Raw genomic sequence first — 60,948 nt, 5'->3', positions numbered from 1 at the left:
AATAAATGGAATGGAATCAACTTAATGGGAGCCCAGCGTGTTGCAAGACAGCAGAATGGTGTGGGATGATGCAGAATTGGAATGGGGGAGTTGAGGCTGTCTTGGCATCAGTGATTGGTTGGGCTGTCTGTGCAGGGCAGGGATTAGATTAACAACCCTTTCAAGTTGCCTTTCCCCTTTCCTTTGCTGGCCCAAGGATGGTGTGTCCTGGAGGCTGGAGGGAACCAGGGGAGTCTGGAAGTCACCCTGGGGGGTGAGGGGCAGATGAGCTGGTCTGTGGCTGGGTGAAGAGGTGAGCAGGGATGCAGCCAGAGGACCAGAATTCCAAGGAGCTGGGCTGTAGGGGCTTTAGGAACTCTAGGCTGGGCTGTTGAGCAGGAGACCCAGCTCCCCCTGAGACTGGGCCATCCTGGCTTTAGCCAGGGCTGGATCTCGTGGCCAGGCCTGGAGGGGGCTGCAGGCTGAGACCATCCTGTGCTAAGGTCAAGGTTGGGGCTGCTTCTTTGGTGCTAAATTTTGTTCCATGCCCTAGTAGAAGTGTGTTCCTCAGAGTCCTTGTGCTGAAAGAGCCTTCACCCACCGTTCCCCCTACCCTCAACCCCCAACCACTTATGAGGAAATGAGGCCCTGGAGGGGAACAGGCTGAGCTGAGTCACACAGTGAGTAAGTGGTGGCCCCTGGAGGGGATGTGGGTCTCCTCTGCTCACCTTCATTGTGTTCTGTATGATGTCAAGATAGACCTGGGTTCAAATCCTGACTTTGTGAGCTGGGGCAAGTGATTCAGCCTCTCTGGGCTTTATTTTCTGCATCATTAAACAAACTTTATTCATTTTCTTGCCTTCACCTGCACTGCTCCCTCGTGCTCATACACACACACAGGTGAGGACACACCTGCCTGATGGTGAGTCTCCCTGTCATTCACAGGGAGCAATAGGCAGCTGTCACTGATCACCACCCCCTCCCTCCCACCCTCTCAGCCAAACCGAGAGAGCTCCCAACCAGAAGGCTGTCTTCCTGAGTCGATTCAGAAGGCTGATGGAGCCCCGTGATGGCCTTGACCTCCCCCACTGCTTTCCCTGTTCCCAGACAGGAGCTCTCAGAGGGCAAGTTCTGGTCTGAGTCATCTCTGAGTCCCCAGCACCCAGCCCAGGGCAGGGTCCAAAAGCTATGTCTGGGAATGTTTGTGGAAGGAATAAATGAAGGAAACCCTTCAATTCCTCCTCTTTCTTGGGAGCCCGTGACTACTCTCTCTACCTTCCCAAACCACTGGGGTGGCAGAAACCTCCATGGAGAGGGGTCTGTACCGACCTTGAATGGAATCCTGGCTCAGCCTCTTCCTTGCTGTGTGAACTGGGGAAATGACTCCACTGCTCTGAGTCTCAGCTTCCTCTTCTGTTAAGAGCCTTCCTGAGGAAGTGACATTTAAGCAGATAACTGAAAGGAATACATGGAAAGACCTAGATGGAGAGTCTTCCAGGCAGAGTAAACAGCTGATGCAAAGGCCCGGAGTGATAAGCCAGTGTTGCTGGAGTGCAGTGAGCAAGGGGGAGAGTGAAGGGAGATGGGGGTGCAGGGGTGAGCAGGCACTGGGCACACAGGGCTTGGAGGGCCACTGGGGAGTCTGTCTTTTAGTCGAAGTAAGATGGGAACTGATTGGAGGGTCTTGAGCAGAGGAGTGGCTTGATCTGACCTATACTTCAAAAACTTCACTCTGGTTGCTATGGTGGCTACAGAAGGGTAAGTTACCTTCTGAAGCAGCAGGGAGTCCAGGGAGGAGGTTGTTGCAATACTCCAGGCAAGAGTTGATGATGGCCTGGGACTAGGCTGGTGCCTGTGAAGTGGTGAGAAGTGGTCAGATATATGATATACGCTGGAGATGGACCCCACAGGACTGGATGTGGAAGATAAGGCAAGAGAGGTCTTGAGGATGGGCCTTGTTTCAATTATCTAATGCTGAGAAATAAACTGCCCAACGACTTGGTGGCTTAAAGCAACAACGATGTATTATTTCTAAAAATTCTGTGGGAGGACTGGGGCTCTACTGGTCTCATGTGGGGTTGATCATGTTGATACCAATCAAAAACAGTGGGTTCTTTGCCTGATGCGCTCAAATGACCAATTCCTGAGACACTGGGGTTTCAAAGAGAGAAAGCATTTATTGCTAGGCATGAAGCAGGAGATCGGATGGCCTACTGGCCTGAAAACTCTGTCTCCCCAAACTGCAGTAATTCTAATAGTTTTATAGTATTAAAATATGGGCAGGTTACTTTTAGGATAATGAGCACAATGGCTCTAGATGATGTAATTAGAGATGATCTAATTAATGGGCATGCACAGATTGATTACATGCTTAGTCACAGAATGAATGTAAGAAAATGGCAGCCTTACTATGATGATGGGTGTGATTTTTAGTATTATAATGAGATAATGGTCACTTATAGGTTAAAGTGTAAGCTACTGCGCATGTCAGGCGGACCCATTTTGGTTAGGTCCAGCTCTGGTTATCAAGATAACTTTGGATTTGGGGTAGGTTAGTTCTGGGCTGATTCAAGGCCCTTCATTAATAAACATTAGGGGCTGTCTTTAGGGATCATAAGACCCTAAAGTTGAAAAACTGGATGAAATGGGTATAAGTGAGGGTCTGTCACAAGGTTTTTACAATCACAAGGGCACAAGATAAAGACTATACAATCATTGTCGGAGATCAAGGCAGCTGGATTACAGTTCAGAGATTTGAGGTATTTCCCTCTGTCTGCTCTAATATACCAGAAAGTAAAAAGGAATATTTTTATAATGATTCAGTAATGATAAACATCCCTTGAATCCTAACTTCTCGATTATAATGTGGCAGCATTTAGCTGGAGCTTGGTTGGGTCTAGATTGTCCCTGATGGTTTTGCTCCACATGACCACTCATCAATCAGAAGTCTTAGCCAACTGTGTTAGTTTCCTACAGTTGCTGTAACAAAGTATCACACACTTGGTGGCTTAAAACAATATATTTATTCTCTTACAGTTCTGGGCCAAAATCGAGGAGTCCGCAGGGCACCCTCCCACCATAGGCTTTAGGAATCAGTTTCCATGCCTGTTCTAACCTCTAGAGCTGCATTCCTTGCATTCTTTGGCTCATGGCTCCTTCCTACATCCTCAAAGCCAGCAGTGTATCTTAATTCAATGATCACATTGCCTTCCTCTTCTGTGTCAAATTTCTCTTTGCCTCTCTTTGATAAGGACACTTGTGATTGCATTTAGGACCCATTTAGATAATTCAGGTTAATCTCCCCATCTCAAGAAGCTTAACTTAGTCACATATGCAAAGTCTTTCTTGCCATGTAAGGTCACATTTACAGGTTCCAGGCGATATCTGGGGGCCATTCAGCCTCCCACACAGCGTGGTAGTTGGCTTCCAAGAGGAACCTCTGCTTGTTTCATGCTTCCTGATGTCCCACTAGCCTAAGCAAGTCACACAGCAAGTCCAGAGTAAATGTAGGAGGGCCACCCAAGGGCACAGATGTCTGGAGACCTGGCTCATTGGAGGCCACCAATGTAACAGTCAACCACAACCTCTGGGTTTTGGGCTTGAAGGAATGGATGAAATTCAAGGATACCGGGGGAATGGGTGGGGTTTGCTGGAGGTCGTGAGGGCAGAGTGCAGCGTCCTGCTGTAGGACCTCCTTGCCGCAAGTTAAACACTGAGGACAGTGGGCTTGGGAGAGCCAGCAATAGTGGGGACACCAAGTCCCTGGCTGGTATGGTGAAGCTTGGGTGGGGTGGGATGGGAGTTGGGGAGTGGCAGCGTTCAAGGTAGAGGAACCTGAAAAGTATCAGGTCATTCCCTCAGGTCAGTCCCTGCTCTGTGGCCCATGACCTTGGGGAGCTCACAGCATGGAGGGGAGATAGACCATACCCAGATGGTGGGGCCACAGTTTAAGTCAGGACCCACTGCCTTCCAGCTCTAGCAGTGAAGAGGTCAGAGCAGACTCACAAGCAGGGAAGGTCATTTGCAGATAATATTCTCTCTATTTTATGGATAAGCAAACTGAGGCTCAGAGAGGGGAAATAACCCAGATCCTGACTCTTCACATCCTGTTCAATTCCTGCTGCAGTCTCAGGGAAGGTGGAGGAGGAAAGGGCTCTCTCCTGAGCTTGCTGGGATGCCCCTAGATCTGTGATGGGCGTCGGAAGAGCTCCTAAGAGGGCATCCCTCCCTGTGTCCTGCACTTGTGCCATCTCAGTTCTTTCCTGCTTCTCACTGTGGGCAGAGCCCTGTGAGGAAACACACAGGGAGGGAGTGACATGGACTGGAGTCAGACCTAGATTTGCTCTCAGGTGCCCCCTCTGGAGGGGGAGCCTCCACTCAGCCTTCAGGGCCCCCTGTCTGAAGGGGTGGGGAAACAGAGGTCTGATCTCAGTCTAAGATACGAAGGACATGGGGGAACTGCATGGAGGTCAGAGTTCATAGGTCAGGACCAGGGAAGAGCACTGGCTAGGTCAAGGCAGGATTCTCTAGCACACTGGAAAGGTGGAGTTTGCCAGGTTTAGTCCTGGGAGCTCAGTTGGGGGTATAGGAGGAAGTCTGGGACCTTCAACCAGAGTGACCTTCAGTTTGTCCTGCTTTCCTGGGCCGATCCCCAGGGCCACCCAGAGTGACCAGCACAGGGGCTTAATAATGCATAAGCCAGTCGATACTTTGGGGCCCCTCTCTGTGGGGAAGGCAGCCCCATGTCCAGCTCCAGCCTTGCTGTCTGTTCCCAGCTTGTCTGGGAATGGAGGTGGGGGGGGGGGGCATCTGCTGAATCCCTGACCTGATGGAAGGGGGATGGAGGAAGCTGGGGGTGGGGATGGGAACGGCAGGTGGAGGGAAACCAGGGATCTGGTGTCTGATGCATTCACAGCAGAAGCCTCTTTTCCTTGGAACCTGAGTGCTTTGCTGGAAGACCGCCCCACAGAGCAGCGGGGTGGGGGAGGAGGACTAGTCAGAGAGGAAGGCAGAATCAGAGAAGACACAGAGAGGGAGGTGGAGACAGAGACCAGAGAGAATGAAAGAAACAGCAGGGAGGAAAAAGGCAGAAGCAGGCATAGTGGGTATGAATATGGGTACTGGTGTGCAAATTCAGGGAGACAAGCAACGGGCCGTTTATTTTTGTAAACCCACTCAGAGCCCTCATTCCACCCCGCTGGTGGGAAATCCAATCTCCATTATTGTTGGGCTCTCGCAACCCCCTGCAGCTCCTAGAGGTGGGCCCAAGTCCAGAGGTATGAACCAGATATGGACAAGGCCCTTCCCATCTGGTCTGGGCACCAGGTCACCCTGGCCACCTGGCCTCCATGACCACTTCAGTTTAGGGACTGTGCCATTTTCGTGCCAGCCAGGCTTGGGCCATGGGATCCAGTGAACCTAGGAGCTACCCTGAGTGCCACTCATCCATTGAACCCAGGGCCTAGATCCCTCTCTTCCCTGGGATTGGGGAGGCTGTACTGCCACCCCTAAACTCCCCTAAGGGGTTGGGGATGACTTTCCCTCTCTGGTCCTGTTCCGGTTTGCTAATGCTGCTGTTTTGCAAATTACCAGAAATTGATTGGCTTTTATAAAGGGGGTTTATTTGGTTACAAAGTTACAGCCCTAAGGCCATAAAGTGTCCAAATGAAGGCATCAACACAAGTATACCTTCATTAAAGGAAGGCCAGTGGCATCCGGAAAACCTCTGTTAGCTGGGAAGGCACGTGGCTGGTGTCTGCTGATCCTGGGTTGTGTTCCAGCTCCTCTCTCAGCTCCTGTGCATTCTTCAAAGTGTCTCTCTTGGCTGCAGGACCTCCTTCGGTCTGTGAGCACTTTTATAGGACTCCAGTGATTCAATTAATATCCATTTATTATATATATGTTACAACAAATTTTTAAATTTATTGTAAAATATCTCATCATATAGAAGAAAAAATATATATACATACATAGACATATATATAAAAGAATATATATTTATACATATATCTATATAAAAGTATATGTACATTTAAGGAGTAAAAAATGAACATCCAGGCACTGACCACTAGTTGAATGGGACATTCCAGTACCTTTTAAGCCCTCTGTACGGCCCTCCCCCTTCCTTATCTTCCCAAAGGAAAATACCATCCTGAAAATGGTGTTTAATCATTCCTTTATTTTCAGGCCTTCTCCATTGGCATGGTGCCTCGGACCCACAAAACTTTTAATTAGTGTTCTAATTTCTTTTAAAATTAGATGATGATTGAATAAATAAATAAATGAGGAAGAAGAGAGAAATTTTCCTTACAGAATTTCAAAAAGTACTGTCCTGTATATGTAGAAACTCCCCGCCTGCAGGAGGGGGCGCTTTATCAGGTTGAGGGCGCTTTATACCTAGTTTGCTAAGAATTTTAAGCATAAAAAATTGTTGAGTTTTTTTTTTTTTTAATGTTCCAAATGTGATGGATTTATTTTACTCTGATGCAAAACCAAAGATTCCACTATAGCACAGAGACCAATATATTACAAGGACATGAAAATGTGGTGTGAGACATGCAGGATGTAGTGTACAAACTGGAGGATTGGGTCATTTCCTTTATAACATGACACACACTGTCACTGAGGCACACATTTAAAATAACACTGAGGAACTGAACTGAAATGTAGCACAAACATGACAACTTCCATGCATGCCTTCAAGTACATCCCTTAGGATGGACTTGCAACCTCTAGACTTCAGTGTAGGGAGGATTACAATTCTTTGGAAGTATAAAAATTTCACACTTTTGAAATTTCACAGAAGAATTTTAAGACCAAAACAGTAGGTTCATTTCTCTTCATCTCCAGAGACAAATCTGATACTCAACTCAAAACCATATTAAGGAAGAATTAGAATGAAATAAAGGACAAACATTCTTAAATATCTAAGGGTAACAGGAATTATTTTTAAAAATTGCAGTTCTTTTCCCATCATTTTTAAACTGATAACTAAAATCTTTTTTAAAAACAAATTCCTATCTGCGTCTTGTAAAAAAATGTATTTGTACATATGTATGCATAGGAAAATGCCAGAAAAAAATAAGTGTATGTTTTACCAGTGTTTATCTCCAGTAGGTAGAATGTATTCAGGTGATTTTTATTCTTTATCTTTTTCTGAACTTTTTAATGTTAAAAATAATGAATACAAATGAATTTTCTTCATTAGAAAACAAATGAAGTAATAAAATAAACTAAAAATAAATGAAAAAAAAAAACATATTAAGCCTCTAGTTTGAATCCCAACCCAATCTTGTGACCCCCTGCCAGTTGAAGTTTTTCTATCGATTAAAGCCGATAGGGTCAGTTTGACTCCTGGTAGAAGGGTGTGAGCATAACCAAGTCCAATCAGGCTGGCGTTATTTACTTTAACAGATGGAGAAGTTCTACAATTCAGCTTGTATTTAGCAGAAATGCCAAAACAGGTGTTGTTACTGCCAGCTGTCCAACCTTATTGAAGTTTCGATCATCTCATTAACCTTCTGGTAGATAGAACCCCCAAATTCAGTGCCATCATTCACATGAATATGCAGCTGGAAGTCTGCAGCTTTGTAACCGAGGGCGAAATTATTCTGTGAGTTTGGATTTGGCTGTGTCAAAACTCATCTGATAGCCAGCGAGGCAACCTTCCATGGCCAACACAGCCCAGCCATAGAAGGTTGGTCCAGAAAAATCTATATCAACATTACTGCCAAAACTGAAACAAACCTGTTTATAGGAGGCCTTTAATTTCCCACTCTTCTTCCTGTGTTTGGGACAAATATGTTATCAAGAGTCACTTTCAACCCTTAGCCAACTCATTTCTCCCAAGAGATTTCTGTCCCAAGAGTACTGTCTGTGTTCCATTTTTGGGTGAAGGTAAGTCCACAGTCACAGATCTTATGTTTGGTTTCTAGGTTGCCTGACACTTTTCCTATATCAGTGTAAGCATGACCATAAGTAGAAAATTCCACTCCACTACAAGACTTGGTTTTCAGATCTATTTTGACCAGGCCAAACCCATATCCTTTGTTGACGACATCTTTGGCAGTCTTTCTTAGGCCACAGTAAATCAATGTGTTACACATACCTCCAACCAGAGGGCCTGTCTCTGCTCCGCAGTGGCAACGCTGAAAGTCTTCAAGATTGTTGAGTTTTATCAGTATAAATTGAAATGTTTACTTGGTTTTTCTTCTCTAACATGTTAATATGATGAATTACATTAATTGCCTTCCTAATACTGAATAAGCCTTTCTAGAGTAAACTCCACTTGGCCATGATGTATTTATTATCTTTTAAATACACTGTTAGACTTAATTTGCTAATATTTTGTTATTTTGCTTAGGGCACTTACATCTATGTTCTTAAGTGGTATTGTTCTGTAATTTTTTATATCATAATTTATTATTTTTTCAGGAATTTGTCTATTTTACTTAGGCTTTAAATTTCCTTTCATAAAATGTTTATACTACCTTCTAAAAAATTTTGTGGTAAGATACACATGACATAACATTTACTATTTTTATCCATTTTTAAGTGTACAATTCAATGGCATTAAGTATATTCACAATGTTGTACAATCACTACCACTATCTAGTTCCAGAACTTTTTCATTACCCCAAATTCAGCAATAATTCCCCATTTCCTTCTCTCCCTAGCCCCTGTTAACCTCTAATCTACTTTCTGTACCTGTGAATTTTCTTATATGGGATATTTCATATAAGTGGAATCATACAGTATCTGTCTTTTTGTGTTTGGCTTATTTCACGCAACATAATGATTTCAAGTTTCATCCATATTGTGGCATGTATCAGAACTTCATTCCTTTATATGGCTGAATAATATTCCATTTATGTATATACCACATTTTGTTTATCCATTCATCTGTTGATGGACATTTGGGTTGTTACCAACCTTTGGCTATCATGAATGAAGCTGTTATGAACACTGGCATACTACTATCTGAGTCCCTGTTTTGAGTTCTTTGGGGTATATACCTAGGAGTGGAATTGCTGGGTCATATAGGTCATATGATAATTCTATGTTTAACTTTTTGAGGAACCACCAAACTGTATTCCACAGAGGTTGCACCATTTTACAATCCCCCAGCAATGCACAAGGATTCCAATTTCCAATTTCTCTAATCCTTGTCAACGTTTGTTATTTTCCTTTTTTAAAAAAATAATAGCCATTCTAATCGGTGTGAAGTGATATCTCATTGTGGTTTTGATTTGCATTTCCCTAGTGACTGGTGATGTTGAGCATTTTTTCATGTGCTTATTGGCTATTTGGAGAAATATCTATTCAAGTTCTTTCCTCATTTTTTAGTTGGGTTTTCATCTTTTTGTTATTGAGATGTAGTTCTTTATATATTCTAAGATACTAAACCCTTATCAAAAATATGATTTCCAAATTGTTGCTTTTGGCATCATTTTTAAGAAACCATTGCCAATCCAATGTTGTCTAGTTTTGTGCCTATATTTTTACCTAAGAGTTTTATAGTTTTAGCTCTTAAATTTAGGTCTTTAATCTATTTTAAATATAATTTTTATATGGTGTGCCAGTTTGGATGTGTTATGTCCCCCCAAACACCATTATCTTTGATATAATCTTGTGTGGGCCGACCTATCAGTGTTAATTAGATTGTAATTCTTTGAGTGTTTCCATGGAGATGTGCCCCACCCAACTGTGGGTGATGACTCTGATTGGATAATTTCCATGGAGGTGTTGGCCTGCCCATTTAGGGTGGGTCTGAATTAAATTAGTGGAGCACTATATAAGATCAGAGAGAAGGAGCAAGCTGCTACAGCCAAGAGGGACACTTTGAAGAAAGCAGAGGAGCTGCAGATGAGAGACAGTTTGAAGATGGCCGTTGAAAGAAGACTCTTGCTCCGGAGAAGCTGAGAGAGGACAAATATCCCAAGTGCAACTAAGAGTGACATTTTTGAGGAACTGCAGCCTAGAGAGGAATGTCTTGGGAGAAAGCCATTTTGAAACCAGAACTTTGGAGCAGATGCCAGCCACGTGCCTTCCCAGCTAACAGAGGTTTTCCAAACACCACTGGCCATCCTCCAGTGAAGGTACCCGATTGCTGATGTGTTACCTTGGACACTTTATGGCCTTAAGACTGTAACTGTGTAACCAAATAAACCCCCTTTTATAAAAGCCAATCCATCTCTGGTGTTTTGCATTCCAGCAGCATTAGCAAACTAGAACATATGGTATAAGGTAAGGTTCAACTTCATTCTTTTGCATGTGGATATCCAGTTTTCCCAGCACCATTTGCTGAAGAGACTGTTCTTTCCTTGTTGAATATTCCTGGCACCCTTGTTGAAAATCAATTGACTATAGTTGTGAGGGGTTATTTATAGGCTTTTAATTCTATTCCATTTGTCTATATGTCTGTCCTTCTGCTAATACATTACTGTTTTGATTACTGTAGCTTTGTAGTAAGTTTTGAAATCGGGAAATGTGGGTCCTCCAACTTTGTTCTACTTTTTCAAGATTGTTGTGGCTATTCAGGGTCCAGTGAAATTCCATATAAATTTTAGGAAGTTGGGGGTTTTTCTATTTCTGCAAAAATGCCATTGGGATTTTGATAGGGATTGCACTGAATCTGTAGATCACTTTGGATACTGTTGTCATCTTAACAACATTAAGTTTTTCAATCCACAAACATTGGATGTCTTTCTATTTATTTAGGTCTTTTTTACATTTTCAGCAATATTTTATAGCTTTTAGTGTACAGGTCTTCTGGTTCGCTGGTTAAATTTATTCCTAAATTTACTATTCCTTCTTGATGCTATTATAAATGGAGTTGTTTTCTTAAATTCCTTTTCAGATTGCTCATTGATAGTTATAGAAACACAACTGATTTTTGTGTGTTGATTCTGTACTCTGCAATTTTGCTGAATTCATTTCTCAGATCTAACAGTTGTGTGTGTATGTGTATGTGGATTCTTTAGGATTTTCTACATGTAAGATCACGTCATCTGCAAACCGAGGCCATTTTACTTCTTCCTTTTCAATTGGCATGCCTTTTCTTGCTTTTTCTTGCCTAATTGCTCTGGCTTGAACTTTCAGGATTATGCTGAAAAGAAGTGGTGATAGTGGGCATCCTTGTCTTGTTCCTGATCTTAGGGGGAGAAAGCATTTACCATTGAGTATGATGTTAGCTGTGGGCTTTTCATTATATGCCATTTATCTTGTTGAGGAAGTTCCCATCTATTCCTATGTTATTGTTTCCATCATGAAAGCTCGTCTTTTAAATACCTGCTACAGCTGTAGTTATATGTCCCTTTCAACAAATGTAACATTGTTTATTTGTGCCACCTCCTTTTTTTTCTTGATCAATTTTACGAGAGGTTTGTCAGTTTTACTGTTGTATCAGGAATTAGATTCAGCTGGCTATTCAGGGTCCAGCTGTTCCACCATCACTAGGAGGAGGCCCTTGTCCCAAGAGCCTTGGTGTGATCTACCTTCCAAGGAGCAGGATGGAGGAAGGGAAACAGAAAGGGGCAAAGGACCCACCTCTTCTCCCTGACCCTTAACCTGGGCATACCCAAGGCTCAGTCCTTGGTCCTTTCTTCTCTACCTTCTCTCCTGTTTCGGTGAGCTCATCCAGATAACATCCCTGGATCTTAAATACCATTATATGTTGATGATTCCAAACTCCTCTCTGCAGCCTCTCCTCCCTCCTGAGCTTCAGACACATGTCACTACCCACTCAAAATCTCTGCTTGAATATCTAATAGGCATTTCAAACTCAAAATGTCCAAAATTGAACTAGAAAAGAAATCCAACAAAATGCTGAAGCCCTGAGTGGTCCCTTTCTTTTGAATGCTTCTTGATTGCAATTTGCAATTTGATTGCAACTTGGCGCCCCCTCCCTACCTAGAACACTGCAGGTCCTGGAACACCATCATTCAATGGATCAGTTTTTAAAATTAAATAAAATAGCATGGAATAGATTAGAATGGGAAATATCAGCATAGGTCACACGTAATTAGGGTGAGTATTATTTGTGAAGCTTTTGTCTATATACTGGGTCCTGTAAATGTCTTATTGTGGGTTGAAGTAAAAAAATTTGATCAGTGTAGGCTTTGGGGTTCAACAGAAGCCCTTGGGGCAAATGCCAGCTTCAAGGCTCAGTTACTCCCGAGGAACTGCCCTTTCTTGTCATATCTGGCCTCTGTCTATCTGGCCTTTACTTTGTAGACAGTTCATTTAAATGCCATCTCTGTGTTGATGACTCCCAAATTTAAGTCTCCAGCCCTGACTTTCCAGAGCATCTCTATACCTGCCTGCTTACTATGAATGTCCAACATGGGGTGTGCCAGTTTGGATGTATTATGTTCCTCAAAATGCCATGTACTTTGATGCAGTCTTGTGTGGGAAGATGTATTAGTGTTGATTAGATTGGAATTCTAATTCCATGGAGTGTTTCCATGGAGATGCAACCCACCCAACTGTAGGTGATAACTCTGATTAGATAACTTCCATGGAGGTGTGGCCCTGCCCATTCAGGTTGGGCCTTGATTAGTTTACTAAAGCACTATATAAGCTCAGACAGAAGGAGCAAGCTTGTACAGCCAAGAGGGACACTTTGAAGAACGCACAGGAGCTGAGAGAGGAGCTTCAGCTTACAGAGACATTTTGGAGATGGCCTTTGAAAGCAGACTTTTGCTCCAGAGGAGCTAAGAGAGAACAAATGCCCCAAGAGCAACTAAGAGTGATATTTTTGAGGAGCTGCAGCCTAAAGAGGAACGTCCTGGGAGAAAGCCATTTTGAAACCAGAACTCCAGAGCAGATGCCAGACACGTGCCTTCCCAGTTAACAGAGGTTTTATGGATGCCATTGGCCGTCTTCCAATGAAGGTACCCGATTGTTGATGTGTTACCTTGGACACTTTATTGCCTTAAGACTGTAAGTTTGTAAACAAATAAACCCCCTTTATAAAAGCCGATCCATTTCTGGTGTTTTGTGAAAAGGCAGCATTAGCAAACCAGAACATCGGGTGTCCAAAACAAAACCCTTTCCTTATGAGTATAGATGGTTACCAGAAATATATTTTTTTTCCTCTCTGTATTATTTGTTACTATTTTGTCTTTCCACATTATACGGATATGTCAGGAACATGATTTTATAAGTAGATTTTCCAGTGCACAGAACTCAAACCATATTATCTGGATGCTATGTTAACATCAGTTATATCAAATAATCTTCCCCTTCTCCGTCAACAGCACCATAGTCCATCCTGCTGCTCCATCCACAAGCCCTCTGTTCACTTCCAAAGAGCTCTCAAATCCATCTCCCCGTCCTACTCTTGCCACTACCCCTGGCCAAGTCACCATCCCCTCTCTGCTGGATTGCTGCAGTAATCTCCTAGCTGATCTCATTCCTTCCTGCTGCCTTTTAGTCCATTCTCTACCAGCAAACAGTAATCTTTTAAAAATAAATTAGATCATGTCAGTCCCTGACTTAAACCTTTCAAAGGCTTCCCCTGCATGCACTTTGGGTGAAAAGCCATGTCCTGGCTCTTACCTCAGCTTTCCCCCAGTTCTTCTCTGGGCTTACTAAGCACTGAACATGTGGACTTACTATCTCAGGACCTTCGCACCTGCTATTTTATCTGCAGGGAAGTCTTTCTCTCTCCAATTCCACATGACCCGACTCCTGCTCATCTTTCAGGTCTCAGCTTCAGTCACCTCCCTGGACTCCCTTTTCTACCATGTCACCTCGTTTACCTCATTCATGTTTCTAGGGAAGCACTACAGCATCGTGGCTGGAAACAGGCTCTGGAGGTAGAATCTTAGTTGGGCCACTCATTGACATGGGAATCCTTGGCCAATTTACTTCACCACTCTGCCCTTCAGTTTCCTCATCTGTAAAATGTACCTCATAGGATCAGTACCTGGCATAGCACAGAGGAAGCGCTAATAACTATTAGCAGGTATTTTATTTTTGGGGGGATGTAATTATTTTGATTTTGTGGGAACAGGGATTGTGTCTCTCTTATTTACTGCTGTGCTCCTCACACATATACCACAGTGACTGGTAATGTGGTAGGTGCTTAATACCACATTGTTTAATGAATGCAGGAAAACAGACATGGTCTCAGCTCTTATAGTGCTTAGTCTTAGTCTTAGACCCTGGGGTCTAACTTTGCCCTACTTAGCCTTCCATTTTAGAGATGTGAAGGTTCAAGTCCCATAAAGGTGGGGTGATTGGAACAAGGCCTCAAGGTGGAAGGGGCAATTAGCTCTCTCCAGCTCCCCAGAAGGAAGAAAACCTAACTTGTCAGAAATGTGATGAAACATCAAAAGCACATGGAACCTGCCACATCCATTGTGAGCACAAGTCACAGTCTATTTTTATTCTAGGAAGTCTAACCAGGGCAAAATGTTCATCATAAGAGAAACTTAAAAACAAAGAACATCTGTGAGCTCTCTGGAATAGCTCACCTGACATCAACTCTGCAGCTGTGCCTTTGTGGGAACAACATCCAGTCCCCTGTCCAAGTAATCCCTCCACCCCCAACATTTTGTTTGTGCCACTTGTAGGAATCCAGAGGCCTCATTTAACAAAAGCAATCACAGAGGCTTACAGAGAGGGGAAGGGATTTGCTCAAGACCACACAGTGAATTAAACCCAAGTCTTCTGGCTTCTAAGACAAGATTCCTTTAAGCTCTAATTGATATAAAAGCTAATGTGAAAATGGAAAGAAGTGAAGGAGAAGGAGGGAGGAAGGATTAGAAGGAGGAAGAGAAGGAGGTGTCAAATCAGTGCCCCATTGGCAGTCAGGGGCACTGGCAAGTTGGGGTGGTTGGGGGCAACCAGAGATCTTGAGGGGAGAGCGGGGGAATCTATCAGGGAAAGGGGAGATAGAGGCTGGAACCTGGCTGGGTTATTTTCAGAGCTGCTATCTTTGTCTGCATCTGCTAAATTATTAAACTGAGATCACATCCTGGGGAGTGCCAGGCCAGGTTGCCAGGAAAAGGCTGAAAGGGAGGGGTTGGATCTCCTAGAAGAGGCCTCACATCTTCCAGGCTGGGATGGAAGAGGCCTTGATCTCCTGGCCCACCCCACTCACAACCCATGGTGGGGATCCTGCTTGGGGCCACAGCCACACTCAGCAGCCCCTCTGCAGAGCTCTGTCTCCACTGGCTGCGGTCCTGGGAGGGAGGGATATACGGTGGACAGTACTTTGGAATCTGATTCCATCTGCCTCTTCTCTTTCAGGGTCTGACTCAGAGCACAGAGACAGATATGGGTTCTGTAAGCTGTAAGACCTTGGCAAGTTCCTGCTGTAAGACCTTGGCAAGTTCCTGCACCTACCTGAGACTTGCTGTCCTTTCTAAGCCATAGATATTAGCAGTTCCATTTCTCAGACGAGGACCCTGAGGTTCAGAGAGGAAAAATGCCTTTCCCAGAGTTGAACAACTAGGAAGGGACCGAGCTTTGATTCAAAGCCAGATCTGATTCCAGACCCCTTTCTGCTTTCTATTCTTTTTTATACTTTTATATTTTCTAGCTCTTTTACAAAGGTGACTGTGGTGGCTTGGAGTTCATGTAGCCCAGAAAAACATGTTCTTAATCTTAGTCCATTCCTGTGGGTGTGATCCCATTGTAAATAGGACCTTTTGAGGAAGTTGCTTCTGTGAAGGTGTGGCCCAAGCAAATCAGGATGGGTCTTACTTAATCCCATTACTGGAGAGAGAGAAGCTAGTGGGAGCAGTCAGATGCTGGACATCAGCGGAACCTGGAAGAGAAAGGAAAAGACACCACCATGTGCACTGCCATGAGACACAAAAGCCAAGGACCAGGGATCGCCAGCAGCCAACCCCAGAATGCCACAGTCTTCTGGGAGAAAGCACTGCCTTGCTGACAACCTTGATTTTGGACTTCTAGCCTCAGAACTGTGAGCCAATAAATTCCTGTATTTTAAGCCAACCCATTGAATGGTATTTGTTTTAGCACCCAAGAAATCAAAGTAGGAATGTTAAACTCTATAAAGATCTGAAAAACACAATAATCATTATAGTTAAAAAAAATGTATTTCTTAATTCCAGATGTTGTGTTTGCTGGGCTGGCTGTGCACTAATAAGTGGGTGCCTGCGGCTGGGAGTATGGAGTTCAGGCCAATTAAGGAAGCCAGTGGATGTCAAACTTCTCACCTCTGGTCCTTTGCACATGCTGTTCCCTTCCTGAAGCTTCTCCCTCCCTGTTCCCCCTCTACCTCTGCATCGCTCACTTTGATCATCCTTCACATCTCAGTTTAAATATCAACTCCTCCAGGAGAAAGCTCTCCACACCCAGCTGGGCTCAGTGTTTGCTGTGATCCTGCAGCCCCTGTGCTTCCCCCTCCATCCTAGACTGTGTGCTCCTAAGGGCAGAGCCCTATCTGACCATTGCTCTACCTCCAGCAGTCAGCCCAACGAGGAAATGGTGGCCAAATTTGTTGAATGAGTGAAAGAATAAATGAATAAATAAATGTATGGAGAATAGTTCATCTCCATTCTAAATAAGCTCTACCCTTGTGTGATTTATCAGTTCAAACAAACATGTACTGGGTGCTTTCTGGGCCAGGCACTTTGCTTAATTATAAGTAAAACCAATTTGGGGGAAAGACTATAAAATAACTAAACATTACACAAGTACACATATACCTATGACTTGTGAGAAACTCCAAGGAGAACAGGTACAGGGAACATTGTTAGAATAACAGGCACTCAGCTAGGGAGGTCAGGGATGACTTTGGGGAAGGTCAGATCCTGTGTTCAAATCCTTGCTTGACCACTTACCTGCGTGTGACTTCAGAGTAGCCCCTTCACCTCTCTGGCCTTTGGTTTCTCATCTGTAAGAAAAAACTGCCGATCTTGCCCAAGGTCACCCAGATGGGCAGTGTGTGTGGGATTTGAACCCAGGTCTGGTTGGTGCCCTGGATCTTGCTGGTGGGGCAGAGCAGGGTGAATCCTCATCTCGCTCCCCTTCATCCATCCCCCAGGAGTGGGGAGCAGTGATCTGACTGATGCAGGCAACAAGCCTGTCAGTCTTCACACCATTATAGGGAGGGAGGGGGCTTCTGAACTGAGAAAGACATGGGACCAAGGAGATTGTTCAAAGGGATGATACATTAAGCAAGGCCTTCCTCCCTGCTGAAAAGAGGGGGCAATCTGGCAACTCCTGAGCCTCCCTCGCCCTCATTGAGCCCCTCTTACTTCCACTCCCACCCCTGAACTGTGTTTCTCCCACCTTAAGGCTCCTCCAGTCATTGAGTCCCCCCGCCACCAACCTACTCCTCACTAGACCCTCCCCGCACTGAGCCATGCCCCCTCAGTGACCCTCTCCTTCCCCCTCCATTGGGCCTCCACTACGCCCAGTTGCCGAGCACCCCTCCTCCTCATTTACTCCTCTCTGTCTTTAACAAAGCCCTCCTGCCCCCCCTTCACTGAGCCTGGGGTCCCCTCATCAAGCCCGCAACTCGTTCTCCCAGCCCCTTCTGAACTGCCCCTCAGGAGTCGGGCTGTCTCACCCACGAGGTCTTAGCACTCAGTCTAAGGCACCTGAAAGCACTTAGAGAACATGGGGGTGGCGAGCTCCAGCCTCCTCTCCTCCCCATCAGCCGCCTCTTTCTTCACGCAGGGTCAGTGGTCACACTGGCCACACCTTCCGCAAGTCTTTCTGAGCCCAGCAGCTGTTGCAGTCCTTTCCAGTGTGTCTCAGAGCTGGTTTCTGGCCCTCTGGCCACAGCCCTAGCCCACCACAGAGACATCCCCTATCTCTGATGGCAGCTTTGAGCAGAAGGAAACTGAGGCAGGGCTGTGGTGTCCAGGAGAGGAGGGCATGGCTGGGCCACTTTTGCCGTAGGGAAGGTTGGCAGGGCCCAGCTGTACCATCTTGCCTGGATGACCAAAGTCCCAGATAAAGACGGCCCCTCAGCCAGGAGACCCACTTGGCTGAGGCTCCAGAGGGCACAAATGGCTGAGATGATCCCATTCCAGTCCAGATTCAGCCACTGACTGGCAGTCTGACCTTGCGTAAGGCCCCAATGCTCATTCTGGGTGTCTCTCCCTCTGTGTAAAAGGTATGGGGACACCTGCTGGGAGGAACAAACACGAGCAGGGGCAGAGATAGAGCCTGGCACACCGAGGGGTCCGGGGCTCCTCTGGGGGGCCACCGGGGTCGCGGGAACTGCGTCAGGTTTAGCCGCAGCGCTGAGGGGGTTGTTCTACAAGCCAGGGGCCTGCCAATTGCACCAACCTGGTCAGAACCCTATACCACCTAGGCGCCAGTCGTCCCTCCGCGGGATGGGAGAAGGGGCTCCTGGCAAGCCAGGTGGTCCGGGAGAGCCGGAAGAAACCTCCACCAGGCGGCAGCGTGGGGCGCGGGACGGAGCTCTCCTTGTGGCCTCAGGCCAGACCTCCCCCAGGTGAGAACAGGATTCCATGATTTCTAAGTACCAGCTACCAAAGCTTATGCCTCTTTGCGGCACCAGACCAGGGAGGATGCAGCTCCTCTCCACTCAATATCTGGGGGGTGGATAGGGCACGGATGTCCAAAGAGGGCGCCGCGAGTGAGGGACTGCGTACCTTGACGGTTTGGGGAATGGCCTCAATGGGCGGGCCGTGGGGGGGCGGCCCCAGGGCATGCCAGTCTCTGATTGGCTGCACTGCCCATCGCTCCGCCCCGTGATCTATAAGACGCACCGGCCCGCTCCGCGCCGGCGTGGGGGTTGTGAGCGTGTCTCGGTCCTCCCGTGCACAGTGTCCATTCTCCCCCACGCGGGGGGCGGCCGGCCACACCCGCAGACAGACAGCCGCAGACCGCCAGGGGGCGGGGGATGCCGGGCTGCCGCATCAGCGCCTGCGGCCCGGGGGCCCAGGAAGGGACGGCCGAGCCGGGGTCACCGCCGCCGCCCCGGGAGCCCCTGCCGTCCCCTCAGCCCCCAACTCCGACCTTGACCCCAACCCCGGCTCCGCCGCGGCTCGAGGCGGCCACGGCCGAGGGGCAGGAGCTGCAGCGCTGGCGCCAGGGCGCTAGCGGGGGAGCGGGGATCACCGGGCAGGCAGGGGGCGCGGGCGGCGGCCCGGGCGCAGCGGCGGGGACCGGGAGCCGCGCGCTAGAGCTGGCCGAAGCGCGGCGGCGGCTGCTGGAGGTGGAGGGCCGCCGGCGCCTGGTGTCGGAGCTGGAGAGCCGCGTGCTGCAGCTGCACCGCGTCTTCCTGGCGGCCGAGCTGCGCCTGGCGCACCGCGCCGAGAGCCTGGGCCGCCTGGGCGGCGGCGTGGCGCAGGCCGAGCTCTACCTGGCGGCGCACGGACCGCGCCTCAAAAAGGGCCCGCGCCGGGGCCGCCGCGCCCGCCCGCCGGCGCTGCTCGCCTCCGCGTTCGGCCTAGGTGGCTGCGTGCCCTGGGGTGCTGGACGCCTGCGGCGCGGTCACGGCCCCGAGCCGGACTCGCCCTTCCGTCGCAGCCCGCCTCCCCGCGGCCCCGCCTCCCCCCAGCGCTGACCCCCGCGTCCTGACCCCAGCCACCCCGGGCAGGACATCGCCGAGGTGCCGACCAAGTGATGGTGGACCGCCGACCTGGTGGACAGCGTCACCGGCGCGCATGGACGGACAGGTGGACCGTAGGAAGAGACCGCCGGGGGGCCGAGGGCCCGGTAAAGGAGGCTGAGGTGCGGTCTTAGCGGCTGGTGGTGCATTGGAGGGACGGGGTGGGGGTGTGTGTATGCAGGGCACCGGGGACCTCCCTTCCCGGGGGCTGCTGGGTCCCTAATAAAGCTGTTCACCTGCCGTTGCCACTTCTCCCAGACCACCTGGGGAATGAGAGGTGGTAGCTCCAAGTCCCAGTTAAAGAGTTGGACAAATTGAAGGTTCTCAGGTCCCAGAAGGGGGTTGGCAGCAAACTTTTACCAGTTGGAGCCTGCTGCACTGATGCAGCGCCCCCATCTGCCGTTGCCTTTCCCAGGTCCCATGGGGCTGTAACGAGTCTTGCCCTTAAGGCTGAGGCTGCTGCTTCCTGGCACTGCCTGTTCAACACCATACTTTCTGGAAGGCAAAATAGTTGAGGTCCCAGGATGGGGTGGGGGCTGGCACAGGGATATACTACAGAGTTCTCCCCTAAGCCTGTTTCCCATTTTAGGAGATGGAATTCCAGAGAGGTTGAGGAAAAGCCTTCTTCCTGGTCCCCAGATGACCAGGGTGGGTGTTTTGGCAACTGCCCAAAGCTTCTGCCCTTGTGGGAGCCCTAAACATGGCAGGACCTTGGAATGCCCTCCCCCAACCTGGTCTCTAAGATGGCTCTGCCAGAGATGGAGCCAGGTGGCATCCTTTAACAGGCCCCAAGGGGGCAGGTATGGCATCGACTGTCAGAAAGGGGGGCCTTAAAGGGCCAGGCCTGAAATGAGATCTGCTTCTCTTCCTGTCCAAATGCCCCCTGTGGCCACAGCTCTGAACCGCCCGGCTGCTTCTTTGCTGCTCATGGGCTGAGTTAACTGTGGCCTCACTTTTCAGGCTGTGAAGCAAATATCATCACCTCCTGGAAGGGCTGTGCTGAGGTTTACATGGGGCAGAGGCCTTTCTTCTTCCCCCATAAGTAATGGAAGAATATTTTATTGTTTTCTATTGCACTTTTAGCCCTAGAAACATGCCATGCTTTTGCTGATCAAGCCAGGAACTAATTTAAAGGAAAGGAGAGGGAGGAGAACCATTGCAGGATAGAACCAGGTCCCAGGTCTGTGTACGCCTTTCCCATGGTGTCTCTTCCCTTCCCAACTCTGCTCTCTCTCTGGGCTAGTTTGCTTGGTCAGTCCCTTCTCTCTCACAGCTTTCCCTCCCTATGGCGGGTTTTTGAGAATGGGCGGGGGGTGGGGCAGGGGGATGATAACATCAGGGTCACAGGAATTTGGTCTACTCCTACTCTGGAGATGCTATACTCTGGCACCCTCACCTGATCCTCCCTTATCAGCCCTTCCTCTCCCTGGGTGCCAAACACTGGCTGGTTTCTTGGCTAACAGTCAGGCCTTCCTGAACCTGTTCATAACTGGGAAAGGGAGGCCCAGGAGGAGACCTCAGAAGCCCTGAAACAGAGCTCGGAGAACAGGAGAGTATTGGGGGGGCGGGGGCTGGCATCTTCTGGCCTCCACTGAGAGGGAGAACCCTCTGAAGACACTCAGGTCATTTGGGGTCTAGGGCCCAAAGAGGACAGCAACTTGTTGGAAGTGGCACCGAGTGAGCTCAGACTGCAGTGCTGGGCTGAAGCCAGGACTGTTTGTTTTGTGGGTTGCGGGGTGGGGAGAGGGTACTCGGCCAGAAAAGCTTTTAGCTAATGGTGTAAAGTGTTCTGTGTCATAGCAATTTTACCTTTCCTGGGGATTTATTGCTAATCGGCTTTGGCCTGATCTGGAGGGGGCTGGGTAGGGAATTAGAGATGACTCCTGCTGGAGAAAGTGGTGTATATGTGTATGGGGGCATGTGTGTGTGGGCTGAGGGAGATTGGTCCTGGTGTCACAGGCAGCTTCTGTCCCCTCCCTCCACTTCCAGATGTCCCTCTGCACCTCACCATGGGCATTGGTGCCCAGTGACTTGAACCCCTGCTCCTGGTTCAGTGCTTCCTCCACTCCCTGCTTGCCCACCCACCCAAGGGTCCCTTCTAGGAGCTCCCCAGCTCTCCATTTTCTCCTCAATCTACAAACATTGGCATCTCCTCAGGAGCAGAGCTGAATCAGAGGGTCTGTGCTTTTAGGGGTTTAGGTCTCCCAGCCCCCCTCCAGCAGTTTTTCCTGGCTGTGAACATCCCAGGGGACTCCTGGGGGCTGGGTGGTTGGTGTTGGAGGGCTAGTTTTAGACCTTCACAAATATCTGTAGCACCTGGGCAGGAGACTGACCCCAACCTCCCCATAACTTTCTGAATATTTTCTTGATGACTTTCAGCCCCGGGGACTGGACTGAGTGCAGGAATCTATCCTGGGGGGCCTGTGCTTTGAAAACATTGATGGCCATCAGTGAATCTGGGATCTCGGCAAAGGGAAATGAGAGGAACAGGAGCCTTTCTTCAGACTGGTGCCCAAGGCTGGGAGACTAGTTCCGGGTTCTAGTTGCAGTGCCGGCCCTCCCCCTCACCTGAGAAAGCCCCCGCGTTGGTGCGGGGGTGTGCGGTCCGGTCCAGGCCCGAGAGGTAAGGGCGTTTCCGGGTGAAGCCACCAGAGGGCAGTGCAGGCCCGTCGCCAGTGGCCCCGCCCCCAACCAGCGTCTTCCCGGCAGAGCCGCGGCTTCCTCCTCTTTGAGCATTAATTTTAAGGGTCCGGCGCAGGGAACAGGTAGTGGTGGTGGGCGTGGCGGGAGAGTGAGGGTGTAGTTCCGGTGATAGCTTCCTGGAAGCGGCGGGGTGGGAGACTGTAACTGTGTCCATCACCGACTCCCTGGGGGCTGGAGCTCACTTGGAAAAAAGGCGCAGAGGGGCCACGGACTGAACCGCAGCTGAAGTTTTATTGGGAAGATCCCGTACGAGATGCTCCCCCGAGCCCCGTTCCTCCGAGAGAGGGTTTCCAGGAGAGGCTTCCTGGAAAGAGACGTTGCCCCTGATGGCGGTCACCGAGAGTCGGGGTCCGGATTCATTTTGCTACACACAGATTTATTACACACAGATTTAGAACATCCCCTCTCGCCGTCTCCTGGGAACCAAGATGGCCTCCTAGATTTAGGCTGAAGCGACAGGGGCTCCAAGCCTGCGGTGGCCAGGCTCTAGGAGCGTCCCTTCCTGGAAAGCTGGGTCTTTGGAGAGGCTCCCTGCTCTAGCCAGCTGGGGAGGAGGTATTTGGGAAAGCTGGGAGATCCCCAGTCTACTTCTTCCGTTGTCTGCCCTTGTCCACACCCTGGCCGGGAGTGAGGGGGGAAAGGGAACCCTTGGTTCTGGAATAATTCATTAGCCACCTCCTCTGTGGCAGGCATTGTGCTAAGCACTTGACACCCATTATCTACTTAAGCCTGCACAACCACCCTGCAAAGTAGGGGTTATTATCCTCATTTCCACAAGTGAGGAAACTGAGGGTCTGGGAGGGCAGGTGATTTGCCCAAGGACACAGAACCTGTTAGTGGAGGGTAGCTTCAACATAAGGCTATGTGGCTTTTTATTCATCAGGCTCCACTGGGAGGGATTTCCAGGGTCTCATATTTAATGCTGGGTACTGTGACCACTGGTTCTTGGTTCTGGGGAAGGACGTGATGAGGCTCTGGAGGGGGAGCAGAAGGTGCCCACCCCTACCCCCCGCACCTGAGCATACCCCTAGAGGCCAGCTCCCCAGCCTTGTTGTTTGGGTTCTGGAGGATGAGTCAGACTGAGTCAGCACACCTGGCTTCTGCCGAGGGTGGGTCCAGGATTCTCAGGGCTGGAGGCAGGGTCTGAGCTTGCCTTAGAGGGCTGCCTGCTGTCCCTGCCCACCTGGGCTGCCACTATGAATGGCAGAGAAGGGTGACAGGCTCTGTGGTGGGGGACAAAGTGCCCCAGACTCAAAACAAGACAGAACCGGGGTTCAGTCCTGGCCTGGAACTTAGCTGGGGGGAACTTGGGCAAGTGATTTCCCTTCTCTGACCCAATTTCTTCTGTTTTTGTTTTGTTTCATTTTATGGGGAGTTGGGGGAGATCACCTTCGTTGTTAAATGAGAGGTCATGCTAAGTGCCTAGCCCAAAGTAGGGATCTGTGAATGTTGGAGCAAATCTGCCTAGTCCAGGGGAAGCGGCCAGGACTCAGCCTGTGAGCATCACCATATCAGGAATCTCTGAAACTGGTCCTCTCCCCTCTCCTCCCCCTCCCAGGCCCTGGGGAACTTTATAAGGGGAGAGGTGGAGGCGAGGCAGGCCTTTCATCCAGAACATTCCATTCCAGCTGCTCAGACCAGTGAGGATCCCAGCCAAGGACAAAAGCCCAAGGGAACTTGGCTTCACAGGGTGGGAGCCCTATTTCATATATCGCGCTCTCTACCTTCTCTCCACAATGGCCTGTCTTGAGGAGGCCGATGTGCAAGGGTTTGGGTGGGTCTGGGTGGCTGGAGGGAAGAGGTAATTAAAGCTCTTGAAATGATTCTTTCCAGCTTCTCGAAGCCTCTGCTCTATGGATCTGGATTCCAGGATTCTGCTCCTCCCCTGGGCACCTCCTTCAGGAACCCTCCTCGAATTGACCCCACACAACCTCGGCGCCCCCCTCACTTCACAGAAGCAGAGGAGGCTCTGCTTTCCGGTGGCAGGGGGCTGCATCCCGGGGAAGCTGCCTGTCCTGTGAATTGCTCTCTCTGTGCCACTTTTGACTTTGGCTTACACTGTACAATTGGAGATGTTACAACAGGTCTCTGAGATGTGTTCAGATTAAGAGTACAGTAGATATTTCCAATGTGAAAATGAAAAGAATTTCTTTAAAAAATACATGCTTCTTAAACAAGTTACAGCATAGCTGGAGCCCTCATTTTGGTAGATGTCATTGCTTCTGTCTAACAGCCAGGAGGGAAAACTTTGGTTTGAGAGATCCCTCAGCTTCCCTCAACCACTGTCCTTGCTCTCCCCTCATGGAATCCTGCCTGTGACCCCTCAGAAAGACAATCAGCTGCTGGCTTCTGAGTTTTCAGAAAGAAGTGGTGGCAACCCAAAAAGTCTCAGCAAAGTTCTGAATGAGAAAGGGAAGCACATTTATTCAAATATCCAGATGCTAGAGAAAGGTAAGGCACATTTACTCACACACAACCCCGGACTTGTAGAATTCTGCAAAGTGATTGTATACCAGTCTCCTGAGTTAATTCAGGAAGAATAAATTCCAAAAATGTGAGGCACGTGCGTGTGGTTTTGAGGTTCACTTTGCAAGTGTCCCTGTCACCTTTCCTTTGCGCTTGTCTGTCTGGGCTCTTTAACTTGAGCCGCTTCTCTTTGGTTTCATTTGGCAATCTGGGCATGCTGACTGATTTCTCCCTTGACTTGGCTCAAAGCTGGCCCTCTCCAGGAAGTCCTCCTGATTAAGACGAGGAAGGCAGGGCATGGGAGTGTACACGTGAGGCTGGATGACGCCGAGGCAGCACAACGCCGGGCACCAGTATCTGCGGATCTGTTTATCAGTAAGGGTCCCAGCAGGGGACAGGGCAAGAGTTTTAAAAGGTGACTATTTGTAAAGGTGTGGGCTGGGCTTCGGGGACTGACAGAGATGGTGCAGTACCCTGGCTCTGGTGGGGTCACGGTCCCTACAGGTCCACTGGGCAAAGGACAGGGAGAAGAAGGCTGGGGAGTGGGTCTGGAGGGCACAGTGCATCAAGTAACTGCCTGGGGTGTATCTTCTGTTTCCCAAAGCTCATTGTAATGCTTCGTTCTCTTCTAGGGTTTCCCCCTGCCCCACATCTGAAGCGGGGGTGGGTTGTTACTTGTGGGTTTGGGGGTAAAAGATGGGGCTGTTCTCCCTCAGCCCTCCCCTCTCTGGTTTTGATTCCCAGTTCCTGACTCCTGCCTCCCCTGGCATCTTAAGACAGCTACAGGAATTGTCCCCGAGAGGAGGATGACAGCTACTGAGTCAGGGTTTTTTCCTCACACCCAGAAACACTGCACCACCCCCAGCACACCTACTACACACCTGTTGCCACCATGGGCTCCTGACATGGTTGCCATAGCTATGGCCAGTGTCACATGTGCATCCAGAAAATGTCCATCCTGGCACACTGCTACACTAAGCCATAAATACCCATGAAATGACAAATGCCACAGTAATACAAACCATCTCACTCGGCCATGTGTCAAACATGCCCCATCATATACGCGTACAGGAGACAAACTCTGTCATCACGGACATCCACATGAGAGCACAGTGTAGGGGAAGGACAGCAATGGCACTGGGGACAGACAAACCTGTTTGACCTCTCTGGCCTCAGTTTCCTCATCTGTAAAACAGGGATGATAATACTTGCTCTTCCCCTATGAAAGTGTTGCCAGCAGGAAACGAGATGCTCAAGAAGATCTTGGCACAGTGCCTGGCCTGGAGTAAAGCACTCTAGAAATGGTAGCTGTTGCCGTGAACGCCTGTCTTGCACGCGCCCACATCCACACACCCATGTAAATCGTGTACTGGCACCAGTGAGTGCAGACACCCTGCACAAGGCCCCCAGACACCCTCAGACACACCCACCCGAGCAGCGCACATGCTCACCCTCACATGAGGCAAAGCCTGCCAAGAGTGCTTGTATGTGCACTAAGTTCCCTCTGCCCAGACTGTTGGTTGCTCACTTCCCACCAGGTTGAAGTCTTTGCTCAAATATCCCCTTCAAATGTCACCATCCTGGCTTCTTTTAAAATTGCAAACTCCAGCACTTTCACTCCCTTGCCCGATTATATATATTTAAGCACTGCTGGCCTTCTAAGACTATATAATTTAGTTTACTTTTTGCCGACCCCATCAGAATATAATCTTCCCGAGGGTTTGCTGATGTATTTCAACACCTAAAACAGCGCCTGGCACATGGCAGGCTGAGTGGAGTGTATAGACCCTTGGGTCATGTAGGTTTCTGGCTTTCTTACCCTAAAAAATAAGCACATCAGGTGAACCCCACTCCCCACCCCAAGAAGCTAAGCAACCCCCTCATGCCCAGGTGTAAAAGGACAAGCCAGGACCTGAGCCAGGTGGGCACCTGGGGTTGGGGAGTGTTTTCAGGCACCAGGCAAAGTAAGCCCTTCCACCTGCCCTTCCAGCCTGTTTTGAGTCCAGCAGCAGTAGGGACTGGGGACGCCCTGCAGTGACCCACTGGGCAGGTGAGTGGCTGGACTCATCCTGGTGACCTCTGACCTCCTCCTCGGACTTGTTTTTTCCATGCTGGCTGAAACTTCAGAGGCCCCTAATGAGGCTGAGTATGTTAAGGGCTATGCCAAGTCCTGGATCAAAGAGGCAGGGTAAACAATGGGCAGCGGCCAGGCCCGTGACTGGCTGAGGCCCTGAGGTGACACAGCTTCCTGGGGGCTTGGGGCTGACACCTACTCCCAGACAGCTTGAATGACCCCACCTGGGTCTGGGGAGGAGACCCTGCCCCTCCAGGAGACCTACTTCAAGTGAAGCAGCACAACCCAGAAGAGCCAGTTTTCCCATCAGCACTTGGGGTGAGAGAGGGAGTCGGGGGGTTGAGGGAGCCTCTGCCTGTAAGAAGACCCTACCCGGGCTCCAGCTCTGGGGGACCCCGGAAGATCCTAGTCTCAGCTACCACTCCCAGAGGGGCCTCCAGCCCAGACGCACCTGGCTCATTTGCCAGGGGTCAAGGAGCCCTGGGCACTGGAGTGTGAGACCAGGCCCAGGACATCAGGACTCCAGGTAGAAAGCACTGGAATATTTACTCCTTAACAAGAGTCCTAGACTTGCTGAGGCAATGTGTAGATGTGGGGCACAGGTGTAGACACAAGCTCCCAGTACACAGTGGTCAGACTGGGGCCAGTGTTGAAGGGAGGGATGGAGGAGGGGCATTCTGCCAGCCACAGCACAGGCTGCCAGGGAGCCGTCACCCAATGCCAGCCAGACTGAGGTGAGGGGAGGCAGCTGCAGCTCCCATGGCCAAGGCAGGTCCTTTTCCCCTGGAGAAAGCATGGCACTAGGCTCAGTGTAGACAGTTTTTATTGGCAGGTGTTAAGAGTGCAAGTCATAGATCCAGAGGGATGGGAAAAGAGGTGAGACATGGTTCCCCTCCCCTGAGTGGGGAGAGAGCACTAGGACTGGACTGTTGCCAATTTGGACCCGGCCCCCTCTTAAGAACAAGCTCCCAGGCTGGAGGGCCCCTCACCACACAGGGGAAAGGAGCAACACACCGGAAGGAACAACACATCGGCTGCCTGGCTCCTGCCCACTGTACAAGGAGACCCTTCCAAAGGAAAGCTTCACAGCTTGGAGTAATGGTGTTATGGGAGTAGGCTAATCCTACCCCTCCTCAAACCCAGTTATCGGTCTAATGCCTCAGTTTCCCTTCACCAGGCCCCATCAGAGACCCAGCCAACCCAAAGTAAGTAGAGTCCCCACAACCTTTTAGCCACATGTATGGGCTGCAGGCCCTCAGAGGCTGCTGGGATCGCTGTGGGCTGGCCCTGGCCCAAAAATACCTTTTCTAGGCCACGGAAATCAACCCAAGGTGCAGGGCATTGCAGCTGCCACCCCAAACTTACTTCGATTTCTGAAGGCCATCAACCCCCAGGACAAATAGCCCCTGCACCTCACAGTCATGCTGATCCAAGAGTGTGATACAATAACCGAAAGGCCCTCCTGCCAAGGACCCCAACTTGGCCTTGAGCCACAGGGGCTTCCCTCTGGAGAGTCTGGTCTGTTCAATAGAAGACCCCCCCTGCAGCAGTCCTGGGCCTCCTGTTCCAGGCTGCTTGGCGCTGGTCATGTCCTTTGCACACCCCTGGAGGGCGCGCCCTGCCTGGCAAGGCCCAGTCCTTCCTGGCCAGGGTCTGAGTCAGTTGCAAGGCAGCCAGGTGGGGTAGGAGTGGGCCCGGGCCAGCAGAGGCTGCACGGGGGTTACATAGTAACTGACAGTGGCAGGCATGACCCCGTCGGGGCCCGGACAGTGCCAGGCCAGGGCAGCAGTGGCCGCCGGGCCCTGCTCGGCCAGCGCCTGGAGCGCCAGGGTGGCGATGAGGTCCAGCGTCTGGCGGCGCTCGTGGCTCATGAGGCACATGGTGCTCTCATTGACCACCCGGTGCAGCGTCACCAGGCAGGCATAGCGGCGGGCGGCATCAGCCCCGCCAAAGTGGGCCTCCAGGTAGCGCTCCAGTGTGCGCTGCTGTTCCACCAGGTCAGGAAAGTCGATGAAGAAGCGGGAGCACATGTAGCGCTGCAGGGCACGCACGTCGGTGCTGGGCTGCGGCCGGAAGCCCCGCACCAGGAGGTGGCAGTACTTGAGCAGACCGCCCCCCCGGATCTCCTCCGGGCTGCGGGTGGCGATGACACGGTGCCGCAGGTGCTCCAGGGCCTCGGCGAAGTCCCCGTAGAGGCTCTCACCTGTCACTGTCGGGTGGAAGGCCTCGGACATGGGTGTGGATGAGCACTGGCCAAAGAGCAGCAGGGAGTCCAGGATGATCTGGAAGGAGTCCACGCTGAACTCAAACTGGCGCCTCACCGAGTCCACAAACTTGAGCTCCACGTTTTTGCCACTCTTGTTGGACAGTGAGATGAGGCTCCAGCGGTCTCTGTCCGTGCACACTTTCACCAGCTTCTGCACGTAGGCCTCCTTGAGTGTCAGCGGTGTGATCTTGGCTCGGCTCACGCCGGCCGGCAGGAAGTCCAACAGGCAGGCCAGCACCACCGCCTTGGTCAGCTGGAAGGACGCCTCACTGTGCAGGTCCACACGGAACACCAGGTCCAGGTCTTTGTAGCCCAGGCCACTCTCTGGGTGCAGCACGTGGCTGGCAGCAGAGCCGTGCAGCCTCACGCTGTGCACGCGCAGCCCCTGTTCCTCCAGGCTGCTGCGGACGACCTGCGGAGGGGTGAGGGAGGGAGAGAGTGGTCAGGAGCCTGGGCCCCCAAGGCCCTCCATGCGCTTCCGGGTAGTAATCACAGTATATCAACCACTGTTGACCACCTATCAGCTGTTGGGCCTCTGGAAAGTCATTTAACTTTCTGAGCCTTGGTTTCCTAATCCGGAGAATGATCCATTTGGAGGAGTGACTCAAAGAATAGCAATAACGATGGCAAACACATACACAGAATTTACTAAGCACCAGGCTCTAAGCACTTTATACAATAAGACATAAATTCACTTAATCTGCACCACTCTAGGAATTAGGGACTATTATTCTCACTTTACAGATGGAGAAATGGTAGTACAGAGAGGCCAAATAACTTGCCCAAGTTCACACAGCTGGTGAATGCAGAGCTGGGAATTAAACTCAAGCAGAGTCCATGGTTTATCCACTATGCTATTCCACCTTTCTAAAACTGGAAGTTAAGCAATTTTGTACCAGTCATGGTGCTAAGTACTCAGTGTATTGGGAATACGGTCAGCAGTTCACTGCATTACCACACTAGCCCTCAGAATACTCCTGTGTATTACCTTAATTTACAGAGGCAGAAACTGAGGCTCAGAGATTAAGAAAAGTGCCTAAGGTCACAGAATAACCGGACTGCAAATAAAACCTGGGTCAGCCAGATTCTAAAGTCCATGCATTCTCTTGACTATGATGCCCTCACCTTAAGTCATCTTTACAAGGACTCAGTGAGGCAAAGGTTATTATTCTTCTAATTACTCATTTTACAGATGAGGGAACTGAGGCTCAGAATGATGAAACACCCAAGGCTTGGAGGGGATGTTGCTTAGCAATGGCTTTTCAAGGCTGGAAGTTAAAACCCAGGCCCCTTCCACTCTTGGGAGAGGGGCTGTGTGGAGACCTCAGGAAGGACAAAGAGGTCAAGGACAGCTCCCAGGCTGACAACACAAGGTCATCTGGAACCAATCCCTTTAGCCAGAAACATCTCCCTGGATACGGGGTAGGGGGACGTGTTGCTGGGGCCTGACATCCAGTTTTCTCAGCAAAGTGCCTCACACAGGCACACTCCCTGAAAGTGACCAGGCAACATTCCTACCCAAGGAACCCCACCTTGCTGCCAGGTCAGCACTGGCCCTCCTCACCTCCCAGAGAGAATTACTGCAAAGAATGCACCTAAGTGCTGAGGAGGCAAACCACAGTGGGGCAATGTGAGGCGGGTGGCTCCCTCCAGGAAGGCTTCCGGGAAAGGGGAAGACAACCCCGACCAGGACAAGGTCGTGGAACCTTGGGCAGGGGGCATAATACTGGCCGGGCATCTATTCCATGCCAGGCACTGGAGCTTCTCCCTAGAACCTACGGAGGAGGCTTTATGATCACTGTGTTATGGACAGGGAAACCAAGGCTCTCAGGAGTGAAGTCATCTGGCCAAGGTCAGGTGTATCACATTACAGTGCCAGGGTTTGGAAGGGGCAGAGATTAAAAACTTTCAACATTTTAAAGTGAGGGCAACCGTCAAGTCACCGAAGGCCAGAGAGGAATAGTTGGGGATTGGGGAGGTGGGGGTCGGGGTGCCTTGGCCAGACAGGGGAGGCTGGAGGTGGAGGGCCAGTTGTTGGGTCTGTCCTGTGGGACTTCTAACCTACACTATGTCAACTGGCAGCTGTGCCTGCATAGGCCAGGGAGAGAAGGGGGTCAAAGACCTTGGCCCCAGGACCCTGCTAGACAAGCAGAGCAGACTAATTCCTTCCCCAGGACCCATGAGAGCTGACTGAGCCTTTTTTGGTGCCAGGCTCCACTCCCAGGCCAGTGCCCACCCCAGGGCCTGGCATCTGGCCTGATGAGTAAGTACAGTACCCTTGTTAAAACTCCTGCGTCAGGGCCATGGGGCTGGCTGTGTCAGCCAGCCAGCGGCAGTTGTCTCTTTCCCAGATACTGCCACGCCTAGCAACTGCAGAGCTGCCTGGAGCCTCCTGAAATCAGACGTTCCAGCCATGGAAGGGGCAGTGCCTACGCCCTCCCTTCACCCATGCCAAGGCTGTCCCTGGAGCCACTCTGCTCCTGGGGCAGCTGCTGAGGTATGCAGGGAGAACACGGGCGCTATCAGCTGGCAGGCTTGCAACACTCATATCCAGAGCCACCTACTGCAGGCCCTCTGGCTGCAGCTGCAGAGATCAGATCTCTGGGATTGTCTAATTCAGTCGTCCAGGTCCAAGGAGGGCAAAGGACTTGCCCAAGGCCACACAGCCAATAAGCGGCAGAGCTTGGAACCAGGTCTCCCAGAGCTACAGGTAGGGGTACTTCTATAGAAGGGTGGATCCCCTTAGCCCAAGTACAAGCAAGAACAGCATCTCTAGCTGTAGGAGAAGCTTTGTCAGAGAGGGAAAAAAGTTTCTAATTCTTGAGCAGTGGGACAACTCAGTACTATTGAGACACCCAAGGTCAACAAGCAGCACCTCCTGGACACATCTCCACAGCTTTTGAAGCTGCCAGTAACCGAGCCCTTTTCCCCTGTGGAGGCAGCTGTACAGGCCAGGTAAAGGCACCTGTTCCCTCTGGATTCTGGAACCAGAAAGTGTTGGGAGAGCAGTCCAACCCATCCCCCATTGAAGAGATGGGACACCAGGCCCAAGAAAGGGAATTAATAGCAGTCCATGCCGTGAATCCAGGTGTCCAACCTCCCTCCCAGTCCTGCTCAGAATTCGCCACTGTCCCTCCATGTCCCTGCTCTCTGGTATCTCTGTCGCTGTATGGGAGGACACTGTACTACGATGATGCTGTAAAGTCAGCTCCTAGTGCCCCGGAACCTCCCCCACCAGGCAGGGAGGCTGCATAGAGCAGGCACCAGCAAAGGCGGTGTAGACCAGACTGACCCCGGCAGGGACATCCCCCTTTAGGGTGCCTGTTGTCCCTGAAGAGGTGCAATGGCTGGGCACCCCTGAGTTGTCCTGACCATCCTGGTGAGAAAAGCCCAAAATGGTTTCCTAGTCACCCAGATGACAGCAGGCAGCCAAGGAATGCCTCAGCCAGCACCATGGAGGCTATGGGTGAGTCAGCCCTGGAGAATCTGCCCCCACTGCCTCCCATTCCTTGGAAAGGGAATCCTTGAGCAGGCACCTCCACCCTCCCTCTCCTGGGGGCTAAGACAGCAGGAGATAGGGGAATGGCCTGTTTCACCCAGCTGATGCAGCTCCCTCCCCAGAAAGGAAATCACAGGAACTGTGTTTGCATTTTCTGGTTTCTACCATCAGAAGACTCCCCTAAGGCCTTGAAGTTGAGTATTGGGAGTCAGGGAAGGGGTGGGAAAATCTTGAACCCACAGCAACTGGTCCCTGGGTTGACCCACAATTTCCTGGCTTTAATTTTGCCTTATTACAGGTAATCTTAGGCAGTTCTCTGCCCTCTTTGCTCTTTGGGCCTTGGCTTCCCCAGCTATAAAATGGGTACAACAATTACCATACTCTGGTATTTCAGGACATGACAGTGCCAGTATTCTACAGATAAAAGAGCAGTTTCGGGGTCACTGAAGGTCAGGTAAAGGGAAGAGTTGGAGTCTCAGGGAGGGGGGAAGGGCTGCCCTTCATTCCTTTTAGGAACACTTAAACTGACGATCGATGCTGCCCTGAGGCAACAACCTCAGCCGAGAGGGAGGGAGTCCCTGCGGGGATTTCTCCTTTCGCTGGTCCATTTGAGGGGGGAAGGGGAGGGGGTCTTGAGCTAAGGGCTGTAGGAGCTCGAGGCTGGAGTCTGCCCTTAGAAACCTTGAGAGGGAAGGGCGGTGAGGTGCAGGGATCTGGGGTTGGAGATTAAAAGAGCTATTTTGGACTCAGGCACGCACACCTCCCACTTCAGGCAGCCCGGCATCTTTTGTCCTTGCAGGCGGGGCTGTTCTTCCCTGGTTGCGTCTCCCCCTCCCAGCCAGGATCTTAGGTGAGGAGTCCGGGGGAAATCAGGGATCCCCAGCATAAAGGGGAGGGGGGAGGACGGAACGTCAAATGGGGAAGGATTCTGAGGCGCAAGGGAAGAGGTCTGATACACCATTACCGCGCCGTACGATCCTGTTACAGCCTCTCCCCCTCTCCAGGCCTCAGTTTCCCTAGCTGTCCGGCAAATGGAAGAGACCCTGAGAGCCATTCGGCCACGAGAGCCTCATGATACCCGCCCCCGGCTCTCCATCCCCCATCCAGCACCCTCTCACCTGCACGATCTGCCGCGGCTGCACACTCAGCGTGGGGAAGTTGCCGCGCCCGTGAATGGGAATCGGCTCGCTCAGGAGCGCGTCCAGCCGCTGCACCTGCCGCCAGCTCAGCCGGCTCAGGTGTCGGCCGGAGGAGGCCGACGAGGCCTCCGGGTCGGGGCCGCCGCCTGCCGGGGAGGCCGTAGCCACCGCCGAAGCCGCAGCCGTCCCCACCTGCGCAGCCGCCCCATCCCGGCGCTCAGCTCCGCTCTCCGACGGCATCATCCGCCAGACCCCGGGGCCCCGACGGCAGAAACCCGGGGGTGGTTATGGCGAGGGCAGGGAGAGCGGCTGGGCCAGGCCAAGGCGGGGGGAGCGGATGCAGGGACGGGGCGGCAGGGACAACGCAGGGCACAGCTCCGACGGCGGCGACTAACCGACCCCGAGGTTTACCGTCCCGGGCCCAGCCGACTCTTATAGGCCGCGGGCGACGTGCCCATTGGTCCAGGCAGCTGTCACACAAAGGGAGTCGCCTCTCCTCTCCACGCCCCTGCCATTGGCCAGTGGGGCGTTACACGTGAGTCTCTGGCCGCCAGGGAGATTCCGATTGGCTGGAAGACACACCCCTGCCCGAGCTCTCTCCTTCTCGGGCTGAATTCCCTCCTTTGGTCCTTCCAGAACTTTTGTGCACTGTGATTGGCCCGGACGGAAGCAGGATCTGGTCCTAAAGAGACAGCGCCCTCCAGGGGCAGGCGGGTGGGAGGTAACCTGTGGAGTTTACAGACTTGGACCACTGAGAAATTCCAGAGTTCTTTGGGGGTGGGGTGGGGTGGGGTGGGGTGGGGATGGGGGTGGAGAGAGGCGCTGGAAGGAATTTAGAAATCACCTGGCCCGCTCATCTGCTATGTTCAGAAGCCCAGAGACATTGCTCCCCTTGCTCAACTCCACACAGCACTTTTACCCTCTGGCAATGTTCCAGGGGAAGAGGTCGAGGGAAGGTAACAGACGGTGTATACTGAGGTAGACGCTTTCTCACGCGCTGTCCGGATTGGCTCTCTAAACCACCGCGTGGCAGGCGTTATGTTGATTGAGGGTGGAGAAACTTGTTCAGAGAGGGGTCGTGACTCCTCCAAGGTCACACAGCGAAGAAGCCCGAGCCCTGATCCTGAACCAGGGCTACAGAATCTGTGGCGCATGCACCTGCACAGACCCCCGGCCTTTCCGGGGCTGGAGGATGGGGGGGGGGGCAGCTGGGACTAAAGTCTTCTGCACCCGGCATCTCTGGCTCTTTGCCAGCCCCACGAGGGTGGGGCTTTCTGGGCGGCTGGCTTAAGTCTTCCCTGCACATGCTGTTCTCTCGATCTAGTCTGAATTGCCTTACCAGCCACTTTTCAGCTTTCTCAGGTCCTGTGCACCCACAGGCAACTCACTTGACTTCTCCGAACCACCCTTTCCTCTTCTGCCCCAGAGAAAGCACTCAATAAATACTTTTAAAATTTGATTTGGTTCTTCACAGTGGGCAAAACATTTTCATATGTCCTACTGAAATATATTCACATGTTTTTCTCTCCCACTTCACGAAGCCTGGAGGACGAGGCTTATTTCCTATCACATTAATGACATTCTAACATTCTCCCCTTCCCCTGTAAGGCAGGCTGGGCAAGGGGCGTAAATTACATCTCAAGGTCACCAGGTCGCCTCTGACAGATCCGGGACTGGAACTCTCAGACCAGAGCGGCCACTTGCTCTTTTTGGAGGCCACCCCAAGTGAAATCCTGCCCTGGTCCCCTTCCCCCAACTTGCCTGGTACCAGAGGCTTTCTCTGCCCCCCACCCCACCCCCAGGAGGCGATTCTGCTCCCTACTCCACTTCTTGGCTTTGTGACCCTTTCACTGACCTCAGCAGAGCTACTTGCTCTTTTGTTTTATCTTCTCTTGAAAGTTAAGATGTAGATAAGAAACCTCCTTCCCGGGAGCCCAGATTCTCCTAGTCCTTGACCTACCCAGTCTCCCTGAGGCTACTGATGCAGCAGCTTGAGGCTCAATCACAAGCATTGTCCTTACCCCCACCTATATCCCAGGGGAGGAAGGAAAGAAAGGGAAACCAATTGTTACTGAAAACCTACTGCTTTAAACACTTGATCTCTAATTCCTAAAAATACACCGCAAGGCATGGGATCATTATCCCCATTTTACAGGTAAAGAAACTGAGGCTTACAGAGGTCAAATGACATCCCCAGATCCCACAACCAGTATCCATGCAAGACATTCAGCTCTTCTGACTCCAGGGCTATTCATTCATTCACTCATTCATTCATCAGTCAACATATACTGAGTAACTACTGTGTGCCAGGTGTTGGTCTAAACCTTGAGACATAATGGGCAAGGTTCCTGCCCTTCTAGGGCTAAAATTCTTGTATAGAAAGACAACAGTCAAGTAAATAAGAGATTTCAGATAGTGCTAAGAAGAAAATAAAACAGGGGGATGGGAGAGAGAGCAACTGCGTGTGTGTGTGGCGGGGGTGTAAGAGAGAGAGCAAAAGACAGCAAGAGTGACTTCTCCCTGTGTCAGAGAAGATGTCAGGCTTATACTTTCCTAGAACTCTGAAGGCGGAGCAGGGAGGGACTTCCACAATCATTTTGTCCACCCTCTTCCCACTTTATAGATGGGGAAACTGGGGCCTGGAAAACAGGAGGGATTTGCCCCAAGGGGACTGGCTAAGGCTGGAAACCACGCAGGGGGCAGGGCCTGGTGGGCGCAGGCTGGTGCAGTGCCAAACCCACCCACATGAATCAAGTTCTCTAAGGAAGAAAACTTTGGGCTCCCTTTTCCTCTGTCCTTCTTTCTGTCTAGGCTAGGAAGAGCAATTAGCAAATTCATGCATTGTGAATCACCCTTCTGTTGACAATTCTAGTCCCAAAGATAATTGTTCTAATGTTTGTCCAGACACCTGACCTAAACAGCACTGTGATGGGGGCATGGGTGTAGGAATCTAAGAGAGAGAGCAGTGGGGTCTTTCTTCCATTGTCACCAAGACCAGCTTTTAGTTGTCCCTGGAAATGGAGGGGACTGGCAGTAGGGGTACATCCTGAAGAGTCCAGCTAGCTTTAAAGTTGTTGCATATGAGCCTCCTCCGCACCCCCCCCACTCTGTAGCAAATTTCCTATCTTAATTCTGATTCCAAACTGATTTTAAAATGGAACTTACTCTCTCTGATAATTAAGTTGTAGTGACATAGGTAAGTCACTTTCCCTGTTTGGGCCTCAGTTCCCTATTCACTAAAATGGGAGTGAAATAAGAGTCAGACTCTTCCATCCACACCTCCTATGATTTGAGGTGCTTGGGAAGGAGAAGGGGCCCTGGGAGAGTCCTGGGCCCTACAGTGGCCCCTGCTCAGCTCTGGGACCCCAGACAAGAGCCTTCTGGGAGGTGCTGTGTAGCTACCTTATCAGCCCACACCACTGAGTCCCCTCAGTGTGCCTGCACCCACGCTGAGCGCTTTCCGCACGGTCTCTCATTCAATTTTCAGAACATAATCTTATGATTCAGGGGTGACTTCTCACTTGGTAGGCGAGGAAACTGAGGCTCAGAGAAGCCAAGTGGTTCGTATAGGTCCCTGCAGTAGGAAAGAGGAGCATCATATCCAGGTGTGGCTGAATCCCAGTCCGGTGCCTTATCCAGGGTCCTCTCTCAAGGATGATTTGGTGAGTTCAGCTACACACAGACAATCTCCCCAACACCCTTCCTCTCCTTCTGTGGTCCTTGTCCTCTACCCTACCTCAGCCACTCCATGGCCAAAGTTGTTTCCTAGACCTTGTCATTAAGAATAATTGTCCACCCCCCCCCACATGTAATATTAAGTATTCCATATCCTCCCGTCTTTCCTGCTCACTCCTAGAACCCCAACTCCAACAGTTCCTTGACCTACCAGGGCCTTCAAGCCACTGAGCCGCCCACTTTCTTCCCCCATGGTTCCCCACCTCCCTCCTTAACCAGCTTAGAGTCCATGGGCCATCACTATAATTACTTCCTTGCTTACGCCCTCAACCCCCTTGTGCCAATCGCACTAAATTGTACTCACCTGGTAAAACCACACCCCCTAATCCTCCACCTCTGCACTTGCACTCACTCAGCTGACTGCAGCTGGGGAAAGACACACGGCCCTGCTGACTGGCCTCACTTGAAAGTCCCTACACCCCTAAACTCCAGGGGGCCCTGGTGGTCCTACTTTTGACCCCAGTCCTGTCACTCCCCGGGGTCCTATAGGACAATTTCATTCCTTCTCCACTCTCCTCAACCCCCGACAGCTCCTCTCCCATCCTCCTCTGGGCTGATGACCTTGCTTCCTACCGCCCTGAGAAAATGGAAGCAATTAGAAGAGAATTGATGCAGATTCCCAACACCTTCTCTACCACCCACCTGGGTCTGGGCCACATTGTCAGCCCCCCCCCTCCCCGCTCTTCTCTGACGCTGTTCCTCAATGTAGTCACCAGATCCCATACCTCTCACCAGCTCAAGGCCCTCACTGTAGTGATTTTTTCTCTCTCTACCGACTCATTCGAATCAGCACTAAAACAAAGGTTTTTGCATCTCAACAAAACAAAAAACCTCTCTTGACCCCTCCCCATCTCCCTCCACTTTTACCCCATTTCTCTACATACCAAAACTCTTTGAAAAAGTCTACATTTGCTGCTTCTAGTTCTTCTGTTTTCTCTTGAATACACTCTGATCAGGCTTTTGTCCCACACTCTAGCCAAACTGCTTTTGTCAAGGTCACCAGAGACCCTCATATTGCTGAATCTAATCGTTAATTCTTCTTTTGGAGGAATAACTTTATTGAGATATAATTCACATAACATGTAATTCACCCGTTTAAAGTGTACAGCTCAATGGCTTTTAATCACAATCATGCAACCAGCACTACAATTTTAGAATATTTGCATCACTCCAAAAAGAAACCCTATACCCTTTAGCAGTTTAGCAGTAAGTTCTCATTTTCTTCCAATCTCTCCACCCCCCAGCCCAAAGCAACCACTAATCTACTTGCTGTCCCGACAGATTTGTCTGTTCTGGGTATTTCATGTAAATGGAATCATACAATATGTGGTCTTTTGTAACTGGTTTCTTTTAATTAGCATAATGTTTTCAAGGTTTATACATGTTGTAGCATGGACCAGTACTTAATTCCTGTTTATTGCCAAATAATCTCTCTTGGATATACGGATATATCATATTTTATTTATCCATTCATCAGTTGATGGGCATATCAGTTTTCCCACTTTTTGGCTATTATGAATAATGCTGCTTTGTGTGCAAGTTTTTTCGTGGACGTATTTTGTCATTATTCTTGGATATATACCTACAAATGGAATTGCTGCTCATATGGTAACTCTATGTTTAACTTTTTAAGGAACTGCCAGACTGTTTTCCAAAACAACTGCAACTTCAATCCTGGGTTTTGGCACAAAAACAAATAAACAAACAAAAAACAACAACAAAAAAACCAACGGCAATACCATTTTACATTCCCACCAGCATGTATGAGGGTCCTAATTTCTCCACCTCTTCACCAACACTTATTATTATCTGTCCTTTTTTTATTATAGCCATCCTAGTGGGTGTGATGTATAGTTCATTGTGTTTTTTTTTTTAATTGAGGTGAAATTCATGTAACATACAATTAACCATTTTACAGTGTACAAGTCAGTGTGTCACTTAACATGCTCATAATGTGGTGCAAACATCACCTCTTTCTGGTTTCAAAATTTTTTCAACATCCCAGGAAAACACCTCGTATCCGTTAAATAATTACACCCCATCCCCACCTCTCCCCAGTCTGTCTCTATGGACTTGCCTATTCTGGATATACCATATAAAAGGAATGATATGTGTCTGGCTTCTTTCACTTAGCATGTTTTTGAGGTTCATCCAAGTTGTAGCATGTAACAGTACTTCCTTTCTTTTATGGCTGAATAACATTCTGTTGAATGTATATGCCACAGTTTGTTTATCCATCCATTGATGAATTGATTGGGTGTTTCCACCTTTTGGATATTGTGAAAAATGCTGCCATAAACATTTGTATACAAGTTTCTCTGCAGACATATGTTTTCAGTTCTTCTGGGTAGAGACCTAGGAGTAGAATTGCTGGGTCATATCATGATTCTACGTTTAGCTTTCTGAGAGACTGCCAAAGTGTTTTCCACAGTGGCTGCTCCGTTTACATTCCCATTAGCATTATATGAGAGTTCCAATTTCTCCACATCCTCTCCAACACTTATTTTCCTTTATTATTTATTTTTATAAAGGCCATCCTAGGTGGGGTGGTTTTGATTTGCATTTCCCTAACGACTAATGATGTTGAGCCTCTCTTCCTGTGCTTATTGACCATTTGTATATGTTCTCTGGAGAAATGTCTATTCACATCCTTTGACCATTTTTTAAAAATGGGTTCTTTGTCTTCTTTATCATTAAGCTGTAGAAGTTTTTTTTAATATATTCTAGCTATAAGTCCCTTGTCAGATATATGATTTGCAAATATTTTGTCCCATTCTAATTAATTCTTAATCCTCATAATTTACCTTACCTGACCTATAAATTAGCTGTAATACAGCTGGTCAGTCCCTCATCCTTGAAATACTTTCTTTACTTGGCTTCCAAGATATCTCACTATCTTGGTTTTTCTGTTTCACTGCCTGCTGTTTTGTGGTTCTCTATTCACCCCCTCAGCCTCTAAACTTTAAAATGCCCTAGGACTTGCTCCTGGGCCTCTTCTCTTTTCTGTCTATACTCACTTTAGTAATCTCAGGACAAATCCCAAATTTATATATTCCAGCCCAGAGTTCTCTCCTGAACTCCAGGCTCATTTTTCTGATGTTGCTCAACATCTTTACTTGTTTGTTTATACTCTTCTCAAACATTGCATGTCCAAGCTGAATTCTTGAATGGGATCACTCCTCCCACAGCAAATGGCAACTTCATTCTTCCAGTTCTTGAGTGGAAAACCTGAAGCTGTTTTTCACTCCCCTTTCTCTCACACTCCGCATCCCACTGGTCAGTAAATTCTGTTGGCTCTGCCTGCAGAACACAAGCGGAATCTGACCACATCTCACCAACCCCCCAGCTTACTGCTGTCTCCACGGTCTGAGCCATCGCCCCTTCCTCCTAGATTATTGTAGACTCTGTACTGCCCCCCTGCAATTGCACTCGCCTGCCTACAGTCTGTTTTCAATCCAGCCGCCAGAGGGATCCTTTTAAAACACAAATCAGATCATGCCACTGTAATGCCTCTCTCTGATTTGGAGTAAAAGCCAAAGTCCTTCCAATCACTGCAAAGCTCTATTTCTGTTTCCTCTCCTGTCCCCCTCACTCACTCTGTTCCAGCCACAAGGACCTCCTTGAGGTTCCTCAAACATGCCAGGCACACTCCCACCTCAGGGCCTTTGCACTTGCTCCTCTCTCTGCCGACATGCACATCCCACTGATAGCCACACGGCTCCTCCCTCAATTCCTCCAGGTCTTTGCAGGTGAGGCCTTCCCTGATTACCCAGTTGGAATGACAGCCTCCCTCCCAGCACCACCTGTCCTCCTCTCTGTGCTACTGTTCTCCGAAACACCTAACACCATCTACCATGCTGTATATTTACCAATTTAGTTATTGTCTGTTGCCCTGTTGGAACAGAAGCTCCAGGAAGGCAGGGATTTTTATCTGTTTTTGTTTTCTCATATCTTCAGCACCTTGGCACCATGTCGACACATAGTAGGTGCTCAATAAATATTCACTGGATGAATGAAGGGATGCTTGAGAAAGGGGGGCGGGCGGGGAAGAAGCGCTCTTATATAACAGGTCCTTGCAGGGACTGGTGGGATGTGGCCATAGCCAGATCCCTGAGAACGGACTTTGAACTAAGCCCTTCCGAAGGTCCCTCAAAATTGGTTCCTGTTTCCCGAGCCAAGGAAGCCTGATGCAGTGGGAGCCAAGAACTCCAGTTCTTATTCCATCTTGCCTTCCTATTGTCTGCGTGGTCTGGGTCCAAGTCACTCTCGTTGGTTCATTCATTCGCAGAGTCTCAGTTTCCTCATCTGTTTATCGGGGAATTATCCCCTAGTCAGGACTGGCATAAAAGACCTAGTGTGTGAGTGGTGCCTGGTGCATAGTCAGCACTCAATGCATGCTGACCCCCACCCCCACCCCCACCCCACAGAAACAGTGCTGATTTGCTAATTTGGAGCAAGGTTCAGACAAGTGTTTTTTGGGGGGTGGGGGCAGAGGGAGGGTGGAGAGAGGGAGATCAAAGAGGAGGAAGAGGTGCTGGGAGAGAATGGCTGAAGGCAGGACTGCTAGGGCCTGAGCAGGTCACAAAGCCCCTCCCCTGTCCACCAGCTCCTTCCATCCACCCATGTGTGAGGAGGCAGGCCCAGAGGCTGGTGATCAAACCCATTTCACGTGTGAGGAAACTGAGACCCAGAAAGGTGGTGATTTGTTTTGGTCTCTTCTCTGCAAGAGGGGAAATTCCACAGGTTCAAGGGCTGCCAATCTCCCTTTCAGTCTCCTCAGGGCTCATGTTGTGACGGAACCGGAGCAGATGCTCATCAGTGGGTTCGCCCCAACAGACCCTATGCAACCCCCCCTTTTGTCTCTAAATAGAACACAATAACAGACATATGTTTCACCGAACAATATTCAGCTGTCCTGTGTACAACCGGAAACGCACTAAATCTCTCCAGACAGGGTGCAAAACTTGGGTAACATTCCCCCCCTTTTTTTTTTAATTCAATTTTATTGAGATATATTTACATACTATACAATCATTCACAGTGTACAATCAACTGTTCACAGTACCATCATATAGTTGTGCATTCATCACCCCAATTTTTGAACATTTCCCTTACTCCCCCCCAAAAAAGGAACAAAAATAAAAGTAAAAAGAACACCCAAAGGATTCCATGCCCCCACCCCACCCTACCTTTCAGTTAATTTTTTCCGCCATTTTTCTACTCATCTGTCCACACACTGGATAAAGGGAGTGTGAGCCACAGGTTTTCAAAATCACACAGTCACACTGTGTAAGCTACATAGTCATACAATCATCTCTAAGAATCAAGGCCACTGGATTGCAGTTCGACAGTTTCAAGTATTTCCTTCTAGCTATTCTAATACATACACTAAAAACTCAAAAGGGTTATCTACATAATGCATAAGAATGCCCTCCAGAGTGACTTCTCCTCTCCATTTGAAATCTCTCAGCCACTGAAACTTTGTTTCATGTCGCTTCCTCCTTTTGGGCAAGTAGATTTTCTCAATCCCAGGTTCATCCCTGGGAGTGGTGTCGGGCGTTGCCAGGGAGATTTACACCCCTGGGAGTCATGTCCCATGTAGGGGGGAGTGCAGTGAGTTTACCTGCCCAACGTACGCCCCCTTTTATAACAAATATTTCACAATATTTGCCTTTTTCCTGTAATGGGATGCAATTCACAGATAATATATTCTATCTATATGCTCATAATTCTGAAAAATAAATCAAGATAATATCCTAACTGAAATGTGAAGAAGAAATAAAAGGAAGTAATCTGTAATACACTTTTTGTTTTTAACCTGTACACAGGTGGGCGACCATTCTAGAACAGTGCTTCTCAAATGTGACTGTGCATAGTCACCTGGGGATCTTGTTAAAATGCAAAATCTGAATTCTCGAGTCTGGGGCAGGCTCGGAGAGTCTGCATTTCTAACCAGCTCCTAGGTGATGCCCCGCTGCTGTTCTGCAGGTTCGAGAAGACCTCGGCTGAGGGGTCAGATCTGAGGGACCGCCGGGCACAGGGCGTCCAGATCCCGGGTCCCCGTGCCTACCTTCCGCGAGGGGCCCTCCGCCCAGAGCCGCCCCTTCCGCAGGCCTGAGCGAGGGGCTGCCCTGCCTGCGGCCCGCCCCGATCCGACCCAGGCCCAGGCGCAGACGAGCACCCGCCCTGCAGCCCAGCCTCATTCCTGGCACCCACGTGGCTGGGCGCCAGGTGCCGAGACAGCAGTTTCCCACGGGAGGAGACGGCCCCGGGGCACCGGCCGCCCGGGAGGGAGCGAGGGCCCGGTCCTGCGACTTGACGTCCGCGGGGGCGGGGCATCACGGCCCCCCAGCGGCCAGCCCCACCCTCGTCCCTGAACCGACTTGGGTCGGTAAATCCTTAGTGCGTTGATTCACTTGCCCCTCCCTTTCCTGCCGTCTGAGCTACGCCTCCGTTTCGGGGACACCGCGATGCAGCCAGCTGGCTCCTGCCCTCAAGAAACTCTCACGGTTAGGGACAGGCAGCAGCCACAGGGACACTTGAGTCTTTAAGCCTGTTCTCTGTCAAAGGGTTGGTGTGGGAAGGGGATCACTTCCGGCCTTTTGGGTGGTGGGCAGGGAAGGCTTCCTGGAGGAGGTAGGAGCCCTGCAAGGTCTGAGCGCCAGAGGAGTGGTGTCCTGGACAGCTCCTTTCCCAGAGTCCCTCAGCTTAGCCAGGGCCTGCTGGCATGGGGGCAACTAGCTGGGGCAGAACTGGGTTGAGGATTCCAGTGGACCCCGTTTTAGAGACCGGGGTGGAGGGGAGAGTCTTACAGGAAGGATTGGCCTGGGTTGGAGGCCAGCTTTTCATCTTTGGGCAAGCTCCTTTCCTCCCTGGGCTGCCATACAAAAGGAAAGGGATCTGAGAGTCTCCGAGGCAGCTCCCGCTCTAAAGCCCATGATCTCAGGGTGGCAAGTGAGGAATTTACCAAGATTTGCCTAACCCTGAGGCGTGGAAGGCCACATAGGAGACAGGGAGGTCAGGCAAGAGTCTTGTGTGGGCCTAGAGCCAGTTTTGGGCAGGGCAGGGGCAGGGGGTCCTGGAGAGGTGCTGAGGAGGTCTCCCACCCCTGAGTGCTAGGCCAGACTGATCCGCTCTCTGGGCAATGCAGGAAGACAAAACTTTACATCATCATAATAGTAACAACTGCCTCCCCCACCCCGATGAGGACTGCACTGTTTACAAAGCACTTTTCTTGCCACCATCTCATTTCATCCCCAGAAATCCATTTGACAGATGAGAAAACTGAGGTCCATAGAAGCCAAGTCACTAGCATAAGGCACTGCAGCTGAGGGGACATCTCAGGACTTGAATCTGGTATCCCATATGTGTTTTAGGAGAAGCTTCCTGGGTCTTCTGGATCTGAATTCTCCAGGAAGTACAACCCTTCTGCCCCTTGAGCGTGGGTTCCTAGATCTCCTTCGGGATCCTTAACTTTGGATATGAGAGCTGGAAGGCTGAATCTCTCACGGCATGGGGTGGGGGGGATTGAGGCCTAGGGTGGGAAAGGGCCTTGCCCAAGCTCACCAACCAGATAAGATCCTGGGTCGCACCCTCTAGGCTCTTAGGTGAAGTTCCCGGGGCTTTCACAGCTCCTTCTTCTGCCTGGAGATGTGGGGCCTGTGTTTGGGGCTATTGGTTGGGGGAGAGCTCACTCAATCTTCTGTCCCAAGTCCAGTGTTTAGGTCAAGAGTCCTCCAAATCAAAGAGGAAGCCCAGCAGGGAAGGGGCTGAGTGCCTCAGAAAAAACACTTTACTTTAGGTTTTATTTCCTAAAACAAAGCTGCGTCACCAAAGCAAGGGGAGGATGGTGGTGGGTTTTAAGTTGGTTTTGTTTTTCACCTTTTGCTTCCTGGGCATGAGGCTCAGGCCCTACAGAAGAGGTGAGAGATGCTGAGCCAAGCTCCCTTTGAACTCAAGGGCCAGGCTTTGCCGTCAGTCTGGGCCAGGCTTGGTCCAGGCTGAGTGTGGGGCTTGGGGCAGGCTGGGATGGAGGTGAAAGTGCCTTTTTTTGTGGCGGGACTCCAGCTGGGCCTGGGTGGGAATCTTTGTCACTGTGTGCAGACCAAGTTTATGACAAAGATCGTGGCTCATCCTGGGCTCAGGTAACAGGGAGAAGCAGCCCTTGGTTCCTCCCAGGATTCCTTCTCTAGGAGGGTGAATCAGGAACCCAGCTCCCCTGCGGCCCTCTTGGGCTGGAGCAGATGCTCCGGGTGATGGTGACTTGGGTGGGTCTTAGAGGGGGGAGAACCTCCTGTCTCCACCCATATTCTCCCCCACCCCACCCCTACCAACTCACCATGGATCTATGGATATGGTTTACCATCTGCTGCCTCTGTTTCCACTCTAGGCTCTGGTGTCCTTAGAGGACAACCAGCCCTTTCTAGAGGCAGCTGCACTTGTGGGGGGGTCAGGTTCTCTGCCTGTCCTCAGGACTCTGTCCAGTGGTGTGCTGGTAAACCTGACTCGCTGGAAAATAAAACAAACCAAACCAAAAGCCTTCCACCGTGGCTGATTTCAAGCTACCCATGTGACATCACTGAATGTGGCATTGGGAGAGATGCAGACTCGGCCTATGCAAGCCGGTAGGTGCCAGCTCCAGCACACCACTGGCTCTGTCTGAGGATGGTCCCACTGCCTTCCCAAGGGCCCAGGAAAGGGCTGGAGCCCTCCCGGCCCACTGGCTCAGGGGTCCCTTGAGGGTGGCCCACTCTGCCCTTGGGCCGTTGGTGTGAAGGTGACTGTGCTTATGACACTGCTTGTGATGGTTGAGGCTTCACTTACCACCACCGCTCCCTTCTCAGCGACAGGGAAAGGCCCAGACAAGGAAGGGCTTCTGTCCCCAAGGGAACCTGCAGGAGGTGTCCAGGACCACAGGAGTTGATTAGGGCCCGGGTTCCTCGGGGCTGTAATGTGGCTCTATCCAGGACCCCTGAAGGCTGATGTGACCTGCACAGTTGTAGCAAGGCTTGACACAGCTCCTGCCACTGTCTCCCACCTCCCCCGTGCAGTGATACCTCACGGAGGAAACAGGAGCCCATGGTGCAGGGACACCCTCACGGACCACGGCCGTATCTGTGTGCCTACCTGCATGGTGCCCACGGTCTCCCTGATTCGCACCTGAGCACAAGTCCCTCCTCAAACAGAGGACAGCCCTTCGGTGGCTTCCCATCGACTGGAGTAAGATGCCAGTCCTTTACCCTGCTGACTTTAACCTCATCTCCTCCCCACCCTGGTACCTTATGCTCCAGCTTCTCTGGCCACTTTTCTGTTCCTCAAACACAACAAGCTTGTGCCTGCCTCAGGGACTTGGAGCTGACAGTTTCCTCTGCCAGAAACTTTCTGGGTCCAGTTCTTCTCATGTTCGGTTCCTCATCCGTCCAGTCTCAGCTCAAGGAGGCCTGCCCTATGCTCTCCATCTAAAGGGGCTCCTCCAGTTACTCTCTATCTCATTTCTCGTTATTTCCTGCCTAGCACAACTCCCCACCTCTAGTTACCCTATTTCCTTACATGTTCCTGTTTTACTCTCTTCCCCACTGCTTGTAAACTCTATGAGGGAACTCCTTCTCTGATGCACCTAGTACCTAGTTGGTGCCAAATAAATGGATATGGACTAAATGAATAAGTGCCTGTGTCTATTTTCCCTTGGTTATTCCTGGATCATTGAGAACATTTTGTTTGAATGCCCAGGCCTGGATTCTGCTGCACGCTGGGATATAAAGGGAAGGGGCGGAGTGTCCCATCCACACGGCATTGAAGATGGACCAATGCCCTGCAGGGGCTCCAGTGGTGGTGGCAGGAGAAGGTGGTGGGTGATCTTCAAGGGGCTTTTTGTGCCTCTAACCTTGGTTTGGTTTTGATAAACAAGGTAGCGTCTCCCCTCAGCTTCTTTATCCCATCACAACCATCTGGCATCCTCATGGAGTAGACTTTTGTTGGTCTTGGCTGCTCTGTATGCAAACCCCCACTCTCTTTGGGGGGAAGCCCCCACTGCATGAGTCTTGATGGGCATCATGGATGGCCTCACCATCTCCTGCTAAAGCTGCAGGGGACCACAGATCCCACTTCCTACTCCCTGGCAGATAGAGCCTGGGCACATAACCTGGGCCCAGCCAATTGGGTGTTTTGGCCCAGGACTTTGAATCATGAGTGAGTGATGCAATGATGAGAGGATTTATAGTTCACTGAGGAGGGTAGCCTTTGACAGCAGTGATCAACATGGTGATGGTTGCTGGCAGTGGTGTCCGGATATCTTACAGTGGGGCCTGGTCTGTCCTTCGCTGTTACATCCTTGGTTCCTGCCCCTTATCTGAGCCTGGACCTTCAGGCTTCATGTAGTTTCTGGGAGCTCCCCAATATCATCCCTGTAAATTCCTTTTCTTCCTAAGTCAGCCAGAGTCAGATTCTATTGCTTGAACCCAAGAACTCTGATCACCACATACCCCATCACCAGAAACAGTTATTGTCACCATCTTCATCAAATGCAAGATCAAACACCCACCAAACTATCCCCACAACCCTCACCAGATGCCCTCTCCATCCACATAAATGTCTGTTACTTCAAGCACCAACAGCTTTACCAATTCTCAGGCTACCAAACTGCCTCTGCCAGGGTTCAGTGCAGGAAACAGAAACTCCTCTTGGCGTTTTTTAGCATGAAGGTATTTAATTCAGGGGATTAAGTACTTATATAATCATTGGAGGGGCTGATTGAGCTGAGCCTCTAGGAAAGACTGCCAGGACTATACAAAACTGACCCACAAGAAGAGCTGCCCCTACTGGAGTTGTGGATTCAAGAAAACACCTCTGGAGCCCCAATCCAGGGATCAGGAAGCTGGATTTAAGAAACTGCCGCTGCCACCATTTTCAACACTTGCAACCGCCGCTCGACGAGCAGGAAGTTGGAGACCTGACCCTGGAATGCTGCTGCAGAAAAAACTCATTACCATGGCCTTGCTGGAGGGCAGGAAATAATAAAAAATAATAAAATAATAACAATAGCAACAAAAAGCAAGACTTACACAGTGCTTACTAGTATTTGGCATTGTTCGGTTATTATCCCTATTTTATAAATGAGAAAACAGAAGCACAGGAAGGATTGGACCTCACTTCAGCCTTCCAAGCCATGAGCTAGTGGATCTAGTTGGTGGATCCCATGCCATGTGCAAACACTGTGAGGAAGGGGATTGTAGTGCTCAGTTTCCCAGCCTCCCCATCTAGGAGGATGGGATGGAGGCTGAGGGAGCCATTCACAGTGTCTGCCCCATATATCGTCACTACTGCTGCCACATCTCCGTCAACACGATGAGCTGCCACCCCCATTTGCCATCACCTTCACCACCACGTCATTACCAGCCCTGTCACCTCCTCCACCAACATCAAGATCTGACACCTGCTTCACCTTTTCCATCACTAGACAGCGTCATCAGCAATGCCATTACCACCAATTACCCCCATTATCTCCATCCCCAATGGCAGGGCAGTCAAGAGGGTCATGAGATCACTTGCTGGTCTTGGCGCTCCCAGCATTAATTGCTTAATGAGATGGTTGCAGCTGTGAGCTTATTAGTTTCCTGGCTCAACCAGGAACTCTGGCCAGGCTCTGAGGGGGCTGGGGCTGGTTCCTATGCTAGAAGGGCCATGGCTGTGAGGGTGGGTATGAGGGTCCAAGACGGGCCTCTGGGAGGTCATTTTGTCCGTTCTCCTGCCTCTTCAATGCTTTGCCTTTGTGGTGGAGGAAAGCAATATAGCGTAGTAGTTAAGAGTGCTGGGTCTCAGTTTCTTCACCTGTCAAATGGGAACTGTAAGAGTTACCTTATGGTGTACTGTGGGGACGCACGTTAAAGAAAGAACCTAGCCCAGCACCCAGCACCCATGAGACTCGTAAACGGAAGCTGCTGCTATCTTTTCTTTTATGTAGTATTTACTTAGTGTCAAGCAATATTCTGAGTACTCTTCAAATTTCAACTCACCAATTTAAACCTCATAAGAGCGCTATGAGATAGGCACTACTATTGCTCTCATTTTATAGTTGGGGAAACTGAGGCACAGGGCAGTTAAGTAGCTTACCCAAGGTTATGAAGCTAGTTAGTCTTGCAGCTGTGATTTTCACCCAGGGGGTCTAGCTCCAGAGGCTGAGCTCATAACATCCATGCTCCCTGGCAGCAAGTCCTCCCCTCCCCACCCGCCTCATCCCTCGTCTAAAAGGGTCCCTTCCTGCCCCTGGCCAGGTTAGAGAAGATTCTGCTCTTTTCTTGCCCTGCATTTGGAAAGGGGCCTCCAGAAGTCCCTGCGTCCAGTCCAGGGGAGGGTCGAAGTCCGGGCCCCATGGCCTGAGGGGCCGTCCCGGCTGCAGAGCGCCCCCCACAGGATGGGCTGAGGCCTCCCTTGCGGCTGCTTCGCCGCCCGGCTTCTCCCTCTGCCCACTCCGGCTTCCCCCACTTCCTTGCCGGGGTCGGCCCTGAGGGCCACCCCCAATAAGCCTCCTGATGAGAGTCTCCATCCCTGGGTCTGTTTCCAGGGAACCCGAGCCCAGACACTGCTCCCGGGAGACAACCCCAGTCTTGTGTGAAGCTCCAGCTTGGCAACCCCGGAGATTCCCGAGGGTCAGAACCATGGTCTCCTTCTCCTACCTCCCTCCACCACTGACGCCGAGCATCATCTGCGCACCCGAATCCCAAAGCTTCCCAAGAGCCTTCTCTCCCTCCCCTCTTGTCTCTTCCAACTCCTCTCCAGGACAGCCAGAGGGATCTCCAGGAAACTCAAAGCCAAGCCGAGCCAGCCACTCCCCCAGCTTCAAGCCCTCCAAGGCTTCCCGCTGTGCTCGGGATAAGGGAACTTCTGGCCCCAACGGCCCACTCACTCCTCACTGGGCTCTCTGCACTCTCTGGCCTCTCAGCCCCTCCAGTTCTCTGACTCTTTCCCCGCCCCGGCTTTCAGGCATGGTGCCCCCTCCGTGGAGTGCTCTTTCACATTCCTATCAGCTTCTAGGCACCCTTCAGGTTTCAGCTCGGATGCCCCTCCTCAGGGACCAGCTGATGCCCCATCCTCCCAGGCAGCCTGGGACCAGTCACCAGGGAGGGCCCAAGGCCTGGCCCCACGCCTCAGTGCGAGTCACCTCTGAAGGGCTGACCCAGGTCCTCAGGGAAACCCTTTCTGCCCCCTCCTCCTCCCCACACATTAGCCGGGCCTCCTGCTACACAATTTATAGGCTCCCTCTATTTTCCTCCATAGCACTTATCCCCCTCTGTAACTGTCTTCATTCATTTGTTCAACAAATCTTTCCTGAATGCCTACTGTGTACTGGGCCCTGTTCTAAGCACTGATGCAGCAGTGGACAAGAGAGACGAATGTCCCTGCTCTGGAGGAGACGGCGATGAGCAGATGCAAGCTACAACGTGAGGAAGGGATCAGTGCTCGGGCAGAAAGTAAAGCAGGGCAAGGGATGGAAGGAAGATGCTGTTTTGAGGTGGTGACATGTGAACAAAAGCCTGTGTGAAGTGAGGGAGGAAGCCACAGAAACATCTGGACATGGAACACCCAGACAGAGGGAGCAGCAAGTGCAAAGGGTGGGTTTGAGAAACACAGAGACCAGCGTGTCCAGAGTGGAACAAGCAAGGTGGGGAGTGGGTAACGCCACAGGATAATGCCATGATCCTGGTCAGTGAGAGTGGTGGCTTGGGCTGGCGTGCGGAGCCCTGTCGGTGGTGAGAAGGGGTGGACTCAGGATATAGAAGGAAGAGCCAATGGGACATGCCTATGGGTTGGCTGAGACACAAAGGAGCAAGATGCTGCAAGGATAGTGCCTGGTTTTTGGTGATTATATGATTACTCTTTGTCTTCATTCCTGTGCAGGAGAGCCGGGATCTTGTCTGGTCTGATTTTGCTCACTGTGCTTGGCCTTATGCCTGGCACACGGTAGACTCTGTGAATATTTGTTGAATGAATGAATGAGGTAAATGCAGTGACAAGACTTTCCCAGCTCCAAGTCTAGTGCCTTTTCTCTCCCACCAGGTTTCTGGTGAGGATCAGAGAAGATGAGGATTGTGCAAGGGCTTTGCAAATGGCAAACCGAGCCCAGCAGCTGGTGGCTCTGGGGTCGTAACCCAACAGTAGCTAAATAGACTCAACTCAGAGTTAGTTTCCAGCTGCTCTACCTGCAAGGTGGGTATACTGCCAAGTCAGCCTGGCACAACCTGCTGTGGAGAGACCCTCCCTCCACTCACAGCCCACCCCCCAGAGCCCAGGGGCACTTGGAAAAGCGATGCTCAAAGAGTAGGCACAGGTTTGCAGGCTGGTGCCCGGGGGGCCTAGCCCAGCCCCCTCCACCTCCCAGGAGACATGAAGGAGACTTGAAGGAGATGCAGGATTCCACATGGGCCCACCTCCTTCCCTGGAAGTTCCTAGCAGGCCTCACTCCAGGGCTGGGGAAACAAACATTTGGCAGAGCTCTCCTGCCCCTGGGCTGACTTGGGTGGGAGGAGTCAGCTGGATGTGTTGGCCTTCCAGTTACTTGTCCCACCTCCTCGGAGCCCTGGTGCCAGGACTCACCCTCCCTGAGTTTCAGGGCTTCCATCCCTGGTGATGGAGGTGAGAGCAATCCTTGGCTGCTCCTGTGCAGGTCTGTTGAGGTTAAATTGGGGCCCCCTTGTGAAGCCCCCTCCTGGCCCCTGTATTTTTCTCTCCTAGCCCCTACTTAACCCAGTTCCTAACTGTGTGTGTTTACTCCGTGTCTGGAAGCTCTAGGGGTGCAGGGACAGAGCTTGCCTCATTCACCAGGCTACACCCAGAACCCAGCCCCACGCCTGGTTTATACAGGAGACCCTCAGTAAACGATGAATGAATGAGTGAATGAATGAATGTATGAATGAAAGCACTTTGTGAACCACAAAGCAGGAGTATGGGAAGGGTTAGACTGTCACTGCAAGGTAACTGCTGTCTACAGAGGCAGAGGAAGAAACAGCAGGAGTCTCACCAGCAGGTGCCTGGTGGGGTATAATCCGAGTGGCCTCCTCCCCATTCCACCCCAACCCTCACCCTAACCCCAGGGTCAAGAGACCAGGTAAGACTAAAAACAAAATAATAATAACCACAGCTGTCATTTACTGCGGAATTACTATGCTCAGTATTTCACATATCATCTCGCTTAATCTGCACACCATCACCACGAGGTAAGTACTATGATTACTCCTATTGTAAAGATTTGGAAACAGAGGCTCAGGGAGCTTAAGTAACTTACCCAAAGTGAATAAGTGGTGGGCTGGGATTCAAACCCAGGTCCAATCTGAGGTCACAGTCTACCAGAGGATTAGTAATAACATTCTCCTGCCCCCCCTTTAAATTTTATATTTTCCCCTTCTCCCTCTTGCCTCCTGTATGCCCTGCTCTCTCCTCAACAGTTTTGAGCAGACACCTCTCAGAGCCTCAGTTTCTCCAACTGCAAAATGGACACACCAATCCTTGACCATTTTGTAGACCTGTACCCATAAGCAGTCCAGGGCTGGGCGAGGTGAGGTAAGGTGGAGATGGTGGCAGATGCTGCAGTGACCTGCTCTCTGCCCCCGAGCCCTGGGCTCTGGCTGGGCACTGTGGGTGAGGGAGCGTGAGTGTGTGAGAATGTGTGAGTGTGAGTGCAGAGTCCCCCAGGGCCTCTCAGATGTCAACAGAAGCCCCAGCTGCTGCTTTTTTAATTTAATAAAAAAAAGAAAAGAAAAAAGGATTGCGGAAAACGTGGTATATTATAAATGTTTACATTTAACAAATGAATGCTTTTAACACATAAAATACAATGCAGTGTAATTGTGCAATTCACAAGATAATTACAGGATTTATAGGAAATATTAATTCATAGCGCACTGTGGGAGGTGTGGTCGGGTAATGAGACACATGTTTAGAGTTGCCTGTGGAGAGGCTCCGCGCTTCTCTCCCATCCTGCACCTCAGTCACTATATGCATATGCGTATCCTCCCTTGGGCCCCACCCCTTCCACCTCCTGGACCTACCTCCCCTCATAACCCCCCACACACCCCGGCTCTCCCTCTTCCAGCCACACCCTGGCTTCTTCACTGCTCCTTGAAGGACGGCCAACACACTTCTGCCCCAGGACCGTTGCAAATCGCTGTTCCCTCTGCTGGGACACCTCCCCTCCCCCTCCAATAGCCCAAGGTTGCTCTCTCCTGATCTTCTGGTCTCTTCTTAGAGACACTTTCCTGCACCATCCTATTTAAAATTGCAAACCATTCCCCACATTCCATATCCGCCTTCCCTAGAACTGTTCACCATCTCATAGGCTATATACCTATGTGTGTACACACACACATGCATAGTATTGGTTTATAGTCTGCTGCAGCCCATCTCCAGTGCTTATAACAGACCTGGTACATAGTAGGTACTCAATAAACATTTGTTGGAGGAAAGGATGACTTACTGGTTACATCAAACAGCTCTAACCCAAGCCCTTCCTCCATATGAGGCCCAGCCCAGTTCCCTGACCCTGCGAACCCTACGGCCCCATCCCCAAGGCAGCCAAGCCAGTTCAGTGGTTCCAGTGCTGCAGTCACTGAGGCGATGATTTAAGCCAGCTGGGCTTGGACCCACCCTCCTCCCAGCTCAGGGCCTCCAAGTCTCAGGCCGTTCCCGGTGGCCTCTGGGGCCCCGCTACTGGCCTTGGTAGCCATCCCCCTGACGGGCATGTGGGGCAGTGGGGTAAGGCTGGGGACACCCCTAGTAGGGAGAGCTAACGTTTACTGTGGGCCAGGGCAGTGCTTTACATTTCCCTTCTCATTTCATCCTCGCATTCTTCCCACTGGTGGATGGGGAATCTGAGGCACATTGTTTTCGATGGTTTGTGATAAATTCCCTGCAGACCCTTCCTGCCTCATGCTCCTCCCTGAGGCCTAGAACTCCTAGCACACTCCGTGCAGTTTCTCCTCTCCAGGCGCTTGCTGGGCTGGGCCTCCACCTGAAGCACCTCCCTGACCTCTTTATAGGGCTCAGCTCTCCTGTGTCTGCTCTGAAGGCCAGGGGTGGGGGGCAGGTTAGGGGCCTCCTCTGGGCTTTCTCAGCTCCTGTGCCTCCCTCTCACAAAGCAGGGACGGTTCTGAACCCTGTGGGTCTTTTACCAATCTGTCTTCCTCACTAGACCGAGTGCCTCGAGGGCAGGGAAAGCCTTTTTACCTTGGGTTCATTATCGAACAGCTCCTCTGTGCTCTGAGAGCTGGGGACAGAGCTGCGAAGAAAACAGGAGAGGTCCCTGCTCTCAAGAAGCCCACAGTGTTGGGTGGGAGACAGACACTTAATAGGTAACCAGGCCATAGAAATGGGTGATAATGCTGTGACAGGCATTAACAGGGACCCAGGGCCCAGTTCAGTGTCTGGCATAGAGTTGGCACCAAAAATGTATTAGAATTACAGCCGAAGGCCCCAAGGCCAACCCAGTTTGCCCAGTGCAAAGCCAACTGCTTCACCACCCCTCTCCCGGACAGAGAGAAGCCTCTCCAGTCTACTTCCTAGCTGTGTGGCATTGGGAAAACTCCTTTGCCTCTCTGTGCCTGTTTTCTCATCTGAAAATTGGGGTTAAGCATTGCCTACCTTTTAAGGATGTTCCGAGAGTTCAATGTGCTAAAGGTCTGTAGAGAGATGAGCATACATCTTGGCATACAGCCAGTGCTTAATGAAAGCAAGGGAGAAGATGAAGATGAAGGGGATGGAGGCCAGGAAAGTTAGAGAAGTGCCGGCCTGGCTCCCTGGGTTCTTTAGACCTTTGGGCTCTGCTCAGCCTGGGTGGGCAGTTCCAAGAACAGCCACAGGGTGGCGCCTGAATCCCAGTTATCCTCGCAGAGAAAGCAGTTTAGGGACTAAAGGACCAAAGAGGCAGGGTGGGCTCCAACGGTTTGGGATGAGTTGTGGCCAGGACCGGGACATGGAGCTGCTTGAAATCCAGATTTTTTCCTTTTGGTTTGTTTCCTGGGGTTTTCCTGTCCATCCCATGCTGATGCTTTCCCCTCAGGAGCCCAAGGCTTCTGGTGAGCAGGCTCTGCTCCTTGCCCACACATAAAGGGGCACCCCAGCCCCTCAAGACATCCCTCTCCCCTTATCATCTGGGAACCAGGCAGGAGGACTTAACTGACCACTTCCTGTGGTCTTTGCAGTGTGGGGAGCCAGAGGAAATCACCCAGTTTCTGTTCTTAGTCTCCTGGGGATGGGGTAGGAGGTGGGGATAGAAACTAAAAGAAGGCAATGGAAAACACGCAGGGAGTACTTAAGACTTCCTTCCCATTTGCTGGGCACATTGGAAATGTTATTCTCGCCAAGGATGCAGAAACTGAGGCTCAGAAGTGTTAGGCCACGTGCTTGGATGGCCCTTCCCACATACCGGGCTCTGTCACCAGCAGGGAGGCGTGGCCCAAGCTAAGTACATTCATAAATTCATATGACAGCATCTGCCAAGCTCTGCATATCCAGCCAGAATCTGCCCTGGGGAGCTGGCAGGGAAGCACACCAGGACAGCTTGTCCTCAAAGTCTGTGCTGGGCTTGGTGGGGACCCAGAAGATGCAGATGCAGTGGACAAGATGGGGGAAGGAAGGGAAGGAAAGTGCAAGAGAATTGGTGGATTCTTTGGGAACAAGGACATGCTCAAGTATAATTTTCCAAAAGGCAAATTCATGACCCTCAAACAAGAGAAGAAATAAACACATTCCAAACATTTTCTTTAACTCTTTAATTGGTAGGGAACATTCATTGACTAGTTATACATACATTTGACAAACATGGTGCCAGGCCCACAAATCTGTTTCCAAGTTTCTCCAAACAGAAGTCTCTGTGTCTAAATGTCAGACCTTGGTCTCTCTCCCTGCCTGGCTCTGCCTCTCCCAAAGGGAGTGAGGACACAGAGCCACCCCTTTGAGGCTGATTTCTGCAGTCTTACAGACTTGTCCTGCCCCACCCCTGCCCTGCCCGCTGCGGTGTTCACTGTTTCTGGAAAATTCACCTCATCGGAGGTTGAATAAAGGGCTTTACTCCAATATCTCCTTTCAACTTCTTATCCTCATTTTACAGGTGAGAGAGCAGATCCTCCTCCACTGGCCTCAATTCTTCCCTCTTCTGGGATGTCCCAGCTTTGGAGGGAGGATGGTGTCCATCCCTCTGTCCACCTCAACACCGTGGAGGCTGGAGGATGCCTGAAGCACCACCCCCAGTGCCCACCATTTCCCTGCCCTCCTTATAACCGCATACCCACAGAGCTCTGCAGCCCCAAGAGCACCTCCCTCAGCCCTTCGTAGGGTCTCAAAAGTTCCCCAGAAGGTAGGGGAAGAACTATAAACCCAGCCCCCAGCCCCCACACCCCTGCTTAGCAGACAAGGAGCCCTGGCGTGGCCTCGCGTCTCTCCTCAGCTGAGGCCACCCTGCTGTGCGGTGGGGGCAGCCGGCTCTGGGGGTGGAGGTGGGCAGGGTGGGGCCCTGAAGGCCATCGGGGCAGTGAGGTAGAAGAGCGTTGTGGGGCGCTGTGGTGTGGGGCCACCAGAGGCTCACTGTCCTGCCCTGGCTCCTCCATGCATGTGGGGGAGGAAACCTTCCTCCTGTCCTGGGAGTGGGCAGGGGCTTAGGGTGAGGGTCCCTGCTCCCCACACCATGACTCTAATCTCAGCAGGTCAGAGGTCACCACAAGGCTGCTGTCAAGTCTCTCAAGAATTTCCCGAGAGGTGGATCTGGGAGAGAAAAGAGTGGGACCACTTAGGAGGTGGATCCTGGGGCAAAACGCCCCGGCCTTGGAGCAGCTCTGCCTGCAGACCCTGAGGGGAAGCAGATGGCGGGGGAAGAGCTCCGAGAGCGTCCCAAGGCAGATCAGGGAAGAGCCCTCAGAGACCTACCTAAGCCCGAGGGAGGTGACGAGCCCGGGCAGGCTGGGAGAAGGCCCCATGCTGTCAACACAACCTCCAGTCTCTCCTTCCCCAGGGAGCCTGCAGCCTGACTCAGCACTGAGCTGCACAGCTTGCATCAGTGGCCTGGACTTCTTTTCTCTTTCAGGTTAAGACATCCCTGCATTGTTCTATCAGGACAGGTCCCTGGGTGTTTGGTGAAGACATTGTTTCATTTCCTCAACTATGTTCTGAGAAACTGCGGGAACATCTGGTTCGGGGAAGGCTGTGTGGCTGAGAACTGGGCCCCTCTGCCAGGAAAATGAACCAAGATGGTTTCCTTTGGACTGATAAATATTCTGGGGTTCCTTGACTCACCTCAGAAGAAAAGGTGAACGTCTCACCCTCGATAGGATGGACACTCAAAAATCTTGGTATTTTGAAAATTAGAGGAATTGTGAACTTATTTTGGTTCTCATGATGGTGAAGCAAGACATACCCAAAGAGGGTGTGGAAATTGGCCGTGTTTCCAGGGCTTTGGGCACGCTCCCTCAATTTCTCCCCAGAACAGGAGAGGCTGTGTGGTTGTCTTTGGAGGTGAGTCTGGGCCACACCGTGTCGTGTCATCCCCTTTGTGGCTATTTTCTGGAGATATTCCAAGTCCAGCATATTCTTGTCCTCAGTTGTGTTGGTTATCTATTGCTAGACAGCAAACTATCCCCAAATTTCGCAACTTAAAACAGTAAACGTTTATATTCTCTCACATTATTTCTGTGAGTCAGGAATTGAGACTCTGGGTCTCTCGGGAAGCTGTGGTCAAGATGTCAGTCAGGTCTCCAGTCAGCTGACTGTTTCACCTGGGTTGGAGGACCCGCCTCCGAGGTGGCTCCCTCACCTGGTTGACAAGTTAGAGCTGACTGCTGGTGGAGGCCTCAGTTCCTCACCTCATGGGCTGCTCCACAGGGCTGGCTCTGGGTCCTCACAACACGGTGGCTAGCTTCCCCCACAGTGAGTGACCCAAGAGAGCAAAGTTGAGGCCATGATGTCTTTTTTGACCTAGCCTTGGAAATCACACACCATTGCTCCTGGCAAATCCTATTGGTCACTCAGGTGTGGGAGGGGACTACACAAGGGCATGACTACAGGGGGTGAGGACTGGCGGAGCCATCTTGGGAGGCTGGCTACCACACCAACCTTCAGGTAGATCTTGAGCAACATGAACCTCATACTCCGTGACCCCCTGCCTCCTGGATATGTTTAAGTGACCTTAACCATCTCATCCATCTCATTGGTGGACTCTGTCTGAAGAAGGATGATGATGGTGCCCAGTGTAAGCCCTGCCAACTTCCCCTCAGCTCACTTCCTCCTTCGCCCCTCACTGATCTCCTACATCCTGTATCTCAGCAATGAGTTCCAGCTGCAGCCCAGAAGTGTCTTCCCCAGGGCTGTCACAGCTCTTTGACTAATAGTCTCAGCTGTTGGCATTTTAGGGACAGCCCATTTCTCAGGGACAGCACAGTTTGGGACCAGAGGGACAATCTCAGACCCACTAACTGTGTCCCCATCTCAGGCTGCCAGCCTGCAGCAGTTACAGTTCTTTTGGAGGCTGTGAGAGACACTAACTCTGCCCAAAGTGGAGTTTACTGGAAGGATGCCCAAGAGTTTCCCAGGAAGGGGGGTGGGACCTAAAGGGCCAAGACCCAGGATGAGCAGGGGCTGGAGAAACCCTGTAGAATTTAACAGCAGGGGTTCATGGGCCCTCACCATGGAGCACAATTTTTGGTGGGACTCCTGCCTCTAGGTGCCAATTTCCTGGCAGATGGTATCTGGCCCAGCTTGGATGAGGTGCCCATCCTTGGGCCAGTCAGCAGTGGCTGGGGTGGGGGTGGAATCACAGCCGTGGCTATAGATGGAAGGGGCGTCCCCTAGAGCCTGTCATATTGTTGAGGGCACAGCAGCCTACCAAGAGCTGTCTATTCAGGGAAGATATTTGTTCATGTTTGTTTGGTACAGAAATAAAGTATCTGAGTTATTAGGAGCCCCAAGATCACGTTGCATCTCCCTGCCCTTTCTAGAATTTCCATGGTGCTTTGAGAACCATTTGCTTATTCAAGAAGCTTTCCTCTCACCTATTCCTCCCCCTGAATATCCTGCCCAGAACCCTGCACCCACTTAGTGGCTTCAAAATCACTTCAAAATATGGTGGAAACACCACCTGCCTCAGAATCACCTGGGAATCTTGTTAAAAAGGCAGGTTCTGGGAACGGGGCATAGGACTCTGCTTTCACACCTGCTCCACAGGTGATCCTAAGGCACAGCAACCTTGAAGGCTTCAGGTGGAACCTCATCCCAGCCCCCCCAAATCCCACAAAATGAGGGAGCTGTCTGGGAGATTGCACCCCTGCTCCCCTCCCTCCACCATCCCGTGGCCATCTCCTTGTCCCAGAGCTTGGCCCTGATGCCCTCTCCCAGCAGGAGCACAAGCCACCATGACTCTATCCTCTTCCTGGTCCTTCTTTTTTTCCCTTACCTTCATTTTTCTTCTGTTTTGATTATCTCCAACACTCATTTTTAACCTAATTTTACCCTTTAAAAATCTTTGTATTTACATAAACAACCCAAAACCCTGTTTTGGAGCTAGGTGTTGAATAACCAAATAAGGAAATGAATTTCAGTGTCCCTAATCACAATGTCCCTGTGCAGATAGGCCTAATGAGCACTGCACTAGGATTTCTAATTATCCTTAATGAGCTTCCAGAATTCATGGGGCATAATAGGGCCCAATGAACCAAGCCTCCTGGTACCCACGCCCTTGTGGTATCCACACCCACAGACGCACGCTTGGCCACGTGACTTGCTTTGGCTAATGCGATATCAGCAAACAGGACAACAAACAGAGGCCTGATCCAGGCTTGTGTTTGGGGCTTGTTCTCTTGAAACTCTCACGGAACCCCATGCGAGGAAGCCTAGCCTGGACGATCTTCCTGTCGGATGAATGAGCACATGGAGAAGGAAGACTAGCCATCCCCACTGTCCCTGCTGAACCCAGCCCTCAGCCATGCCTCCAGCTGAATGTAGCTGCATGAGTAAGCCCGGGAAAAACCAGCAGAAGAACAGTGCAGCCAACCCACAGAATCACGGGAAATAATTATTATTGTTTTAACTCCTACTTTTTGGGTGGTTTGTTATGTAGCAATAGCTAACTGATCCATAGGGTCGCAGTAATAATCATGGGACGGTATTTCTATGCTGCTATTTCTACTTGATGTTCTGGATTCTCAAGTAGATCTGCTGCAATGAAGCAATAAAAAAATAGTGTTTTAAACAAGATAGTTGACTTTTCTTGTATGTAATAGATCAGAGGTAGTGGGTTTAGGACAGTGTGGCAGCTCTGCTACCCTCAAAATGGCTCTTCCATCTCTGGGTCCAAGGTGGCTGATCCAGCTCTTCCTGTTTTCCCATGAGCAAGAAGGGAAAAGAGCAAGGAGATGGCATGCCCAATCCTTTTAAGGGCGGAACCCAAAAGTGGCACACATCACTTCTATTCACATTCTTTTGGCTAGAGTTTGGTCACATGACTTTATCTAGTTGCAAGGGAGACTGGGAAATGTAGTTTCTAGC

General features: G+C 50.7%; 2 protein-coding genes and 1 pseudogene across 2 annotated transcripts; 1 reads left to right on the top strand and 2 right to left on the bottom strand.

Moving 5' to 3' along the window:
* Positions 1–7,239: 7,239 nt before the first annotated feature.
* On the bottom strand, positions 7,240–8,084 carry LOC119520301 (annotated as a pseudogene).
* Positions 8,085–18,706: 10,622 nt separating this feature from the next.
* On the top strand, positions 18,707–24,814 carry TRNP1 (TMF1 regulated nuclear protein 1). The gene is made up of 2 exons (XM_037828044.1): positions 18,707–19,671; positions 24,086–24,814. The coding sequence occupies exon 1, from the start codon at positions 18,839–18,841 to the stop codon at positions 19,502–19,504; it is 666 nt and encodes a 221-aa protein (XP_037683972.1). The 5' UTR covers positions 18,707–18,838; the 3' UTR covers positions 19,505–19,671; positions 24,086–24,814.
* Positions 24,815–27,607: 2,793 nt separating this feature from the next.
* Positions 27,608–34,106, bottom strand: TENT5B (terminal nucleotidyltransferase 5B). Its single transcript, XM_037818049.1, has 2 exons — positions 33,676–34,106; positions 27,608–29,470 (listed from the first exon to the last, which is right to left on the bottom strand). Exons 1-2 carry the CDS (start codon positions 33,937–33,939, stop codon positions 28,451–28,453), a joined length of 1,284 nt encoding a protein of 427 aa, XP_037673977.1. The 5' UTR covers positions 33,940–34,106; the 3' UTR covers positions 27,608–28,450.
* Positions 34,107–60,948: the final 26,842 nt, after the last annotated feature.

Source organism: Choloepus didactylus, chromosome 2 (genome assembly GCF_015220235.1).
Source record: "Choloepus didactylus isolate mChoDid1 chromosome 2, mChoDid1.pri, whole genome shotgun sequence".
NCBI lineage: Eukaryota > Metazoa > Chordata > Mammalia > Pilosa > Megalonychidae > Choloepus > Choloepus didactylus.
The sequence above is the reverse complement of the archived record's forward strand: the minus strand, read 5'-3'. Positions and strand labels throughout refer to the sequence as shown.

Bases quoted from the DNA above. Each gene is read 5' to 3' on its own strand.
- TRNP1 (XM_037828044.1), top strand. From the start codon at position 18,839: ATGCCGGGCTGCCGCATCAGCGCCTGCGGCCCGGGGGCCCAGGAAGGG.
- TENT5B (XM_037818049.1), bottom strand. From the start codon at position 33,939: ATGATGCCGTCGGAGAGCGGAGCTGAGCGCCGGGATGGGGCGGCTGCG. The intron at 29,471-33,675 runs GTGAGAGGGTGC...ACCCCTCCGCAG, and splicing joins AGCCGCGGCAGATCGTGCAG to GTCGTCCGCAGCAGCCTGGA.